We start from the raw sequence: 72,089 nt of genomic DNA, 5'->3' as shown, positions 1-72,089 counted from the left end.
ATGACTTCCCTGCTGCCATGTCATGAGAGGGCCTGTGAGAGGGCCACATGGCAGGGAACTGTGGAGCTTCCAGCTACTGAGAGCTTCCAGCTGCTAACGTAGTTGACAATTAGCAAGAAGTCATGGACCTGAGTGCTACAGCTGAAAGGAGCTAAATTCTACAAACAACCTTGTGAGCTTGGAAGATAACTCTGGGCTGTGGGAGGGAATATAGCTTATGTAATATCTAGACTTGCACTCGAGGAGAAATAAGTCCTGCCTGGACTCCTGAACTATGGACACTGTGAGATAATAAACGTATGCTGCTATATTTGTTCACAGCATAGAAAACTACTGCAGGTAGCACTAGGACTGGGTGTATAGATTGGGGATTCCATGACACAGAGAAATAAATGCTATCACCCAAGGACAGCCTGTAGAGTAGGAGAATCAGTGTGTCAAAGAAAGAGCCTGGAGGAACACCTACATTTTAGGGAAGAGAGGGAGACTTGCTACCAAAAAAAAAAAAAGAATCTGGAAGATGCCATCAGGAAGGGATGAAGAGAGCAAGGGGAGAGTAAACAGTAGAGGAAAGCCAAAGGGATGTAGGGCTTAAAGAAACGCCAAGTGGTCAACCATGTGCAATGCAGCGAAGAGATCCAGGAAGTGAAGACCAAAATGTGGCCAACGTAGGAATCGTGGGGGACCTTCTGAACAGTTTCAGTCAGGGGTGGTGGCGAGAAATGTGGGGGTCATATACAATGGGCTGAGGAGTGAAGGTCAAAACACTAAGTGAAAAAATAGATAGTCCCTAGAGATTCTGAGAATCCAGTGAGGAGTCTTTTGTATTTTGCTCCTCCTCCCTTCTCTCCTTCTCTTCTTCCTTCCCTGTCCCTCCTCCCCTCCTTCTCCCTCCTCCTTCTCTTTCCCTTTCCTTCCTCTCCCTCCTTCTTCTCTTCCCCCTGCTTCTCCTTCTTTCCCTTTTCTTCCTTCCCCCTTTACCTCCTCCTTCTCCCCCTACTCTTCCTTCTCCTCTTGTCCTTCCTGCTTCTCCTCTTCTCCTTTTCCTCTGCCTCCCCATCTCCTCCTCTTCTTCCTTCAGAATGAGATAGTTCTGAAATGTTTGTGGGATGAAGGAGAAGATTCACCGGAGGGCGAGTCTTTGAGCTTAACTTCTCATGAGTTGTTCATGATTTGCCACTCACTGTGTGCCAGGCAATGGCTGCAAGTACAAATCTACTTCTTGCTTTGAAGGCAGCTGTGCTAGGCAGAATAATGGCCCCCCAAAGACATCTGCATCTTAAGCTGAGACTGGCTATGTTTCCTGTTACTTTGCAGATGTGATTCAATTATGGATCTTGAGACAGGGAGGCTATCCTAGAATACATGGGTGGGCCCAATATAGGGGTTCTTATTATAGGAGGGAAGCAAAAACGTCAGAGTCAGATAAAAGAGCTTTGAAGCAGACAGAGGTGGCGTCAGAGGGAGATGCAGAGGCTCTGCGGCTGGCTTTGAAAGGGAAGGAAGGGGCCACAAGTGAAGGAAGGCAGGTGGCCTCTGGAACCTGGAAAAGGCAAGTGACAGATTTGGCCCTCGATCCTCTGCGGGGAGTATGGTTGTGCTGACACCTTAATTTTGGCTCGGTGAAACTTGTATCAGACTTCCCACCTCCAGAACAGGAGATAATAAATTTGTGTTGTTTCAAGCCACTGAGCTTGCAGTTTGTCGCAGTAGCCATAAGAAACTCATACAGAGGCTGATGGCAGAAGCAGCCTCTCTGCCCTCCAGTTCCATGCTCTCCTTGAGAACCACCAGGGCTGCAGCATCTGGGGAGGAACTCCTGGAAAGCTTTCCCAGGGAGGTAGTGTCTGAATAGGGTTCAGAAGGAAGAGCGCAGGTCGAACGGCGACAGAGGTAGGCAGTGAGGTGGCGGGGGACATTTCAGAGAAGGAGCATCAGGGACAAAACCTAGGGTCAGGAGTGTGCAGGAGAAACCCCAGACGCCTCAGCAGGTGCAGCAGGGGCTGGACTCCAGAGCTTGGAGTGGGCAGCCCAGGGTACTGAGGCTGGCACTGCCCAGCTGGCCCCAAGAGATCCTGACGACACAGAGGAACCATCGAAAGGCTTGTGTGGGGGAATACACATGGTAAGGTGTGGATGTTGGGGAAATGATTTTGGAGGAAGAGGGAGGAAGGGATTGGAAAGCTGGAAGCAGGAAGTCCAGTCACGTGGTTGTCACAGTGATAGGAGCTAAGGTGGTGGTGTCAATGGAGAGAAAAGACAGAGCTAAAATTCCTTAAGGCCACAGAGCGGGTGTGAATAAGGTGAAGTTCTAAGGAAGAGAGAAGATGGGGAACTGAGTGGACACTCCTTAGCCGGGCTGCTGCTAGCAGGGAGGCACCTTGGAGATGAAGCAGGTGGGGCAGGAAGTAAACCTCAGGGGACCAGGAGGTGTATGTAGTGGTGCCTGACTGCCTGCTTCCCTAGTGCCCTCCATCATCCTCTGGCAGTGCCGGTGTTGGGGACAGGTGAAGCTTGGAAACACCTGCTTAAGAGATTAATTAAGGATCTGACCAAGCCCAAGGGTTAGGTTCGTGGCTTCTTCCAGCTCATCCTAGACCTACATTTCGGTCCCACTATCCCTCCCCACTCCCAGGTAGCATTTAATATTTGGGAGTAGGTTGCACCTTCTCCTATCCCCGGGGGGCATCTGGACCAGGGAAAAGGAGGCTCTTACCTGCTCTAAGCTTCTTGGTTTAGTGTCACCCCTTGGGGATATTCAAGGTTCAGTTTAGGTTCCCGGTTACTGAAATGTGCCCACTTGCTTCACTCCCAGCTTCCAGCTCTGTTCTCATGTTCTAAGCATTCCTTCCAGGGATCCTCTGATCTTTGACTGCTGCTAGTCTCTGGAAAGGAATGGTTTGGCTTTCTAGCACTCCCAGCAGCTTGCAGGGCTGTAAACACCCTGGGACCTAGCTTTCTGTCTGTGGGAGGAAGAAAAGAGATTTTAGCCACACAGACACCCCTTCTATTGATAGTGCAAACCATTAAAGAGTCTTTGGGGTTAGGAGGTGTCCCTTTTCCAGGATAGCCGATCACTCTGTGTACACGGAGGGAACAATTCTCCCTCTCAACAGGGAGGTAGGAGCTAATTTTAATGGCATAAATAATTTGTATATAGGCACTGATCTTGGTGGCAGATTTACTGGCAGTGTGTAACATTGGCCAAGTAACTTACTGCATTCGTTTGCCAGAGCTACTGCAATCAAATACCACAGACTTGGTGGTTTAGACAATAGAAATGTGTTGTCTCAGTTCTGGAAGCCAGAAGCCCAAGAGCAAGGGGTCGGCAGGCTGGTTTCCCCTGAGCACCCTCTGCTTGGCTTGTTGATGGCCATCTTCAGACTGTGTCCTCACGTAGTTCCCCTTCTGTCTCTGTCTCCTAATTTCTCTTTTTATAAATACCTCAGTCAAACAGGATTAGAGCCCAACCTAAGGACCCCATTTTAACTTTAAAGACTCCATCACCAAATCCAGCCACACTCTGAGGCACGGGGGTTAGGAATTCAGCATATACAATCTCAGCTGTATATCTGCAAGGATGCACTGGAAATTGGTGTTACAGGCACTGTGTTTTCATGTTAAGTCCGTCTTTTGTTGTAAAGGAAATAAAAAAGAAATCTTTGATGTGGGCTTTGCTCTGTTCTTTTTCTCTCATGTAGTATCTTAATTTTCATATTTAATTATATCAACATTTAAAAAAACTTTCTTTTTCTCTTCAGCTTTATTTAGCTATAAGTGACAAAATTTTGTATATATTTAAGGGGAACAATGGGATGTTTTCATATGCATATGTATTGTGAAATGATTACCACAACCAAGCTAATTGACATATTAATCACCTCACATAGTTACCTTCTCTTTTTGTGGTGAGAATACTTAAGATACAGTCTCTTAGGACCGGGTGCGGTGGCTCACACCTGTGATTCCAGCTCTTTGAGAGTCCCATGTGGGCGGATCCCTTGAGGTCAGGAATTCAAGACAAGCCTGGCCAACATGGTGAAACCTCATCTCTGCTGAAAATACAAAAATTAGCCAGACCTGGCGGCATGCCTGTAATCCCAGCTACTCTGGAGGCTGAGGCAGGAGAATCACTTGAACCAGGGAGGTGGAGGTTGCCGTGAGCTGAGATCGTGCCACTGCACTCCAGCCTGGGTGACAGAGTGGGACGCTCTCCACACGCCCTCCCAAAAAAAAGAAAGAAAGAAAAAAGGTACAGCCTCTTAGCAAATTTCAAATATACAATACATTATTATTGACTACAGTCACTGTGCTGTACAATAGATCTCCAGAACTTATTTCCTTTGTTTAAAACTTTGTATCCTTTGACTGACTTCTATCCATTTCCTTCACCCCTCAACCCCTGGTCACCACCATTCTACTGTCTCTCTTTTTTTAAGACTCCACATACACATACTTCCTTTCCCCTAAGGGTGAAGGGTCACGCAAACCTGTGGTCCAATCCTCAGAGACTTTGATTTGATTGCTAAGAGGTATGACCTAGACTACAGTTTAAATGTCTCCTCGGATGATTCTAGTGCTTCGGCGTTTAGTGTAACTATGTTCCATGCATATTAGAGACGTACTTATGCTACAAAAGTTTCATTGTCCTGCGTTGTATCCAGTAATTCTGTGCTTGCTCTGGCAACTTTGAAGCTCTGTGATCTGTAATTTTAACAATTCCCCTGGTGATTGTGAGGCACATGAAATTTGAGAAAGGTTCTATACTACACCACCTCCCTAGTGGGGAGTTAAGTCATTTCTTCATTGTGCTTTGTTGGCTATCTTTCTTAGTGTTAATTTTTCTCATGTGATTTTAAATGATAGTTTGCAGTTGCATTAAAAGTAGCTTATTTTCAAAGTTTTCCCTCTCCTTGTTTTCTCCTCTCTGTCTGGTGTATCTAAAATTGCCTTCATCTGGTCTCCTGTGTGTCCAGAAGCAACTCATTTGTTGGCAGCTTGACTTCCATGGAAACGTTTCTAACAGTGCAGATCTAGTCATCAATCCAGTGGGCACTTTGGCGCAGGACCAGTCTGCCCTGTTCTTCCGCCTCATTTTTCTGCAGCTTTCGTTTCATTTAGAGCTGTGCTTATTTCTGGTCCACGTATTGTATCTTTTGTTTTTAAGTGCAATTAGGCTATTCAAATAAAGTGAGAGAGAGAGAGAGAGAGAGAAGAAAGAGCATGAGATAATCAGTGATGTGCTTAAAACAGAGAGAGAGGCTGGGTCTGGTGGCTCATGCCTGTAATCCTGGCACTTTGGGAGGCTAATGTGGGTGGATCACCTGAGGTCAGAAGTTTGAGACCAGCCTGACCAACATGGTGAAATCGCATCTTTACTAAATACTAAAAAAAAAAAAAAAAAAAAAAAATTAGCCGAGCATGGTGGTGCATGCCTGTAATCCCAGCTACCAAGGAGGCTAAGCAGGAGAATCACTTGAGCCTGGGAGGCAGAGGTTGCAGTGAGCCGAGATGGTGCCATTGCACTCCAGCCTGGGCAACAGAGCACAACTCCATCTTAAAACAAAAACAAAAACAAACAAACAAAAAACAAAGAGGAAAACTTACAGTGGCAACAGCATCTTTACAAGAAGGAGTTATAGCTATTGTGATATAATTGATATAATTAGAAATACATATTTGGTCTTCATCCCTGATTCCCAGCACAGAGCTCTTGATACTCTTGTAATTTTCTGAGTGATAGCGGTGATAGAAGCATCTTTTGTTAAATTATTTGGTCTTAGTCTGTGGCTCCTGACATAAGAACCTCAAAGACACTTGAAATCTCCAGAGTTATGGGTATATTTTGCAGCTAATGAGATGGCTGGTGGCTGGGGGCCCTTAAATAGCTTCAGGATGGAGCCTGGTCACTAGAAAGACCAATGCATGATTAGAAGGTTGAGACTTTCAGCCCCACTCCTGACCTCAAGTTTGAGTTAATCATCAATGGCCAATTAGTCAATCATGCCTACATAATGGAACCTTTGTGAAAAGCCTAATGATAAGGTTTGGAGAGCTTCTAGGATGGTGAATGTATCCATGGGCTTGGAGGGTGGTGCACCTGACTACACAAGGCCAGTGGCTGGTGTGCTTGGGACCTTTCTGGACTGCACACTGTGCACCTCTTCATCTGTGTGCTTATAAAATCTTTTATAACAGACAAGTAAATATAAGTAAAGTGTCTTCCTGAGTTCTGTGAGTTGGTACAGCAAACTCTGAAACCCAAGGAGGTGGTGGTAGAAACCCCCAATTTGTAGCCAAGCTGGACAGAAGTGTGAGTAATCCTGGGACCTACTACTCACAGTTGGCATCTAAAGTGGGTGAGGGAGTCTTATGAGACTGAGCCCTTTAGCTGTGGGGTCTGTATTAACTCTGGGTAGTGTCAGAATTGAATTAAATTGTGGGACAACCAGGTGGTGTCTGCAGAGAATTGGAGAATTGATTGGTGGAGAAAACCCACACATTTAGTGTCAGGAGTGTGGTGAACAGATGAACAATATTCTTTTAGCTATATTCTAATTCCCATTTCTTTACTCAGTGGTCTAGTGGCAAAAAGTATAATGAAGAATCTTTAAATACGATTGCTTTCTGTGAGTCAAACTCATGACATCCACTGTGAATGGGTTGGTCACCTGTGGAAGAAGCCTAAGGGAGGCAGAAATGTGTAAAAGCTAGGAATGCCCCAAATAAAAAACTGCTGTTAGAGAGTGGCAGGACTGAAATAAAACCCTAGCTTAGAAAGTTTAGATCTGGTCTCTTGAACAATATCTCAAGAAACACTGCAACACAGGTAAGACTGTCATCACTGAGCTCAGTATGGCAATCCTATGGAACAAGAGTTGTTTTCAGAGCTGCTGGGAGAGTGTGCCCTGAAGAAACCCCACAAGTGCATATCTTCTTGTCAGGTTCACCTTACCAAGAGGATAGGCTCAGCAAGTGACAAAAACATTGGTGAACCAGTCTTGAAGGTCATTCATTGTTAAGGAATGAATTGTGTTCCTCCAAAACATATGTTGAAGTCCTAACCCCCAGTACCTCCAAAAGTGACTGTATTTGGAAATAGGGTCTTTAAAGAGGTAATTAAGGTAAAACGAGATCATTAGGGTAGGCTGTAATCCAGTAAGACTAGTGTCTTTTTTTTTTTTTTTTTAAGACAGAGTCTCACTCTGTCGCCCAGGCTCACTGCAACCTCTGTCTCCTGGGTTCAAGCGATTCTCCTGACCCTGCTTCCCGAGTAGCTGGGATTACAGGCGTGTGCCATGATGCCTGGCTATTTTTTTTTTTGTATTTTTATTAGAGACGGGGTTTCACCATATTGACCAGGCTGGTCTTGAACTCCTGACCTCAGGTGATCCCCGCCTCGGCCTCCCAAAGTGCTGGGGTTACAGGCATGAGCCACTGCGCCCAGCCTAGTGTCCTTTTAAGAAGAAGAAATTAGGACATAGATATGTACACAGGGAAGATCATGTGAAGACACAGGGAGAAGGCAGCCATCTAAAGTCCATGAAGAGAGGCCTCAGAAGAAACAAACCTGTTGACATCTTGATCTTTGACATCTTACCTTCACAACTGTGAGAAAATAATTTTTCTTGCTTAAGCTGCCCAGTTTGTGGTGATTTGTTATGGCAGCATTAGCAAACTCATGCATCCATCCAACTTTTTGCACCTGATTTCAGATGCCTGGGGTAACTTTATGGTTATAATTTGATCCATGTCGCTGTCCTTATGGGCAAAGAATGCATTGACCATATATCATGAGAATTCTGGCCCACATGGCAGCTTTGTTTCCCATTGTGAGTTTAACTGGCATTCTGGTTAATGCATCTGTCTTATAAGCATGGTAGGGTGGCTCATTTTGAATACCTCTCATACTTGTGTGTGCTGGCAAAATTGAGCTCCTGGACCTGAAGAACCATTTTCACACTGAAAATGTTTTGGCTGTAATTCCTACTGTGTAACATAAAGTAAATATTTAGCTTTTACAAGTGCCTTTTATTTCTTTTTTTAAAGAAATTTTTATAGCAGATAGCCCCATTCCAACCCTAACCACTTATCTTCTGAAGTTTTATGGTCAAAGATGGGATGGAGGGATGGGATAATGTTTTGGCACAGGATGAGGATGTCAGGTATTCAAAGAACTTAGTTAGAAAAGTCAGCCTTAAAGTTTAGTAGTTTATTTTTAAGCTGTATTAAATATCCTAGCAGTCACTTTAAATGGGCTATATAAAAGTATAATTATACTTTTATAATAGGCTATATAAAAGTAGCATTAAATTTACTGCTCTGGCCACATGGCACATGGTCAGTGGGAATGTACATAAAAATAGCTCAAGAGGTGAGTAATTGTACTAAAGTCACTGTGTACCTGAGCTTGACAGCCTATGAATTCAAGCTGCTTATTATATTGGGTCAACCTCATGAGCTAGCTTGTTTTCCAATGATTGAAGGTAAAGTTTAATGGATGTCTTTTTTTTTTACTATGATTATGGAGAAAAATCAAGTTTGCACTTGAATTTTCATTAATCTATAAACAGGATCTTACTAGCTAGAAGTTTGAAGCCTCGTATTTCCTCCTTTGTATTCAATGGTGTTGAGCTCGGAATTATGGCCCTGAAATTGAAAGTGTGTGTGTGTGTGTGTGTGTGTGTGTGTGTGTGTGTGTGTGTGTGTGTGCCATCTTATTCATCCATGTAAAGGTTTCAAAGTCACTGCCAAGGGAGGTGGAATTTAATTGACAATAGGAGAGCTTTGTTGTTTTCCAGACTGAGTGCTGTTGCTACTCAGGAAGCTGATCTTGGGTAAATGGATTCCCATCTCCTACCGCCCCTGAGTCATTCCACCCCTTGTTCACTCCATTTCTTGGATCCTTTTCAAGGTGTGAACACAGCAACTGAGCAGTGGAAACCCAATCCTGGTTTGTGAAAGGAGTTATCTTATAAAGGGCAGATTAATCAACAGGCAGGATGGGAGGAGAAAAGGGAGAAAATATCCCCTTGGCCTTCACTTTCTCCTCTCCTAGACTGCCTTGGGGATTGAGATTTCTTTACGGTCATTGTGAATTTAGAGTTCCCTTAATAAAGAGTGTCACCATATGAATTGTACACTGGCTTCTCTTACAGGATAATAGATGAAATATTGGCACAGGCTCCTTACTCTCGAAATCATTAAGAACTCACTGTCACATGGCAAAAACTGGATGCTGAGGGAATGTGATTGAGAGACTAGAATCCTTAAGAATAGGATGGAAGATCCCCAAAGCCTTGCTAGCCAAAAACATGCTCTGGGAGCCACAGAGTGCTCTTGAGATATGTCTGTTGAGCTCCATCCACCCTCTAGTTTGTCTGAAGGAAGGAGTTTAGCAGACCTTGCTAGTATTTGTCTTTCTGCTTCCTCAGAAAGATGAAGATGCTGTTTCAGTGGCTAAGCTTAGCATCATAGGCACTCCAATGTGTCTGTGCCTTTGAACAGAGAAGAGGGGCTTATCTGAGAGGAGGAAAATGGAGGAACCAGATCGATTTCATTACCTTGGAAGCAGGATTATACGATGACAGTTTAGTAATAGTATTTTATCCAAGTAAGTGAAAAAATATTGTAGATAGAACAAGGATTTGAACCCACAGTTTTCTGTTTCCATTATGATCTGGCCCCTCAACCTGTGCAAAGCAAGGAGACAGCTGAGCAGAGTTCAGCCTCTGCCTCAGAGCTAAACCTTAGTTTGGATCCTGATAGCCTAGCAGATAGTTTCTGACCATGTGAAATTTGGGCAGATTTCTTATTGGTGTTCTTTATTTATGTCAGTATACAGTCTTTGAAAAAATATCATTCAATTCCTGGGCCATTATACATATATTTTCCTTCTGAAGGGTGAAACAAATGCACAGATTTAAGCATTTTTAGTCTTTCTAAGTGCTCCATGACACATGAAAAGTTTGCTCGTCACTCATCTAGGTCTAAATTTTCCACCTTCTCTTTCCTAAAATACAATTTTAATGAGCCAAAATTTATTGAAATCTCAGCTCCTCTAAAATTTTTCATTACCCTTTCTGAGACTTTTTCATGATTTTCCTTCAATTTTCCAAGTGTTGAGATATATAGTATCTCATATCTATAGGTGGATTTGGTTTTGATTTATAAAAGATCTCTTATACTTACAGAATAGAAAGTTGGAGTTGCAGATATTCCTCATTCACTGAGATAGTAAACACCATGAACCACAAGAAGAGAATGGGAGGGGCCAAATGAAAGGGGCTATAGTGCTGATTGTGACTTTTTATTTAACAGACTAGCCAACTTTAAGGGGAGAAGGAGGAGAGAAAGTAGCCTCCAACAAATGTTCAAGCTCTTCTAAATGTCAATGCTATGAATATTTTATTTTGGATCAAAGGTATGTCTCAACTCGCCATTTAGCTCCTCCTTTAGAATATTAAATATATTCATGGTTCAGTTCAACACACTTCAATTAAACATGTATTATGTTCTAAACTGTGGGCTTGATACTAGACTTCATAAAAACTGGCCTAGGAAAAGATTTCATGATTAAGACCTCAAAAGCACAGGCAACAAAAGCAAAAGTAATCAAAGTAGTTGATTATACCAAACTAAAAAACTTCTGCACAGCAAAAGGAAACAATCAACAGAGTGAATAGACAACCCACAGAGTGGGAGAAAATATTTGTAAACTACTTATACAGCAGGGGATTAATATCCAGAATATACAAGGAACTCAAACATCTCAACAGCAAAAAACCCCAATTTAAAAAATGGACAAATGATATGAATGAACGTTTCTCAAAAGAAGACATACAAATGGCTAACGAATATATGAAGAAACACTTGACATAATTAATCATCAGGGAAATGCAAATCAAAACCACAGTGAAGTACCATTTCATCCCAGTTAGGATGACTATTATCAAAAAGACAAAAAATAACAAATGCTGGTGATGATATGGAGAAACGGGGACTCGTACATTGTTGGTGGGAATGTAAACTAGAACAGCCACTATGGAGAACAGTATAGATGTTTCTGAAAAAACTACCGATAAAAATACCAGATGACCCAGCAATACTACTAAAGGGAATTTGTCCAAAAGAAAGGAAATCATAATATCAAAGAGACATCTGCACCTCCATGTTTATTGTAGCAGTATTCAAAAATGGTCACAATATGGAGTCAACCTGGGTGTCCAAAAACAGATGAATGGTTAAAGAACATGTGGTGTATGTACACCATAGAATACTATTGAGCCATAAAAAAGAATGAAATCCTGTTATTCACATTAACATGGAAGGAATGGAGGAGATTATGTTAAGTGAAGTAAGCCAGGAAGAGAAAGTTAAACACCACATGTTCTCACTCATACGTGGAAGCGAAAAGAAATTGATCTCACAGAAGTAAAAAATAGAACAGAATATACTAGAGGCTGGGAAGGATAGGAGGAAAGGAGAGAGGAATAGGGAGAAATTAAAGGATATGAAATTACCCTGATCTGATTACCACACATTATATGTATTGAAACATCACTATGTACTCCATGAATATGTATAATTATTATATGTCAATAATATTAATAAAAAAACAAGGCCAGGCACGGTGGCTCACACCTGTAGTCTCAGCACTTTGGGAGGCTGAGGCGGGTGGATTGCTTGAGGTCAGGAGTTCGAGACCAGCCTGGCTAACATGGTGAAACTCCATCTCTAGTAAAAATACAAAAAACATAGCTGGGAGTAGTCAGGGGAACCTGTAATCCCAGCTTCTAGGGAGACTGAGGCAGGATAACCGCTTGAACCCGGGAGGTGGAGGCTGTAGTGAGCTGAGATTATGCCATTGCACTCCAGCCTGGGCAACAAGACTGAAACTTAGTCTCAAATAAAACAAAACAAGAGGCAACAACTGAGCTCAAGGTACTCACAATTGTTGGGGGGAGATGAAGGTAGACAAAGAACCTCACTAGAATGTGGCTAATGCTCAGACAGAGGTGTTCATAGGATCTCTGAGGTCACTGAAAGACAGAGTAGTGGGAAGCTTAGCTAATGGCTGCAGTCATTTATTTTTTATTTTTTTAGTAGGTCTTATTAATTCTTTTTCTTTTTTCTTTATTTCTTTATTTCTTCTTTTAGAAAAAATGGAATACATGTGCAGAACATGCAGGTTTGTTACAAAGGTATACATGTACTATGACAGTTTGCTGCATCTATTGACCTGTCCTCTAAGTTCCCTTCCCTCACTTCCCCCCACCAACAGGCCTTGGTATGTGTTGTTTGGTATGTGTTGTTCCCGTCTCTGTGTCCATGAGTTCTCATTGTTCAATTCCCACTTACGAGTGAGAACATGTAGTGTTTGGTTTTCTGTTCCTGTGTTAGTTTGCTGAGGATGATGGCTTCCAGCTTCATCCATATCCCTGCAAAGGGCATGATCTCCTTCCCTTTTATGGCTGCATAGTATTCCATGGTGTATATGTACCACATTTTTCTTATCCAGTCTATCATTGATGGGCATTTGATTTGTTTCCATGGCTTTGCTATTTTAAGTAGTGCTGCAATAAACATATGTATGTATGTGTCTTTATAGTAGAGTGATTTATATTCCTTTGGGTATATACCCAGTAATGGGATTGCTGGGTCAAATGGTATTTCTGGTTCTAGATCCTTGAGGAATTGTCATACTGTCTTCCACAATGGTTGAACTAATTCACATTACCACCAACAGTGTAAAGGTGTTCCTATTCCTCCACAGCCTTGCCAGGATCTATTGTTTCCTGACTTTTTAATAATTGTCACTCTGACTCACGTGAGATGGTATCTCATTGTGGTTTTGATTTGCATTTCTCTGATGATCAGTGATGTTGAGCTTTTTTTCATATGTTTTTTGGCCATGTAAATGTCTTCTTTTGAGAAGAATTTGTTCATATCGTTTGCCCACTTTTTGATGGGGTTGTTTTTTTCTTGTAAATATGTTTAAATTCCTTGTAAATTCTGGATATTAGACCTTTGTCAGATGGGTAAATTGCAAAATCTCCCATTGCATTTCTCCCATTCTGTAGATTGCCTGCTTACTCTGATTATAATTTCTTTTGCCGTGCAGAAGCTCTTAGTTTAATTAGATCCCATTGGTCAATCTTGGCTTTTGTTGCAGTTGCTTTTGGTGTTTTTGTCATGAAGTCTTTGCCCATGCCTACGTCCTAAATGGTATTGCCTAAGTTTTCTTCCAGGGTTTTTATGGCTCTGAGTTTTACATTTAAGTCTCTAATCCATCTTGAGTTAATTTTTGTATAAGGTGTAAGGAAAGGGTCCAATTTCAGTTTTCTTCATATAGCTAGCCAATTTTCCCAGCACCATTTACTGAATAGGAGATTCTTTTCCAATTGCTTGTTTTTGTCAGGTTTGTTGAAGATCAGATAGTTGTAGATGAGTGGTGTTATTTCTGAGGTCTCTGTTCTGCTCCATTGGTTTATATGTCTGTTTTGGTACCAGTACCATGCTGTTTTGATTACTGTAGCCTTGTAATACAGTTTGAAGTCAGGTAGCATCATGCCTTCAGCATGGTTCTTTTTGCTTAGGAATGTCTTGGCTATACAGGGTTTTTTTTTTAATTTTATGTGAAATTTAAAATAGTTTTTTCTAATTCTGTGAAGAATGTCAGTGGTAGTTTGACGGAAATAGAATTGGATCTGTAAATTGCTTTGGGCAGTATGGCCATTTTCATGATATTGATTCTTCCTATCCATGATCATGGAATGTTTTTCCATTTGTTTCTGTCCTCTCTTATTTCCTTGAGCATTGACTTGTAGTTCTCCTTGAAGAAGTTATTCATGTCCCTTGTTAGCTGTATTCCTAGGTATTTTATTCTCTTTGTAGTGCTTATTTTATTCTCTAGTGTAGTGCTTGTGAATGGGAATTCATTCATGATTTAGCTCTCTGCTTGCCTATTATTGGTGTAAAGGAATGCTTGTGATTTTTGCACATTGATTTTGTATCCTGAGACTTTGCTGAAGTTGCTTATCAGTGCAAGAAGTTTTTGGGCTGAGATGATGGGGTTTTCTAAATATAAAATCATGTTATCTGGAAACAAAGACAACTTGACTTCCTCTCTTCCGATTTGAGTACCCTTTATTTCTTTCTCTTGCCTGATTGCCCTGGCCAGAACTTCCAATTCTATGTTGAATAGGAGTGGTGAGAGAGGGCATCCTTCTCTTGTGCCGGTTTGCAAAGGGAATGCTTCCAGCTTTTGCCCATTCAGTATGATATTGGCTGTGGGTTTGTCATAAATAGCTCCTATTATTTTGAGATATATTCCACCATAACCTAGTCCATTGAGAGTTTTTAACATGAAGGGATGTTGAATTTTATCAGAGGCCTTTTCTGCATCTATTGAGAAATCATGTAGTTTTTGTCTTTGGTTCTGTTTATGTGATGGTTACATTTATTGATTTGTGTATGTTGCGTCAGCCTTGATCCCAGGGATGAAGCTGACTCGATCACGGTGGGTAAGATTTTTGATGTGCTGCTGGATTCAGTCTGCCAATATTTTATTGAGGATTTTTGCATTGATGTTCATCAAGGATACTGGCCTAAAACGTCCCCTTTTTGTTGTGTCTCTTCCCAGTTTTGGTATAAGGATGATGCTGGCTTCATAAAATGAGTGATGGAGGAGTCCCTCCTTTTCAATTGTTTGGAATAGTTTCAGAACCAGTGGTACCAGCTTGTCTTTGTACCTCTGGTAGAATTCAGCTGTGAATCCATCTAATCCTGGGCTTTTTTGGTTGGTAGGTTATTAATTATTGCCTCAATTTCAGAGCTTGTTATTGGTCTATTCAGAGATTTGACTTCCTCCTGATTTAGTCTTGGTAGTATGTTTGTATCTAGGAATTTATCCATTTCTTCTAGGTTTTCTAGTTTATTTGCATAGAGGTGTTTATAGTATTCTCTGATGGTAGTTTATATTTCTTTGTCAGTGGTGATATCCCCTTTATGATTTTTTATTGTGTCTATTTGATTTTTCTCTCTTTTCTTCTTTATTAGTATAGCTAATGATCTATTTTGTTATTTTTCTTTAAAAACCAGCTTCTGGTTCATTGATTTTTTGGAGCGATTTTTTTCTGTTTCTATGTCCTTCAATTCTTCTCTGATCTTAGTTATTTCTTGTCTTTTGCTACCTTTTGGATTTGTTTGCTCTTGCCTCTCTAGTTTTTTAAATTGTGATGTTAGGGTATCGATTTGAGATTTTTCTGGCTTTCTGATGTGGGCATTTAGTGTTATAAATGTTTCTCTTAATACTGCCTTAGCTGTGTCCCAGAGATTCTGGTATGTTGTCTCTTTTTTCTCATGGATTTCAAAGAATTTCTTGATTTCTGCCTTAATTATTTACCCAGGAATCATTTTATTCAGGAGCAGGTTGTTCAATTTCCATGAGGTTCTATGAGTGAGTTTCTTAATCCTGACTTCTAATTTGATTGCACTGTGGTCTGAGAGACTGCTTGTTATGATCTCAGTTCTTTTACGTGTGCTGAGGTATGTTTTACTTCCAATTATGTGGTCGATTTTAGAGTAAGGGCCATGTGGCATGGAGAAGAATGTATATTCTGTTGATTTGGGGTAGAGAGTTCTGTAGACATCTACTAGGTCCACTTGACCCAGAGCTGAGTTCAAGTCCTGAATATCCTTGTTAGTTTTCTGTCTTGTTCATCTGTCTAATACTGACAGTGGGGTGTTAAAAGTCTCCCACTATTATGGTGGGGGAGTGTAAGTCTCTTTGTAGGTCTCTAAGAACTTGTTTTATGAATGTTGGTGCTCCTGTATTGAGTGCATATATATTTAGGATAGTTAGCTCTTTTTGTTGAGTTGATTCCTTTACCATTATGTAATGCCCTTCTTTGTCTTTTTTTTGATCTTTGTTGGTTTAAAGTCTGTTTTGTCAAAGACCTGCTTTTTTTTCTTTCCATTTCCTTGGCAAGTTTTCCTCAATTCCTTTAATTTGAGCCTGTGTGTGTCTTTGCACATAAGATGGGCCTCCTGAATAGAGCACACTGATAGGTCTTGACTCATTATCCAATTTGCCAGTCTGTGTCTTTTAATTGGAGAATTTAGCCCATTTACATTTAAGGTTGTATTGTTATGTATGAATTTGATCCTGTCATCAAGATGCTATTTGGTTATTTTGCACACTAGTTGGTGCTGTTTCTTCTCAGTGTCATTGGTCTTTATATTTTGGTGTGTTTTTTCAGTGTCTGGTACCAGTTTTTCTTTTCTACATTTAGTGCTTCTTTCAGGAGTTCTTGCAGGGCAGGCCTGGTGGTGATGAAATCTCTCAGTATTTGCTTGTCTGGAAATGATTTTATTTCCCCTTCACTTATGAAGCCTAGTTTGGCTGGATATGAAATTCTGGGTTGAAAATTGTTTTCTTTACGAATGTCAAATATTGGCCCTCACTCTCTTCTGGCTTGTAGGGTTTCTGTTGAGAGATCCACTGTTACTCTGATGGGCTTTCCTTTGTAGGTGACCTGGCCTTTCTTTCTGGCTGCTCTTAACATTTTTTCCTTCATTTCAACCTTGGAGAATCTGATGATTATGTGTCTTGAGGTTGATCTTCTCATGGAGTATCTTAATGGTGTTCTCTGTATTTCCTGAATTTGCATGTTGGCCTGTCTTGCTAAGTTGGGGAAGTTCTCCTGGATAATATCGTGAAGTGTGTTTTCCATCTTGTTTCCATTCTCTCCATCTCTTTCAATCAATTGTTGGTTTGGTTTGTTTACATAGTCCCATATTTCTCGGAGGCTTTGCTCATTCCTTTAGATTCTTTTTTGTCTATTCTTGTCTGCATGTCTTATTTCAGTGAGGTGGTCTTCAAACTCTGATACCCTTTGTTCTGCTTGGTTGATTTGGTTAATACTTATATATGCTTCACGAAGTTCTCGTGCTGTGTTTTTCAGCTCCATTAGGTCATTTATGTTCCTCTTTAAACTGGTTATTCTGGTTAGCAATTCCTCTAACCTTTTATCAAGGTTCTTAGCTTCTTTGCCTTGTGTTAGACCATGTGCCTTTAGCTCAGCATAGATTTTTATTAACCATCTTCTAAAGCCTACTTCTGCTAATTCATCCATCTCCTCCTATGTCCAGTTCTGCCCCCTTAATGGAGAGATGTTGTGATCATTTGGAGGAAAGAGGCACTCTGGCCTTTCGGGTTTTCAGCATTTTTTCATTGATTCTTTCTCATCTTCATGAGTTTTTCTAGTTTCGGTCTTTGAGACTGCTGACTCTTGGATGGGGTTTTTGTGAGGGCCTTTTGTTGTTGTTGATGCTGTTGTTGTCATTTTCCGCTTGTTTGTTTTTCTTTCAATAGTCAGGCCTCTCTTCTGTGGGGCTGCTGCAGTTTGCTGGGGGTTCACTTCAGGCCCTATTCATCTGATTCACTCCTGTGTCTGGAGATGTCACTCAAGAAGGCTAGAGAACAGCAAAGATGGGTGACTCCTCCTTCTTCTGGGACCTCTGACTTCGAGGGGCACCAACCTCATGCCAGTAGGATCGCTCCCGTATAGGGTGTCTGACAACCCCTGTTGGAGGGTCTCACCCTCTTGGGTGGCATAGGGAGCAGGACCCATTTAACAAAGCACTTTGATTGCAATCCTAGTCTCTGACAAAACAGACTTTAAACCAACAAAGATCAAAAAGACAAACAAGGGCACTACATAATGGTAAAGGAATCAATTCAACAAAAAGAGCTAACTATCCTAAATGTAGATGCACCCAATACAGGAGCATCAAGATTCATAAGACAAGTTCTTAGAGACCTACAAAGAGACTCAGACTCTCTCACAATAATAGTGGGAGAATTTCTAACCCTCTAAGTGCACCATGAATTCTCTTTTGTAGCTTTTAGAGAAATAGAAATGAATCATATATTTGTGTTTTACCAAAGTAATTTTATAGTTTGGAAAATGGAAATGTAAAAATATAAATGTGGCCAGGCATGGTGGCTCATGCCTATAATCCCAGTTCTTTGGGAGGCTGAGGTGGGTGGATCGCTTGAGTTCGGGAGTTTGAGACCAGCCCAACCAACATGGTGAAACCCCATCTCTACTAAAAATACAAAAATTAGCCTGGGTGTGATGTCATATGCCTGTAGTCCCAGCTACTTGGGAGGCTGAGGCAGGAGAATCACTTGAACCCTAGAGGTGGAGGTTGCAGTGAGCTGAGATAGTACCATTATACTACAGACTGGGTAACTGAGTGAGACTCTGTCTCAAAAAATAAAATAAAATAATAAGAAAAAAATGTAAAAGTTTCTTTACGCATAGTAGGTGGTTATTATTAATTATGGTCAATCACATTTTACACTTATGAAATCCTGAAAAACAAGCTTTAAAAATCACATATTGTTATTTTTAAGTGTAATTATTTGCAGTCTTATTTCAATGCTCTGAACTTGTTAAGATTTGAAAATGAGATTTTCCCACTGGATTCTCAAATCTGAGCAGTTTCAGCTCCAAAGGGATTTTTCTAAATTCATATCATAGTTACCTTTACTGGTTTTATAGGAAATGAACCATTAGTATGTTACTTAAATAAGAAGAAAAAAATCCTACTTTATTTTTTCCTGTGCAGAATGCACAATTCAAATGGTGGAAAGAAAATGCATTCTATAAGCTAGCATGTGTATTTCAGGCAATTTGCACAATGTACAATGGTCTGAGCCACATACCCGGGCAGTACCACCCAGGGAAAATGATTAGTTGGAATTAGTAGAATTTGGGCTTCAACTCAGTTTATTGGCAACTCCTGTGCTGTCATTAATCCCCAGGGTGCATCTGCCTTTCATGGTAGTGCTTACTCCTGGGTAGTAATTGCTAAATGTAGTGCACTGAACAAAGTATGTCCACTACTTCCAATTATACCAGGAAAGATGGTGTAACCGTTGGGTTTCTAATGTTACCACGGCAAAGTCATCTTTGCTTATTTGTCAAGACATTTTATATAAGCTTTTTAAGGAGAAAAAAAACGAATTCTGAATTTCCAGTTTGAGATGCTTGGACGATACCACCTAACTTTGACTACAGTGAACATAATCATTATGCTTGTTTCAGTATTAGAAGTGTTGCAAATGGAGCAGAGATGCATACTAAAGTAAAATTAATATGCTCCAGAAACAAAAAAGGACAAGCCAGTCATATAATTATTTTTATAAAACCTACTGGCTCTTTTCAAGATCGCTGAATTAATTAGCGAATAATAAATGTCACTTTTTAAAGGAAAGTCAGCCCACAATTTATTGTTCAAAGGTATTATTAAAAATTGTTTCAGAAAATTGACTGTGTTCTTGCCTTGCAAGACACTAATGAAATTAAAAAAAAATTAAAACAAACTTTTCAAACACTGAAAGTTTTCCAACTTCAGCCTTGGCCCTTAAAACTAGAAGGTATTTTTCTCACATGAGCACTTTAATTTTGCACATAGCTGACTTTGTGGAACCTGAGTGGTGAAGAAGTATTAAATCCTCCACTTTGTATCTTGATGTTTTCTTGGAGCAGCATTTGTGACTGAACTATTTGCCCTTGAAATCAATAAAATTTAGAGTGAATGAAAAATAATCCTGGAGTCTTCCTTATAATGATTTTTAAGATCAAAATCATCTTGTGTTCACTGGCAATCATGTAAGCTGTCCTGTAACATCAACTCTTCATTTTAACACTGAGGCTGGGGAGGGTAGAGGGTCAAACTGGGGGAAAGATAACTGGTTGCTATTTGGTGTCAGCAGTGATAACTCACACCCATCCGGCAAGGACATCGGAAGGCAATGGGGTCTAAAGAGGATGGTGCAGCTGCAGTAATGACAGTTTCCCTTTAGAATGTAATTTGAATGAATAAGAGTTCCTTTCTGATGATCCGGGGTTTCAGAATTATATGAAGAACACCTGCTATATTACAAAAACATGCTTTTTTCTTGTTCAGCTTCAGTGTTAAGTTTAGCTTTTCAGAAATAGTTCAACATTATATCAAGGACTGATTTTAACTGACAATATCCAAGTAGTTGGAAGGCACACTACAAGACAAAGCTGTATTGTCAATAGGTGGACAATGTTTGCATGTGTCCTTAGCAGTGTAGATGTGTCCTAATAAATGAGCAAAGTAGATTGATTCTACCATAGACCAGCAGTGCTATTTTGAATTAATTCTCATTAAGAATGAAGTCCTTTTGGATGTGAGGAATTAGCCCTTCCAGGATTAGGTGAGAAATGCTTTTTTTTTTTTAATATGTTGAGGTCTTATAATATTTCTGATCAGGTACACAGCTGTAAAATCTGATTCTGGGAAGCTATATAATCACATTTCCAGCAGTCCTTTGATGTACCCTGAGCTGAAACCACACCATTACATTTTCATGAGAACTTGCTGCTATTTGCCTCGTTATAAGCATTTTGTCACATTCTCTCCTGTTTAAATAATCCAACTTAAAAAGAAATACCTTGAAGGGACATGAGTCACCGTTTTCATACAATTCTTGTTTTAAATCTTCCAGTAAATTAGTAGTTATTTCCCATAAATATGACACAGTTATTCTCATGTTTACCTTTTTGGTGTTATGATCATAGTTAAACGGAGACAGTGAGAGAGAAGGCTCATCTCGCTCTCTGTCAAAGGTCAGTTGCAAAAGAAGGAGTGTCATTTGGAGATACTTTATATTGGAATAATTGATACCCAAAAGTTAAGTTTTTACAGTCAAAGATGTCTGGGTGCCCAGTAGGGTGATGTGAGGGGTTTTCCTGGGCACAGGACTTTCAATGCTAAAACTGTGAAGGCCCAGACCAAAAAATACTGTTAGTCAATCAAGTGATTAGTTGAACAATGGAGCAGTAAGGAGAAAGCGAGGCAAGCCTGGTAGGAAGAGGAAGCGTTTCCTGTTTGAAAATAAAGTACACAGAATACAATACCAGAAGTGATGTGAAGACGAAAAACGAGTGCCCTTAGAAAGTGGAGTCTGTGGGATTCTGTGTTAAGTTCCAAAGAGAAGTGACTTTTCTGAGAAAGCCGGTTTTTAGGTTTCCTGAATTTTTGGTATGTCTTTGTTTTTGTTTCATTTTTCTAGTAATTTTTTATGATCCACTTTAAAATTTGATTTTACTTAAAAATTTTTCAATTGACAAGTAAAAAATATATATTTATAGGAGACAATATGCTTTGAAATATGGATACATCATGGAATAGCTAAATCAAGCTATTTAACATATGCATCACCTAAAGTACTTATCATTTTTGTGTGTGTTGAGAACACTTAAAATCTACCCTCTTAGCAATTTTCAAGTATACCATATACAGATGCTCTTCAACTTATGATGGGGTTAGATTCAGATAAACCCCTCATAAACTGAATATATAAGGTGGAAATGCATTTAATATACCTAACCTACCAAACATCATAGCTTAGCCTAGCTTACCTTAAACATGCTGAGAACACTTATACAGTAGCCTATAGCTGGGCTAAATCATCTATCACAAAGCCTATTTTATCATATAGAGTATTTCATGTAATCTTTGTTTTTATGAGTTCTACTTTTTTACACTCCACATGTAAATGAGATCACACCATATTTGTCTTTCTGTGCCTGGCTTATTTCACTTAATATAATGTCCTCTAGGTTCATCTGTGTTTTTGCAAGTAATAGAACTTCCTTTTTTAAGGCTGAATAGTATTCCACTGTGTACATGTACCACATTTTTAATGCATTTATTCATTGGTAGACACTCAGTTTGAGTCCTTATCTTGGCTATTGTGAATAACGCTGCAACAATAGCATGAGAGTGCAGACATTTCTTCAACATACTGACTTCATTTCTTTCAGATATATATCCAGCAGTGGGATTGCTGAGTCATGTGGTAGTTCTATTTTTAAAGGACCCACCATGCTGTTTTCCATAATAGCTACAGTAATTTACATTTCCACCAACCGTGTGCAAAGGTTCCCTTTTCTGCACATCCTCCCAGCACTTACCTTACATCGTTTTTGATGATTGATGATGCTGAGCACTTTTCATGTACCTCTTGAGAAATGTCTATTTAGGTCAAGTTTCCCTGAATTTCAATGAGTAAGTTAAAGCTCCACAGCTAAGTGGTTTGTCTCATCTACTCACTCATTAATTCTTTCAAAAATCTTTATTGAGTACCTCTTCCACGCCAGGCACTGTCAATGGAAATAGAGAACAAAACAGTGTTCCTCCTCTTGTGAGATTGACATTCAAAACGATGTCCCTTGCCCTTACTGACCATTTGCCTCATGCCAAATGCTTTACCTGTGTTCCCATTCATTCCTCACGACTAATTCCTGAAACCCGTTGCTAGCCCCACTTTCTAGACAGGGAATTGGAGGCTTGGAGAGACAAAGTAGCTTGCTGAAGGCAGAAGGTGGGATTTAAGCCACTGTGAGTCTGAAACAAAAGCTCCCATGCATGACACTGCGCCACACTGACAGAGGGAGAGTTCTCTCATCCTTGAGTAAAAGCCCTGGATTCAAGAAACACCTGAGTCATGGGGCATTCACCTCGTGCAAGGTATATTTCTTTTTTTCTGAGACAGAGTGTCACTCTGTCACCCAGGCTGGGTGCAGTGGCGGAATCTTGGCTCACTGCAACCTCTGCCTTCTGGGTTGAAGTGATTTTCCTGCCTCGGTCTTCCAAGTAGCTGGGATTACAGGTGTCTGCCACCATACCTGGTTAATTTTTGTATTTTGGTAGAGACAAGTTTTCGCCTTGTTGACCAGGCTGGTCTCAAACTCCTAACCTCAAGTGATCTGCCCACCTTGGCCTCCCAAAGAGCTGGGATTACAGGCCTGAGTCACCACACCCAGCTGAGCCAGGCACATTTCTAACAGCCTTCACCTAGAGTCCTCTTATTTGAGGTTCACATCAGCTAGGAGAAAATGCTGAGCTATCTGAAAGGGACTTTTCTCTCTAAGATCTGAGAAGCTCTCTGTTACCAATGATCCTTACACTATGGAGAGGGGCCTCAGGGTCGGGGAAGGAGTGTTAGACTAAAAGGGAAGATAAGTGAGAGGGAGGAATAAACTAAGGTTGAGGGGAGTGGTCACAGATGAAGTTCTTCAAGGCTGTTTTGCTGATCCCCGATGGAGATTACCATGTAGCCTGTTTCTGCTTTTTCTTTGTGAGGGCCAATAAGTTAAATATCTTAAATGTTAATATGAACAGAGGGACAGCATGTAGCACAGTGGTTGATCTCACAGACCCTGGACTGCCGAGTTCTACATCCTAGCTCTCCCACTCTTGGCCGTGAGGTATTGGGCCCATGACTAACCTCTCTGAGCTTCAGTGATCTCATCTATAAAATGATAATGATAAAAGTAGCATATTTTTAAAGCTTATTAAGAGGAATTAATTAGGTAATAGACATAAGCACTAAAAATGGCAATAAGCATTGTGCCTGGAGCACAAGAAGTATCTTATTAGCTATAATTATTCAAGTCTAAAGTGTATTGATCTTATATGTTAGGCCAATATTGCTTTCATTTAAATTAATCTTAATTGTGTACTTTATAATTTGCTGTTTTTTCTTTACTTCCCCCTTTCCTGCTCATCACTCAAGCTTCCTACTTGAGCTGAGCAGGATTAGCCCCTTGGCTTAGCATGTGTCTTATTCCATTTGGGCTGTTATAACAAAAATATCATAAACTAGGTGGCTTACAAACAACAGAAATTTATTTCTCACAGTTTCAAAGGCTGGGAAGTCCAAGATCAAGACACTGGCAGATTTGGTGTCTGGTGAGGGCCTGCTTACTGGTTCATAAATGTCACCTTTTTGATGTGTGCTCACATAGTGGAGAGGGCAAGGGGGCTCTCTGGGGTCTTCTTTAAGAGAGCACTTATCCTATTCATGAGGGTTCTGCCCTTATGACCTAATCACCTCCCAGAGCCCACTTCCTAATACCATCACCTTGGGGATTAGGTTTCAACATGTGTATCTTAGAGGCACACAAATATTTAGTTTATAGTAGTATGCAAAACTGGACAATGTTGTCTATTTGGGGATGCATGACTCAGGGAGGCTGACTTTCCTAAAAGCTGTTTGAATCCATGAGCCAGCCAGGCCAATACCCATGAGGGAGTCTGCTGCCATTATAAAAGCAGCAAAAGTTTAGGTTAACCAGCCTCCAGTCTCTTCCTGCAAAATCCATGCATATAGGCACGTGTGCTTGCACACACACACACACTCCAATATTAGGAAACATCTCTTATTTTACAGAGCAGTGATTTTCAGCTCTGAATACCCATTAGAATCATGTGGGGAGTTGTAATAGAATTTCAGTTGAATGAATGAATCTATGAAACCAGAATTTTCTGAGCGTCAGGGTAGGTCTCTGTACTTTTTTAAAGATCTCTAGGTGATTCTGATGTGCAGTCAAGGTTGAGACCCACTGCTCTAAAGCAAATCCACTCCCCTTGTCCCTTCCTCCTACCCACCTCCCTGGCACAAGGAGAGTTTCACCTCCTGAGTATAACAGAACATTTTTGGAATTCACCTATTGTATTATTTAAGATATTATGGATGGCAAATAACAGAAATCCCGGTAGAAACAGGATCACCTGGAAACTTGCTGGAAATACGAATCTTCAGGCCCTGTCCCAGACAACTGAAGCTGAAACTGGGAATGAGGGAGGACAGGAAATTGCCTGAATAAATTGTCTGGGTAACGCCAGCGTACACTGAAGTTTGGTGTAGACAAATAGGGACCCATCCCCAGCAATGAAGTTGGGATCACTTTCAGTCGAACCTTACCCGAGTTACACAATGAAGGAGTGGGGGGCAAACGTGGATGTTAGGGAGGTGGGCACAATATCCTCTATGCATGTATTTTGCTGAAGTAACATTGGATGCTTAGATCCTAGTGCTCAAAGGAGCAGCCAAAGAAGGAGCCCTGAGGAAAGTTTCAGGGTAGTGTTAAGGTACAGTTTGCACTGGAGACCTCCAGTTAGCTATATGCAAGAGGCCTGTTTCTTATTTGGGAGGCCACATTCGGGACTTTTGTGAATATGGAAAGTTTGTGGATCTTTTTGAATAAGAAACCAGGCTCAAAATAAAATCTTATGTAACTCCCCAAATCTCCAAACTAGTTTCCTTCGTTTGAGAGATTCATCTCCATAAAATATTTTACTAAATAGAAACGGATCAGATCTGCATGCGGTGGTGTGAGAAAGAGGCTGCCATAAAATACTCTATAGTCTTCTTAATATGTGGGTATTCATAAATCTAGAAACTTACTGAATGACTCCCACACCCCCATTTCCATATTTGAATATCCTCTGCCTTGGACTTTTTGACCCAGCATCATGCAGTTCTCGGCAACTGTCTGCCAATGTCATTCTATCTGCCCTAGGATAGGTGGGACTAGTTGGACAAAGGGCAACAGTATTAATTATGCTTTATCTCAACATTTTGCATTAAAATTAACCACATTTGATCATCTCTTTAACTCCTCATTGATGTTTGGAATTTTCTTCACTTTTCATCTGTTTCCTAGAATCTTTGGGAAATAAAACAATACCTAAAACCCATTTAACCATATAAAATTTAGTAGAGGGTAAAATATGTTTTTTTAAGCATATCTGAAGAAGATAGTAATTGTGTTAATACTTTTCAAAAACTCATTATTTATTAATCAAATGACAAACACCTTAACAGGCATATGAACATCTGACAGTTTGAACCTTCAAAAGGAGATCACTTAAGAGGAAATTGTACCCATCCTTCTCCCTCAGTAATAATTGAAAAGTATTAGGAAATAAATGTTTATCTAGCAGACAAGCAAGAGTTTGTAATTTTGTGTTCCAATAGATAAATGAGAATTTTCAGGGCGTCGACACGTTCTGAACACCCTTGCCTTCTGAGGACCTCGGAATTGGAGGATAATTGTTATTTTAGTGTATGATATTCGGTGAGGTACAAACAGGGAATGGATTTATGTTTCTCTTCACCATTGTTGTCAGCCATTCTCTATCAACTCTTTCTCTTGTCTCTTGCCTTAGTGAAGTCTCAGAAAGAACTCATAGCTTTTTGTAACATTTGGTTACTTAAAAGACAGATTCTGTATCAAAAAAAGAAAGAAAGAAAGAAAAAGAAAAAAAAAAGTCCAAGTCAGTCAGGTCTAGTTTAAGATTTCAGACTGCTTCTGGCTTAATTCCCTACTCCTAGAACAAGACTCCTTCTCATTCTGCCTCCAAAGCCACGTCTCTGGGCTGGGTGCCCCCTTTCCTCTCACTGCCAGGTCTCCTCTCCTGGCAGCCTGCCCTCCTGGCTGGGAAAAGGGCCTATGACAGGCACAGTGTCCGTGGAGCCCAAGGAGACAAGCGTATATCCTTGATGCACGGGCTGGGGGTTGCCACACACTCTATTCTCTGCCCGGTGGGTGAATCAGCATGTGGGCTGCATGAGGCTGCCCCAGGCTGACCTCATCCCAGGGAATGGGAACCCAGCCTCTTGTCTCCGCACATTCAGTGTTTGGCTTGGTTTTCTTGGAGACTCGCTCTCTCTCCCTTTCTATTGGTGAGGAATCCCTCAAAGAGAGAGGAAATGATTGGATGGTGAGTCTTTGCCCTGGAGGAAGTGATACTCTTTTCTTCCTTCCCTGCCCTACATGGGAGGGGCTGAGGTGGCAGCGGCAAGGGTAGGAGGGTAGGCAGGCCAGCTTCCTGGTAAATCCTGGAGGCCCACCACAGACCACTGGCATTAGGGGGTACCAGCCCAGGGGCAGAAGTCTGCTCTGGCCAGGGGGTAGAGAATGAGGGTGGACTGGATCCCGTCCTTGGCGTGGCTAGACTGCGTGCATGCGCATTCTGGCGAGAGAAACAGCCTCGTTAGACCAGTGCCTGACGTCACTTGTTCTGCTGTGTCAGCATGGCACAGGAGCCTATATCCCCTTGATACATTTCTCATGAATCACAATAGCTAACATTTCCGGAGCGCTTTTTATATGCCAGATTCTGTGACAGAAGTTCAGGGTACACAGCACAGAAAGACATGTCCCTTTTCTCACGTTGAGGACAACTAGAAGTGTGTATATCCAGTCACAATGAGCCAGGGAGATCCAATCAAGATGAGGCACATGTTGAGACTTTCTGGGCTTTCTACACACTATCCCATTGCATCCTCACTAGGAGATGAGGGAATTGGATTATCCAATTTTTATCTGAGAAACCTGAAGCTTAGGTGTGTGTGTAACTTGCCCAAGATCACACAGGTGGACAACGGCAGAGCCCAGATTCAGTCCCCAGCCACTGGCGTTGACGTTAACCACTATCCTTTATGTGGCACTAAGTCTTTCCCAGCCTAGCAGATATGGATCTCCACAGAAAAGTGGGGATGCTCAGAGCTCACAGCCCTCAGCATAACTGCTGTAATTATGCTGGTTTTCATAGTTAAGTCTTTAAAAAAAATAGAGTGGGCAGAATGGCTGCTATGGTTAGCTTCTACCCTGCATCTCTATGGAGCAGGCTGTCTTCTTTGTACGGGACATACAGTTCTAGGCAACTTTGGAATGATCATTGTCATCCCAAACAAAGTGAGATGAGTGATGCTTTTTCTGACTGGTCTAATTGCAGCTCACAGACGAACCTAGCAGCCACTTAAATAGGCAGTCTAGGGAACTGGGCGTAGCTGAAGGCACTAACAGAATTTGTGGAGAGAGCATCTCAATGACTCCGCTTTCCTTCAAGCAATTGCTGGTTAGATTGTGGAGTAAGGACTTCAAAGATCAAAACACAAGCATGTGAGCAGCATACGAAACTGTCCCAGCTGCCTGAGGAGCTGTGATTGTCCCAAAAGTGACCAGAGAAAGTGCCCATGCCTGAGGGTGATTCCACAGCAATGCTCTGGCAAATTGCAGAGGACTCCAGTGAGCTACATGGAAATGCTTTACGAGGCGGGCGGATCACGAGGTCAGGAGATCGAGACCATCCTGGCTAACACAGTGAAATACCGTTTCTACTAAAAAAATACAAAAAATTAGCCAGGCGAGGTGGTGGGCACTTGTAATCCCAGCTACGCTGGAGGCTGAGGCAGGAGAATGGCATGAACCCCAGGGGGCGGAGCCTGCAGTGAGCCGAGATCGCGCCACTGCACTCCAGCCTGGGTGACAGTGAGACTCCATCTCAAAAAAAAAAAAAAAAAAAGTGGTTTCAGGAGGCAAGAATTTCAAATCACAGATGCACTTACCTAGTACTGTGCTATTATCAATAACTACAAATAACTACAATTAAAGCTCAAGAAAATGGAACCTGAGAGGTCACATCTTGCAGAATAGTTTTTTGTTTTGTTCAAATTTAGCCCAACTTGCCACTTCATTTTCTTAAAGCTTCTGAACATGTCTTTCAACTAAAACAATTAAACATTTTGAAGGCAAGATTGTCTAGAAAGTAGAGACTAGTAGGGGAAAGGAGAGTTTTCTGTCTGTACACAATCCTTTTCCTTGCCTGATGTATCAAGGAGGGAAGCCTGCATTTATAAGGAGGCTGGAACTCACAAACATCAGGTGATTTGAGTGGAAGGTTAATATATGAATGCCTTGTTCCCCAGCACACCCTCTGTTCTGAGGTTAAGACAGAATGTACAAGCCACTTCTTGTTGCTAGAGATAGAGATCATTAGGGCCAAGATCATTTGAGACTTTACTTCTGTGTTATTAGTCCCCGTCTCCAAGCTGGGAGCCCTGTGGACAAGAGCCATGTATCATCTGGCACATGGTCAGATGACCTGACACTACTGGGCTGTCAGGTTTCAGACCCATGAAATTGGAGGCTGGCGTCCAATTTGTTGAGAGTTGTTGTCGCTGTGAGGATCCTTTGTGACTCTCCTGGACTGCTTTCCACCCTTGGTGAGAAGGCAAAGGCTGCCAGTAATGAGTTGGCTGTGCGGTAGATTCCCAGGCGAGCTTCCTTCCATTCATCTTGGCTATGCTGATTTGATGCTAAAATGAGGCAAGGCACTGCCAGGGCCAAGGGTAGAGAAGGAACAGTACATTGGCTAAGGGCATGAGACATGGGCACAACACCTGAAGCCAGAGAAGGGGTGAATGAGAGTCACAAAGGGTATGAGACTGATATATATTTTTTTAATTTTGTTTTATTTTTTACATCAAGTAGCTGGTTTATATTTAGATTATCTCAAGGTGGCGGGGGGAACAACCATGTGTAGGGATTCATAGAAAAATAAACAATCAGCTGAAGAGGTCTAAGAAAATGCTGACTTTTAAAATTTCACTTATTTTCCTTGAAGTTTTCTACCCTTCCCATCGATGATAAACCAAGATCATGTAATGGAAAATTTCAAACCAGGGTTAAATTCTAAAGTAAAGCTTCCGTTCAAGCCCTTCCCCCAAGGGAATTAACTTTCCTGATTTCTCTTTCTCTCACATCTAAGGAGAACATTTTAGGCAGTTAAATTTCAGAACTTCAAGGTTTCATCCGGGTTACCTTTATGTACTCATCTTTAGGGAACCACAATTCTACCTATCAAACATTTCCTAGGGGAAGTACTTATCACCAGAGGGCTAGGCAAGGCCACAGACATGTCCCTTAATTAGGAGTACGGAGCTAAAAATCTGGTGTCTGATTATTAAATGTGCACAATAATTGGGTGTAATCGGCATTTTAAAAATTCAGTAATGCCCATTGTAAATACCTTATCTGGACAGACTCAATAACAAAAATAACTGGTTAAAATAAAAAGAACCACCTGTTTAATAACATATAAATATCTTGATAAGAATGAATCAGTGTGACCCGGGAGAGTTTAGAAATTCTTGAGTTAGTTACAACAACACAGTGATAGGTTTTTCAAGATACTTTCTAAACTCAGCAAGCCACTGGGCTGCAACTGCTCCATCCACCACCCGGTGATCACAGCTGAGTGTAACAGACATCATGCTAGCCACATCAAACCCTTTTTCATTATCTGCAGGGACCAATTTGTCCTCTGAAGCACCAATTGCCAAAATACATGCTTGAGGTGGGTTAATAATAGCAGAGAAATTCTCAATTCCAAACATTCCTAAATTGGAGATCGTAAAGGTGCCGCCCTGGAATTCATGTGGCTGTAGTTTACCCTCTCTTGCTTTGGTTGCTAAAGAAACAACATCATTAGCAATGGTTTCCAGTCCTTTTATATGTGCATTAAACACAATAGGTGTGATGAGTCCTGCGGGAGTACTGACGGCAACACTGACATCAACAACATGATTTTGTCTTATAACTGTGTCCATCCAAGAAGAATTTGCTTTGGGGAATTTTTAAACATGCCAAAGCTGAAGCTTTTATGATGAAGTCATTGACAGAAATTTTGCTTCTCCCTTCTGAAATCTTAAGTTCTTTCTGTACCAACAAAACTTCTCCCGTATTTACATCGATAGAAAGGTAATAATGAGGTATGGTTTGCTTTGATTGCATTAATTGCTGTGCAATAACCCGACAAATGTTGCTGATTGGGATATCTGTGAAGACACCTGTAGGAACTGGTGTCATTCCAGGACCTGTGGGAGGCACAACAGCTGCTGGAGCAGGAGCAGCTTTACTAGGCACAAAAGAGTCGATATCCTTCTTGGTGATTCTACTATCTGGTCCTGTCCCTTTTACTTGTGTAAGATCAGTGCCTTTCTCTACTGCCAACTTCTTTGCAAGACAGGGCTAACAAACACTCTTCCCTTTGGTCCAGCAGGAGTAGCTGGGCAGGGTGCTGAAGGTGTAGGAGCTAAAGGCTGGGGAGTTGGAGGAACAGCGGCCACAGGTGGTGGGGTAGGTGGTGGTGCTTGTGGTTTTAAATCTGTTACTTCGGTTGGCCTATAGTCAGCAAACGCTGATATATCTGCCTCTTTTTCTACAATGATACAGAGTGGGGTTCCTAGAGGGACATCTCTTGTGCCTTCAGGGACCAGGATTTTTGCCAGATAACCTTCTTCCTGTACTTCAAAACCTATAGTGGCTTTGTCAGTCTCTATCTCTGCCAATAAGTCTCCTTCACTTAGCTTCTCACCCACTTTCTTTTCCCATCTCTGAACTGTGCCCATGGTCATGGTGGGAGAGAGGGCAAGAAGAAGTACCTGCATGTGAGGGGGATATGAGCTACCAGGAGCCTGAACAGAAGGTGTAGGTGGAGAAGCAGTGACAGCAGGGGTTGGTGCTGGGGCCGCTTGCGGGGTAGGTGCTGCCGAGGAATCCAATGTATGATTTTTAAAGGCCTCAATATCCTCAGGCTTGCCAACTGTGATACAGATGATCGCTCCGATGGGAACATCCCTGGTACCTTCAGCAACAAGTATCTTTGCCATATAGCACTCTTCCAGCTCTCAAATCCAACAGTGGCTCTATCAGTTTCAACCTCTGCAATTAGGTCACCTTCATTGATTTTGTCCCCCTCTTTTTTTTCCCAACGGGCTATGGTGCCTGCCTGCATTGTGGGGGAAAGAGAAGGCAATGGAATCTTCTGATGCGGGGCAAGACTGTAACAGCGGCGGCCTGGCGACCCCAAAAGCTGCAGCAGTAAGCGGTTCCGCGGCGTGGCCCCAGAACTGGGGGTCCAGCCGCACAGTGCCCGGACCCCGCCATACCCTGTAGTCACGCTGTTGCGACGAGCCGGAGCCGGGCCAGATCGCGAGGTCACTTGTGGAGTTCCGGGTACCTCCTGCAAGGCCATCAACTGAGCCTCGAGTCCCGCCCATGGGGCTACATTCTGGGCCCGTCGCGCACAGACGTGCCACATAGTGCCACCAACCCCCCACACCCCAAAACCAACGCCGTCTCCGGAGTGACCTCTCCAAGAGCCGAGACCGATATTTACACAGTGGCTCAGAGAGGCAGTAGATGTGGTGACAGCGCCAATTAAAGATGAATGTGTTCAGCTCGTACATCATGGGGGTCTGGAGTGAAACTTACCTGCTAGATGTTAATTTGCAGTGGCAGCAAGCCCTGAAAAGGACTCCTTCCAAGATGAAGCCTGCAGTGGGGCCTTCTGACATTCCTGAGACAGTCTGCTGCTCGCTTGCTCAGACGTCCCTCTGGGACCCAGAAGTCTAACGAAAAACAGAGCTCTGGAGTTGAGAGTAAAATTTTACAAAAGCAGCAGCAGCAGCAGCAGCAGCAGCAGCGGCAGCAGCAGCAGCAGCAGCGGCAGCAGCACTGTTCCTGGGTGGGCAGCCTTTTTCTTTTTGTGAAATCCCATCTCTCCCCACCGTGCTCAACACCTGCTAGGCTCTTTAATAGCTCCCCAGGGCCTAGAATCAGCTGGCCTTCATTTACACAAACAAGAAGGATTACAGGTTTCTAAATAGAAAAGACTGTAGAGATCATGGAGTTCACCGACCTCATTTTACGAATGAGGAAATGGTGGTCAAGAGAGCTGAGTCGCTTCCCCAGGTCACAGAGCTGGCGCAGGGAATTAGCTCCAATGGAAGAGCCGCACTTGGGATGCGAGAGGTCAGGGAGCCAACACCTGCACCTCTGACTGCCTACAATGCTGGTGGATGGCAGAATAGAGTGCAATTCATTAATGAACAAAGTTGTGTTATTCATATGGCTTCACGAACAATTTGGCTCAGAAACACTTAAATCCTGTCTTCAGGATAAATTGATTGATTCTTTATGTGAACTCCCAAAGAGAAATATAACCAGGGGAGGATGATCAGTAAGACAAAGGGGGATTTTTTAAATTAACTGGACCTTTGTTGCCAAACCCAAGAGAAGTCCAGTGAACTAAAGTCAAACCACAGGATGACTCCTATTTTCAGCATAGCTGGCCAAGGTAGCAAGCCACTGGCCACTGTGATACAGTCCATTTCAAGAAGGTTGTTGATAGTGCCTGCAAGGGCAAAATAGGAAAAGAAAAAAAAAAGGTATATACCACCATGCCAGGCATGGTGGTACATACCTGTAGTCCCAGCTACCCAGGAGGCTGAGGCAGGAGGATCTCATGAGCCCAGGAGTTTGAGGTGGCAGTGAGCTATGATTGCGCCATTGCACCCCAGCCAAGGTGATAGAGCAAGACTGGACAAAGAGGAAAAATAAGAGGAGGAGGTTCATGAAGAAAAGCTCTTCTCTGCTTTGAGAATCTTGAAGCCACTGAGCTGAAAGGGACCTCAGAGTTTGTTTCTCCAAAATTCCTCAATTACTAACCTAAGAGCTGAGCATATTGTGGTCTAGAGAGGTAAAGTGAATTATCCTCCAAATCCGACAAAAATTCTAGGACCTTGGGATAGGTCATGGCACAGCAGACTCTCCAGAAGGCAGGGGTTTGATGGGATGCTACAGAGGCTGGAGAGGTGTGAGGAGGGCCCACAGCTAAGCAAAGGCCTGTGGTCCTACCTATGAATCTGCAACATGTGGAGATGGTCAGACAAAGAAAGGATGGGCCCTTTTCTTCTCTCCAAAGTCACGGGGGTTCAGAGACACAGGGAGTCCAGAGGCTGTGCGGTGGGCTTTCTGCTGCCCCAGGGTCACATAAGCCACAATTTTGTGTCCATCCAGGTGCTTCCATGAGAGGATCCTGGGAGAGAGCAGAACTCTGCAATACTGAGGCATCCAAGCAGAGGCTGAATTAGCTAAAGAGACAGTTTAATTACTGGTTTGGTCTGAGAGTCTGACTTGGTCTAAGAAGGCCTAATTTGTAGGGTTCCTCCTACCCTGCCCCATACCTCTTCCTGACAGAGCCGGGGGTCCCATAGATCTACTTTCTTATTTAAGAAATAAAGAAGCTATGAGATCATTTGAGACTATGCTGTAAATATTTTAAAAAGAGAAACAAAAATTACCTATAATTCTAACACTCAGAAAGGACCTTCGGCTACAGTTTTTGTCCCTTCCTTCCTTTCCTCCCTCTAGCCTTCCTTCTGTCCATTTTTCCTCTTCCTTCCCTTTTCCTTGCCTCCCCTTCCCTCTCTTTCCTTCCTCCCCTTACTACCCTCCACTGTTCACCTTTCTTTCCTCTGGCTGTCCCTCTCCTCCCCTCCTGCCTTCCTTCCCTCCTTTTCTTTTCCCTCCACAAAGAGATGTGTTATTAGAAGGCTGTGGTGTGACTCCTGAAGCAAAGAGGATGGCTGTTCTGGGCCTGAGCTGATGGTAAACCAGGGAATCTCTGCTCTGCTTCTCTTGGCGAACGGCTTCATTCTGTTCTCCAGATGGATGGGTTTTCTCTGCTTCTCAATTCAAGTGACAGGTAGAGGGCCCACCCACACTTGCAAGCTCTTTCTGCTTCCAACAATTACACTCTGCCAGTTGGCATCATACCATCCTTGGTTTGAACAAAATTTTTTTATACTTTGCTTAATATTTTACTGTGTGCAATTTTTCATGCTATTAAATATTCTTTAAGAAGATTCCATCAAATGAAGATAATTTATTTAATCAATCTGCTATTGGAGCTATTGAGGTAGTTTCTAATTTTTCACTCTAATGGATTTCTTTAAACATCAATCTTGGTCCATACCCAGGACTATTTCTGTAAAGTAAACTCCTACATGCTGAGAAGGAAAATTCTCTTGTTTAAAGATACATATGTGTTAGTGGTCTTGATACATTCTGCCAAGTTTCTTTCAGGAAGAAGCAAACCAATTCACACTCCAGCACTGCCAGCAGAATATAAGAGTGTCCATCTCTGCCACTTCAGCATTTTACCTTTGCCACTTGGACAGTTGAAAAATGGTATCTAATTTTTGTTTCAAAACAAAAAACTATACCTTTTTAAATAATTCTTTAAATAGCATGCTATTAACTGCTTTGTTTAATTTCTTTGTTTAATTTGTTTAATCCCCTCTGTAATTTTATTTGTTACCATTTTACACAAATGTACTGTTGCCCCGCTAGGGTTGTACATTGTAGGACCTATACAACTGGACATATCAACCCTGCAGAGACAGTGCTAAACATTGGTAGAATCACATGTAGAATTTCTGCATATTTCTTTTGCGATTTCTTTTATTGTTATTGTGCTTAGAAAACCATGCCTTATCTGGAGATAATTATGTTCTAATATAAGTATTTTTTTAGTCTTTTAATGTATTATTTTTTTAGCCAGGTGTGGTGGCTCATGCCTGTAATCCTAGCACTATGGGAGGCAGAGCTGGGAGGATTTCTTGAGCCCAAGAATTCAAGACCCCACCTGGGCAACATGGTAAGACCCCTGTATCTACAAAAAAATTTAAAAATTAGCTGGGCGTGGTGGCTTGTGCCTGGAGTCCCAGCTACTTGGGAGGCTGGGGTGAGAGGATTGCCTGAGGCTGAGAGGTTGAGGCTGCAAGTGAGCCAAGATTACACCACTGCACTGCAGCCTGGGCAACAGAGGGAGACCCTGTCTCAAAAAGTAATTATTTTTTCAATACAAAAACTCATTTTTGAAAGTGCTTCCTCTGAGCCAGTTTTTATGATAAGCTTTCATGCAATACGTATTTTTTAACATGTATATCAGTCCTGTGAGATTGAGACCCTTGTTATCTCCTTGTTTGGAAAATAAAGGCTGTGAGACTCAGAGGGGTGGGTACAAACCCAGGAGGCTGCAGAGCCATATTCTTAGTTCACACCCCTTCCGTCAAGCACAGTGCTTTTCCCCAGTAAGCCACATAGGCGAACTCACTCCTTATACAACTGGGATTTGTTTTTAAACTAGCCAATTCTTTCCACCATATATGGAAAATTCATTTTCAGTAGAAGAAAACAAGATCAACAAACAATGAGAAGTAGAGATGAGATTACAATGGAGAGGTTATAGCGCTGCTTTTTTTCTGCTTAAACTCTCCACAACTTCCCACCACCATTAGAATAAAAGCAAACTCCCTGCATGCATCACTAGACCTGGTCTTTTCTTCTCCCACCTCCGTTCTCCCCCGTGCTCTCTGTGTTCAACTCTCATTGACCATTTTCCTGTTTCTTCAACAGGCGGAGTTCATTCCTGACTTAGGGCCTCATCTAGTGCCTGTGCCTGGACTGCCCTTCACACAGAACTTCCCAGGGCTTCTTCCTTCCTGTGACTCCACAATAGCCCCCTGCCCAGCAATTGGTCACTCTCTGTACATCACTTTGAGTCCATTTTGTCAAACAATTTCTATGTGAAACACACTGATTTATTTGTAAATGTTTATTTGTTTAGCCACAAAAATTTATGCTGCAGTAAAGGCAAGATCTTTGTCTATTTTATTCACAATTGTGCTCCCAGTGCCTACATTCACCTTAATTGGCTACTTCGCTAGTTTCACATGTTGATTCCAATGGTAAATATGTTGGTTTGTTTTTGATTTGTATGCACTGTAGTATGTTATCTGCAAGTACTAACACTTTTATTATTTTTTTTTTTCACCTGTATGCTCCCACCCCACTCTTACTGCACTGGCTAAAATCTACAGTGCAACATTAAACAGAAGTGGCAACAGTGGGCTTTTTTGCCTTGGCCTTGATCTCACGGGTAAAACTCTCAGAATTCTAAAGTGAATGATGTTTGCTATAGGTTTTTGTTTTTGTTTTTGTTTTTTAAATAGAGAACTATCTTCATCCATACAAGCTGCTATAACAAACTACCATAGACTGGGTGGCTCATAAACAGAAATTTATTTCTCACAGTTCTGGAGGCTGGGAAGTCTAAGATCAAGACACTGGAAGATTTGGTGTCTTGTGAGGGCTGCTCCCTTGTTCACAGACAGTCATCCTTACATGGCAGTCACCTAGCAAAAGCCCCACTTTCTGTCACCATCACATTGGGCATCAGGATTTACCATATGAATTTTGGAGGTATACAAACATTTAGTCTATAGCAATAACCTTTATTAGATTTAAAGACATCTTCTATTCATAGGTTATTATGCATTATTATGAATGAATTTGAATGGTAGCCAATGCTTTTTCTGCAACAATTAAGATGATTATTTGATGTTTTTAATTTAGGAGATGAATTAGATAGATTTTCAAATTTTCAACCATCCTTGCATTTCTGAGATAAGTCAAGTTTATCATAATATATTATCTTTACTAAATGCTATTGAATTCAGTTTGCTACCATTTTTTTAATGATTGCTTTGGGGAGAATATATATTCCAATATATAATCTTAACTTTTCACAGTCCACTTAGGGTTAAAGATTGTACCACTTCATGTAAAAAGTATAAAAATTTTAAAAATGCAAAATACAAAGATAAAAGCAGGCTTACAGGTTTATTTACCCTCTCTCCACCATTTTTTATGGTACAATTTTCATTTGTACTACATCTACATACATTAGGAACCTTGCAAGACTGTGTTGAAATTTTTGCTTTAAAATGAGCGTATTATCATACAAAAGAGGAAAACCAATATTTATGATTATGCAAATATTTACCATTTCTGAGTCTTTTCATTTCTAAGATCTGAGTTTCCTCTGTGAATTATTTCAGTTCTTCCAGAAGAAATTTCTTTCACATTTCTTGTAGCGCATCTGCTGGTGATGACTCCTTTTAGTCTGATTTAGTTGGCCTTCATTCCTGAAGGATATTTTCACTGGATATAGATTTCTGGCTTCACAGTTGTTGTTTTATTTCTCCAGTACTTTAAACATATTTTTACAGTCTCTGTGGTCTCTATTTTTTCTAATAAGAAACATGCAGTCATTGTTGAATTGTTATTTCCCTGTATATAATACTTTTTTTTTGTTCTAGTTTCTTTAAAGATTTTCTACCTATCTTGAGTTTTTAACAGTTTAGCTATGATATGATCAGGCATGGTTTTCTTCAAATATAATCCTGTCTAAGGCTTGCTGAGCTTCTTGAATCTGTAAATTCTTATCTTTCATTAAATTTTAGATATTTTCAGTTATTATTTCTTCAAATTTCTTCTGGCCCCATTCTTTCTCTCTTCTCATTTTGAGACTTCAGTTATTCATGGTAGATTTAAAAAAATTACCCCACATATTCCTGAGTCTCTGTGTATTTTTCCAATTTTTTTCTCCTTCATTTTCCGCTTGAATTGTTTCTTTACATTTACCTTCATGTTCTCTGATTCTTGTTTCATCTCTTTCCTGCTCTTTGACTATCTCATGAATTTTAAATTTTCAGGTATTCTCCTTTTTACTTTTCGAATTTCCATGTTTAAAATATATTTTCTAGAGCCAGGCATGGTGGCTGATGCTTGTAATTCTAGCATTCTGGAAGGCTGAGGTGGGAGGATCACTTGAGTTCAGAAGTTCAAGACCAGCCAGGGCAACATGGCAAAACCCTGTCTCTACAAAAAATAATAAATTAACCAGACATGGTGACACATGCCTGTAGTCCCAGATACTCATTCTGGCTGAGGCAGGAGGATTGCTTGAACCTGGGGCATTGAGTGAGCTGCAGTGAGCTGTGACTGTGTCTTTGAACTCCAGCCTGGGCAACACAGCAGGAGGCTGCCTAAAAAAAATAAATAGACAAAAATAAAACAAAATAAAATGTATTTTCTATTTCTCTACTAATCTTTCCTCTCTTTCATTGTGAACATATTAAAATTGACCTCATTGAGCATAGTAATAATGGGTGCATTAAAATCCTTAGACTGGTAACACTAGTCTAGTTCATCTCAGAGTTATCATTTGTTGTCTTTTCCTTTAACAATAGGCTTCATTTTCCTTGCTTTTCTTATGTGGAGAAACTGTGAATTGTATCTGGATCTTGTGAATGTTGTTTTTCATTTTGTCTTACTGTTCTAGGTTCTGTCATATTGCTCAGAAGAGTATTCATTTAATTTATTCAGGAAATTAACTTGGATAGAGTCACATGGCAAATTTTCTCATGCCAGCAGTGGGTGGTTCAGATCTAAGATGAGACTGCTCTTCTTTTTTAAAAAAAATGTTGTACATATTTGACATGATGTTATAAGATGCATATATACAGTAAGATGGTTACTATAGTGGAAATATATTTCCAGCCTGAAATATGCAGGTTTTTCTATTGGGGCTTTAGTTGTCTGTCACTGTCACCATGACTGTGACTGCCCTCACAAAAAGCCAGAAACATGAGTAACTTGTTGTTAGTTTTTCTGATTTATCTATTTCATCCAAGGTGATAAATTTGTTGGCATAAATGTATTCATATTATATTCTGGTGATTTTTTAATGTCTGTGGGATCTGTAGTGATGTTCCTTTTTCTGTTCTTGATATTATTTAAGGCTTCTCCCTGTCAAGCAGTCTCACTAATGGGTTATCAATTATTTTAGCCTTTTAAGAAACCAATTATTAGCTATTTATCTCTCCTGTATGGTTTATCTGTTTCATTAATATCTGCTCTTTCACTGTTAGCTTCCTTGTGTTTTCTTTGGGTTTAATTTACTGTTTCTTCTTCAGCTTTTTGAGATGGATAATTTACTCATACATTTTTAAGATCTTCTTTTCTAATGTAGTTGATCCTCATTATTTGTGGTTTCCATATTTTCGAATTCACCAAAATTTATTTGTATCCCCAAATCAATACTTGTTATGCCTTTGTGGTCATTCATAGAATGCACAGAGTGGTGAAAAATTTGTCACCCAGTGCAAACATTCCCAGCTGAGGCTGAACCAAGTGACTGCTTGTTTCAGCTTTCATGCAGAGATGACCAGAGGATGGAGACAGTAGGTGGCAGTGCAGTATAGTGCACTGTATTTTTTTAAAAATCCTTTAGTTCAAAAATATTTTTAAATTTTCTTTTTTATTTTTCTCTGATCCATGAGTTATTTAAATATATTTCTTAATTCTCAACTACATGGGATTAATAAAAAGGTTTTGTTACTGATTTATTTCTTAATTGCACTTTGGACAGAAAGCATACTCTCCATAAAAAAATTATTAGAAAGTTGTCTTGTTTTATGGCCTAATGTGTGATTAATTTTTGTAAATGTTTCCTGTACATTCAAAACTAAGTTGTTTCTGAAGTTGTTGGATGCAATGCTCTACATATGACAGTTAAGTCAAGTTTTAATGTTGTTCAATTCTTCTGTAGCTGTACTAATATTTTGCATGCTTTGTTTTATTAGTTGCTGAGAGAGATTTTTTAAAATGTCCATAATGAAAACTTACAGAATGTACAACATCAAGAAGGAACCCCAACATAAACTATGCACTTTAATTAGTGATAATGCCATATTGGCTCATTAACTATAAAAAATGAGCCACATGAATGCAAGACATTAATAATAGTGGTTACTTTGTATGTGGCATGTGTGTATGGTGGTATAGGGGAACTCTGTACTTTCTGCTCAATTTTTCTGTAAACCTAAAACTGCTCTCAAAAATCTATTAATTTTAATCTTTTTAAATTTTTTATTTATTCATTAAAAGTTTTTTTACTACACTTGTAACAAAACTGCAAAAAGCCTATTGATTTTTTAAAGTTTCCATATGATTGTGTATTTATTCACTTTTTTCTACAATCCTGTCAAGAATTTCTTTATATATATTTTAGGTTATGTAATTAAATGCACAAATAATCAGAATTTTTATATCTTTCTGGTATATCCAGACTTTTCTCATATGAAATGTCACTTTTTACTTTTAACAATATTTATCCTGCTGGCATATATTAATACAGTTATACTGGCTTCCTTTTGATTAGCATTTTTATGGTGTATTGTTTTTCATCCTTCCACTTTCAACTTTGAAGTCTCTTTACATATTAGAGCTGTCTTTTTGTTTTTTGTTTTTTTTTTGACAGAGTCTTGCTCTGTTGGTAGGCAATCGCAGCTGCTCACTGCAACCTCTGCCTCCTGGGTTCAAGCAATTCCCCTGCCTCAGCCTCCTGAGTAGCTGGGAATACAGGCATGCGCCACCATGCCCGGGTAATTTTTTTGTGTGTATTTTAGTAGAGATGGGGTTTCACCATGTTGGCCAGGATGGCCTCGATCTCCTGACCCTGTGATCTGCCCACCTGGGCCTCCCAAAGTGCTGGGATTACAGGTGTGAACCACCGCACCCGGCCAGATCTGTCTTTCATAAGAAGCATATAGTTGTATTATTTTAACATTAAATCTGACATCTTTTTTATTTTATAATTGTCTTTTGTCCACTTATATTATATATAATTACTGACACACTGGGGCAAACATCTTATATTATCAACATCTTATATCTTACTATTTACCCTCTATCCTGTTTCATTATATATATGAATGGATATATATATATATAAAAATTATACCTTTTGGCTTTTTTTAAGTTCATTACTTTAAAAATTTTTATTTCTTTCCTCATTATTAGCTTGGTAGCTATACACCATTTTATTATTATCTTAGGGATGGCTGAAGGGCAGGAGGGCAGGGTTGTGATCATCGGTCATTGACGCCTTGACCTCCTGGGCTCAAGGGATCCTCCCTTCTCAGTCTCCAAGTAGCTGGGACTACAGATATGTACCACCAAACCCAGTTAATTTTTTAAAATTATTTTTTTTTATGGAGACTGAGTTCACTCTGTTGCGCAGACTGGTCTTGAACTCCTGATGTCATATGATCCTCCTGTCTTGGCCTCCCAAAGTGTTGGGATTACAGGTGTGAGCTACTGCACCCAGCACTGTCTTATATGTTTTAAGATAAATGAGTAATTTATCTCTTCCAAGACAAGGCAGGACATTAGCATCTTGAAGCTCACCCTCCTTGGGCTGCACCCATTGTCCAACCAGTCCCAATGAGATGAACCAGGTACCTCAGTTGGAAATGCAGAAATCACCCACCTTCTGTGTCAATCTCGCTGGGAGCTGCAGATCGGAGCTGTTCCTATTCGGCCATCTTGCCAGCAATCCTTGGTTAAAGATTCTTAATAAAAAAGTTTGATTGAGAATGCTTCCAGTTTTTGTGTTTTCATTTTTCTTTCATTTATGATATGTATAGTAAATATATACATATATATAAGTAAATATATACATGTAAGTACATAGCTATATAATTAAATATATAAATACATATTTTTTTCTCTCTAGCTTGGTAGTTATTTTCTTTTGCCACTTTAAAAACATCATTTCATTATTTCCTATCTTCAAGTCAACTGTCAACTCATTGTTCCACATTTGAAAGTAAACTTTATTCGCCTCTGCTGCACCTTGGGGTTGCTTTTAAGATTTTATCTTGGTCTTTGGTGTACAGTAGTTTTATTATTATAAACCTGAGGTGATTTTATTTGCCATTATTCTACTTTAGGTTAACAGGCTTTTTTGTTTGTTCGTTTGTATCTGTGATTTGATGTTGTTTTGTTTGGTAAATTGGTTTCAGAAGTGTTTTTTTTTTTTTTTTTTTTTTTGAGACAGAGTCTTGCTCTGTCACCCAAGTTGGAATGCAGTGGCACGATCTTAGCTCACTGCAAGCTCCACCTCCTGGGTCCATGCCATTTTCCTGCCTCAGCCTCCCATGTAGCTGGGACTACAAATGCCCACCACCATGCCCGGCTAATTTTTTTTGTATTTTTAGTGGAGACGGGGTTTCCTGTGTTAGCCAGGATGGTCTTGATCTTCTGACCTCGTGATCTGCCCGTCTTGGCCTCCCAAAGTGCTGGGATTACAGGCGTGAGCCACCACGCCTGGCTGGTTGGGGTAGATTATTAACTTAAAATATCACTTCTGTCTCTTATTCATTTTTCTTCTGGGAATACAATTATATTAAACTTTTTCAGTATATGTCTTATGTTTCTTATTTTCTCTTCTTTATTTTCTAGTGTTTTGTTTCTCTATACTTTCTTCTAAATATTTACTTTTGCCTTTGTTCCCATTCATCAATTCTTTTTTCAGCTATTTTTATTTGCCTGACTTTCAGTGGCATCTTAATATTGCATATGTCAGCTTAAAATTTTTTAAAAAGTCTTTTTGTATTTTGTTTCAGTTTCTCTATCAAAATTTGTAATTTTTGTTTACATTTACAAATTAATTATGGTCATTTAAAAGTGACTGTCCAAAGTTTTCATGATAGAAATCCTCTCTTTTATGTTGTTTCTTTGATTTTTACAGTCATATTTCTTGTCATAAGATTAGTTATCATATATTACATATAAAATATAGAAATGGTCAAGGCCTAAGTTAAGGGGGTCATTCTAACTGTGGGTTCACTCATATTCCTAGGCTTTGACCTGACTGGGTCCCAAGCTAAAGCTTAATACTGACTGGGTCAACCCCGTGGCAGACCTAATCTCATTGGTATATCTACTTGTCTGATTTTATGAAACTATCACAAGCTCTGCTTGGCTTCTTAGCTACCTCCTCCAGATCCTCTCTCTCAGTTTTCTTCTTTTCTGAATTTGGCCCCATAAATCTGCACTGCCTTCAAGTCAATTAACCATTTTTTTCTGGCCAGAATTTTAATTTGCTCTAAGGAGAATGAGTCCCAAGTTATACAGTAGGCCGTTACTAGAGCTGAAGTTCTAGTGATTTTAATATACTCTTGAGCATGACTTGCTAATGTTATTTTGGATTTTTACCATGTATAAGGCACTTTTACAGGTTCTGAGGATACAACACATTGAATAACGACTAGGCTCCTGCCTTTATGAAGTTTGCATTCTAATGGAGGTGGAACATATAATAAAGAAGACAGAAAAAAGTTATACATATTTCAGATTGGGCTAAGTATTATGAGTATTAGGTTTTAGAGTATAGCCATGGATACTGCAGACAAAGCCTCAACACCACTGAGTTTAATTGTGTGTGTGTGAATGGAAATATATAGTAACAAGTAAACAAGTATATAATACCATTTCAGATACTGGTATGTGTATTTCTTGCTACAGTATGAGCTTTTCTTATAATCCTGTGAAGCTGAGAAAGGGAGAGAGAGAGACAGAGAGAGAGAGAGAGAGAGAAAGAGATTGAGAGAGAGAAAGAGAACTTACATTTATTATTGGTTTTAAAATTGTCTTTATTTTTGACCACCTGATCAGTCATAAACTGCTAATGCTTTGTGTCTCCCATACAATTGTGTTCATTTTTCTTTGAGTTTTAATTTTTTTCACTTTATATAGTTCTAAGCTGTAGTATTGAACACATAATCTTATTATTACTGTAAAGTCATCATTATTGTGTTATACTTTAATCAATGTAAAATGATCATTTACCGTTTTAATACATTTGTTTGGAATTTACTTATCTAATGAATATTTTGCTGCAAGTATTTGTGTTTTTTTTGTATTTTTTTTTAGGTAGGGTTGTAACATTCTGAGAATTCAATGAGATGACACTACCTTCTAAAACTATAATTATAAAGCTGTAGGGAAGACAGGATGAGATCCCAGAATATTTCAGTGGGAAGAAACTTGGAATTCCTTTTAAAACAAGAATATTGATTTCCAGACTGTTGAGGAGAGTGCTTGAGGTGGCCTGACTGAATTAACGGTAATGCTAAAGCAGACACTAAACATCTGATCTTTTGAGAGAATTCTGGTACCTTCACATTACCAGACTTCTCTTTAAACTTCTTCCGTTATTCATTCATTCAGCAAACGTTTACTAATCATCTAAGAAACCTGCTAAGTGCTGAGGTTATAGCAGGAAACACTACAGACAAAACCTCAGTGCTAGCAGAAGTTGAATTCTTGCCTGTGTGTCTGTGTGTAGAGGTGAACGAAAGAAAATAAACCAGTAGCAAAAGTATAACATAATTTCAGCCATCAATATTCTATCCCCTTTGTGAGCTTCTCCTTATCATCATTGCTGTCCTGCAAGTAGATTTCTAAGCACAAAAAGTCTTGTATTTGGTTCCAAGGCACATCTTTTCAAGTAAGACAATAGAGGAGGAAGAGCGGTCAAATAAATCTCTAGGGCAGCACATTTTGTACTATCTGTCAAAATAACCAAAAGATTTGCCATAATTTAAAAAAACCCTGAAACTTGACCTTACTATAAGAAGTAGGCCCCACTGAACAAGGAGAAGATGCATACTTTTGAAATCAAAGTATCATCTTTGGCTTAAGGAATGTGTAATTCAACTTTCTTTCACATGAATTACATATTAGTGCTTTGAATAACAAAAATATTGTTTGAGTTTTACTTTTTATATGATAAAAATATATATAACATAAGATTTATCGTTGTAATCATTTTAAGTGTATAGTTCAGTGGCATTCAGTACATTTATGTTGTTGCACAATCATCACTACCATCTGTCTCCAGAACTTTTCATTATCACAAACTGAAACCCTGTTCCTATAAAACAATAACTCCCAGTTCCTCCCATCCTTCTAGCCCCTGGCAACCACCATTTTACTTTCTTTCTCTACGAATTTGACTACTCAAGTTACCTCAGGTATGTGGAACATACAATGTTTTAAAATATTATTTTAAAAACTAACCTATTCTCTATAGGAATCAAATGGCAAATTACTAGCACAGGTAACTTTGTTCTGATCATTGTTATTAATTGTGGTTTTTATGCATTTTGCTTATTTGAATTGTGAGGTGACAAGTGAAGGAGGAAATTTTAAAAAATTTCAAACCAAATAAATCACCAGAGCCTTGCCATGTCATACAGAGCTTCTATTGGCTTAAAGAAGGCAAGTTTTAGAATCCAGAGCTTTTTAATTACTTATACATTATTGTTATTGATTTCCTTACTGGAGGTATAAGTTTATAAGACCTGTAGTCTTATAAGACTATACTGTATAGTTTTTGTGGTGATATTTCTCATGCAAATGAAACAATTTTCCTAATGCTCAATGTTATTTTTTCCCCTGAAACAACACCAAAAAGATGGCTTTGATTGATCATAACACATACATTTTATAATGGGCTAAAATCAATTATAGCTGCAGCATTTGACTTAAACAAAACCCAGATTGTGGAGATAATGCTAACAAATGCGTTAGTGGCACACTTTCATTTTCTGTCCCAGTGCTAATTGAGTAGACAGACTTTTCTTTTGCAGCAACCAAATACTGATAAAATCCCTTTTGCTGTTCTGTTACCCACTAAATTGATGACGTTCAGGCCTTGACTTCCTACAAATTTGATCTATATTCAGCAAAGCTACACATTTAAAAATCTTGACTTTTAAGATTTTATTAAGTTTTAAATATGTTTTAACTCAAGACCAGAAACACTTAAATTATATATGATTCAAGCATACTTGAAAAGGCTAGGTGAATGATTTTCAATGCCTTCAATTCTCTGTCCTCCAAAATTAACTTTGGAAATGCTCCTGTCTGCTTGTAAAGTTGAAGTGGTAAGATTTTGTATGTACCATTGCAGAGCAAAGGCTGCAAAACCAGTAAGTTCTGTAACCACATTACAGTGGGCTTACTGAGTATCTTTCCAAAGTTAAAGGGATGAGGGTTGGGAGACTTAGCTAGAGAAAGCTGAATAATTAAGAGGAAGAAAATGGGAAAAGGAACCCAGGACCTAATTTAAAAAAATAAGTAGGCTGGGCTTCATTGATATGTTTATAAAGAGATATATTAATCTAAATTTAGAGTTGAGAAAATAAATATGCCTCTGTGCCACTCATTGGCTCATGCTGCCCTGAATTACCATATATATTTCATTTATGTGTCTTGTTTCTCTAGAATGGGAGACTTGCTATGCATTGCTAGTTTATAAAATATGTATTGGTGGCTATTAATGTCAGTGGTGGTGGTGATAATGATGGTGGTGGTGGTAGCGACTACTACCACCGAGAGAGCCAGGAGCAGGGGGAAAGGCAAGACAAAAGGAAGAAAGGAATGCATGAAGGAAAGCCATCAGTGAAACCTCCTAATAGGGCAGACCCAGCCAATCTTCTCTTCTCTGCTCCCATGGGCCATATCTCTGTTGCACAAACGCTCTTGCCTTTTTTTCTTTAGATGGAGGCAAATCTCATTTTAATAGCGAAAGCCTTTACTGACAGTGATTTTGATAATGAACAAGAAGTATATCTGCAGATTTTTGAGCTACTGCATGTGTAAAAGTTCCTTGGCATCCGAGTAGTCAAGATAATAGCATTCAGCAAGAAAGCAGCCCCCCTCAGTTTTCCAAAAGATTGACTATTTTATATTTTAAAAGATTATTTTTTATTCTATGTCCCAGAGAGTGCAAAGCAGTGCCATACGCCTTGTGAGGAGAGGAGAAGAAAATGTTATTTCCTATCATTGAGCAAATGCGTATCAGGAGGACCTTTCTGAATCAGGCTTGAGTCAAGTACTAATAAAGGTAGCCCAGGGGAGGGAGGGCTTCTAACAAAGTGCAAGTTAGTTGCACCAGCAGAATCAGTTCTCACCTCTGTGACCCAGGCATCTTACCCAAGACTCCAGAATAGGTTATTTATTGCTTTCTTTTCCCAGGGCTGCTGAATGGCTTTCACCTAAACCACGGAGAACATCCTTTGTGAGTGAATTCAAAATCGCCACTGAGTTTATGTCATAAAAGGCAATTGTAAGTGAATTTCTGTATACTTAGATTAGAACTTCCATCTCCTTGTCTAGTACAATGATTACATAATTAACATTCTTGTTCCTATAAGTGCGTATTCTGCACAACAGAATGTTTTAGGGAAAAACAGTGCCTGACTTTCGTTTTATTTTATATATACCAAAGGTATAGAGTAAACAGAGAGGAGGAGGGTGATACATGTTCCCTAACTGTATCCTAATAGGTACAAAACATTAAAAAGTTCCAGTGTCTAAAAAATTGTATTATTACAGATTCCTAAGTAAAGCTTAGGAAAGAATTCTGTGGTCAAACTACCACAGTATTGTAGCAGGAACGTGTGTTAAAAATCACCCACAAGGTGATTTAATATATCATCTCTATTTAGAAACTGAGGCATATCATTAGCAAGTAACTCCAGCGAGCACATCTGAAAAACGAAATACAATAGCTAGGGCTTAGATACTTGGAAAGCCAAGTGGTTTTTCCTGGGTGGGTTTTCCATTTGGCTGAGGGCTGACATGAAAGGTGATAGGGGTTTCCTCCTAGCTCCGTTCACAGAGCTCCTATTTTATGACAATTATTGAACCATTGTACATTCACTCGTATATAAGCTGAGATGTCAGATGAGTTCCTGACCTTGACATATCAGTAGAAATTCCCAAAACACAGCAGGTCAGGTAATCCTTTAATGCCCAGAGAATGCTCTCTAGGCAGGAATCACTAACATGATATTTTCCTTGCAGGGAAATTATTGCAAGGCATCCATCATATGCAGTCCTCTGTGGAGTTTGATTAACTATGGCAGTAACTGCAGCCAAGGCTTTTAGGGCAAAATCAAAGATCTGGTAATAAAAGAACGAGATGATGTAGGCAGCATGTTGCTCATATGCATCACAAAGAGAGATTTCAATAGCACGGCACATGCAGCAGCATCTGTGCATTCGAAGCCACTTTCTAGCTCAGACTTTGAAAACTGGTGCTGGTTGGGCTCTCTGAAGCACTGAACATTGTGAAGAATTTCATGATATTTATGGTTAAGAGCAGATGCGGAGCAGGATATTGGCAGTGTGGCAGGCTGCCTCGGCTGCAGCTGTGGGCATATCCTTGCATGCAGAGGGTACTCAGGCCCCAGCTCCCCCTACTGTAGCACCAGGCTTGCAGGAGAGTCTGCAGCACCACCTTATATTTCCTCCTTTACCCAGTCATGTGGCTTAGCGCTGCAGTAACTCCAGAGCCCGCTGATAGCTCCCTTCGCACGTGTTGCCTCTGCCTAGAATGCATAACCCCCATATCTGATTTCTCCCCCTTTGCTTTCAGTTGAAATGTCACCTCCTTCCTTGCCATCCCCCTCCCCCATGTAAAGTAGGATGGCAATTACCTGTCTTTATTACTCTATTCTGGTTCCTTCTCGGTTCTCTTCAGAGCACTTACATGCTATATTTTGCTTATTTGCATGCCATTCAGTCCAGTCTCTTCCTTTTTTAAACAGGAATATTAATGGCCAGAGAGTTAGAGAAAGTGCTTGAGCTTGTTTATTTAAATTAATAGTGGGTGCCCTTAACTATGTCTACAACATCTGAAAGTGCAGGGACTTCTGAAAGACCATTTGTTTGTAAATAAAACTGATGACTAGTGATAAAGCAAACAGCAAACGCATAGTCCAAATGAAGGAACAAAACATTTTTCCTTAGGCTGCTAGCAGACATCTGTTTTCCCTCTTCTTCCTACACAGCCACTGAATAGGAAGAAGTACATTTACCTCTCTCCATCTCCTCTCCACCCCCCCATATCAGGGCTCCATCATTTCTTCTTCTAACACTCTGGACAAAATATTGGTTAATAGGACCTGGAGTGGGCATCAGGGAGGGGCATCTGATCTTCAGGGCCTTCAGGTCTTGCTTATAAATGGAGGAGATAAAGAAAAGTGGTCCTGCCTGGTCTGGCCTGAACATATTGACAGGCTCCTAGGGCCCAAGTCCTGTGCTGAATCTTTCATCCGGTTTCCATTTTCTATTACCCTAACTTGATAAGGGCCAGCTCCCCAGAGGAAGCAGTGAAGCACCCCGATCCAGAAAGTGAGTCAAGGGGGAGTAGATAACCATGCTGAGGAAGTCGTAATGGTGCTCAGAATGCAGACACAGAAACACAAAGCTTTGCAAGCTTGGTGTGCTTGAGAATGACACAAAGAGCTTGTTTCAATTCAAATTCCTGGGTTTCCTTAACCCCTTGAAATTTGGATTCAGTAGGTTTGGGTGGAAGTGTTAGACCTCAGAATCTATATTTTAAAGAGACACCTGATAATATTGTAAAAGTTAGTTTTATATCTTTACCTGTCATCAAAGAATCAAGCATCTGTGGCTTGAGCGCTGTGATCTAGGTCAGAGCTTCCAACTGATGTGTGTTTCAATACTGCTTCCCATAAGTGGTTAGGGAGCCCTGGTCCAGAGGGATGACCCTTGACCAACCCCATCCCTTTACCTTGCTGTGCCTTATAAATGCTATCATTTGTTCTGAGTGTTTTCATGTGAAAGCAGTTGTGAAACATTGTTTAAGCAACACTATTTTATAATCTCAAATGGGTTTACTATCCTTTGACTAACAAAGTTAATTTCAGAACTAACAAGAGTGAAGAAAAGATGTAGTTCAGGGATAGTGTTGAGTTCAAGACTGGCCCCTGTTGGACATTGCCATTTGCCACCCACTCTACAAATTCGGAAAGACACAAAGTCCTGGAGACTGAGTGTGAGTGCCAGAGATGGAACGTTTTTGTCCTCCCACCCCACCCCACATTTATAGATTGAAGTCCTAACTCTCAATGTGATAGTATTAGGAGGTGGAGCTTTTGGGAGGTGATTATATCAGGAGGGTAGAGCCCTCAGGAATGTGATTAGTGATCTTATAAAAGAGACCCTGGTCCCTTCTCATGTTAGAAACCAGTCCCTGGTCCCTTCTCATGTTAGAAACCAGTTAGAAGGAGCCATCTGTGAACCAGGAAGGGGCCTTCATAAGAACCTGAATCTGCTGATGTCTTGATCTTGGACTTTGCAGCCTTGAAAACTGTGAGAAATAAATTTATATTGTTGATAAGCCACTGAGTCTATGGTATTCCGCTACAGAAGCCTGAAAGCATTAAGACAGTGAGGACTCCACGCTGCATGTTCTTCAGGCAAGGGACCCACTCTTCTTGCATTGAGTCACTGCTTCTTTTCTTTCTTCTACCATTTGGCAGCAATTCTCATTGCCGTGTGTGTGTGTGTGTGTGTGTGTGTGTGTGTGTGTGTGTGTATTTTTTGGAGACAGGGTCTTCCTCTGTTGCTCAGGTTGGAATGCAATATTGCAATCATAGCTCACTGTAGCCTTAAATGATCTGAAGTGATCGCTTCTCATTTCAGTCTCTCATGTAGTGGATGGTACAGGCACATGGCCACCATGCCTGGCTAATTAAAACACAATTTTTTTGAGATGGGGTCTCACTGTGTTGCCCAGGCTGCTCTTGAACTTCTGAGCTCCAGTGATCCTCCTGCCTCAACCTCTGGACTAGGGGGGATTACAGATGTGAGTGATTGTGCTCGGCTGTCTTTTTTTTCTTTTTTTTGAAACGGAGTCTCGCTCTGTTGCCCAGGCTGGAGTGCAGTGGCGCGATCTTGGCCCACTGCAAGCTCCGCCTCCCAGGTTCACGCCATTCTCCTGGCTCAGCCTCTCCGAGTAGCTGGGACTACAGGCGCCCGCCACCACGCCTGGCTAATTTTTTTGTATTTTTAGTAGAGATGGGGTTTCACCGTGGTCTCGATCTCCTGACCTCGTGATCCGCCCGCCTCGGCCTCCCAAAGTGCTGGGATTACAAGCGTGAGCCACCGTGCCCGGCCTGTGCTCGGCTGTCTTGTATTTTTAAAACATGTCATGGGATGCTGCTTGTCTCTCCAACAGAACAGAGTCCACTCATCAAACGTAGAGTCCTTCCAGGCACAGTGTCTATAATCTCAGATACTGAGCAGGCAGAAGTAGGAGGATTGCTTGAGCTGAGAAGTTCAAGACTAGCCTGGGCAACATAGTGAGACACTATCTCAAAAAAAAGTAGAGTCTCCAGGCACATCTGATAAGAATTGAGAAGGTTTTTTGTTCCTTATTCTGAAAGGAGGAATTGTACCACTTCAAGGAAAGCACATGTGCCAAACTTGTCTTTGACTTCAGCACCTGGAAAGATAGAGATTAGGCATCCTCCTTCTGCTGACCAACACCCATCTCATATTTGGATGAGTTTTCCCTTGACACTTCACTTCCTGCCTCCCAGGTTGCAGGCAGAGTGCGCGGTGACAGGGTGGCAGGCGTTCAGGATGCTCCCACCCTCCCTGTTCTTTATGGTTGACTTGCCCTTTCTTGCCTGGAGTCTGCCGGGAGATTCAGAGCTACAGCAGCAAAGAGCACTCGTTGGTCTAGGAGCCTGAGGCACCACACATCTGCTCCTGGTGAAGACACTGGAACTGAGGGTTGTTGGGGGAAGCTGCCTGTGATTTAAGATGATCTTACGGGCAATTTAGTTAAACCTGCTGTGCCACGTTGTCTCAGGGCAGGAAGATGAATGTAACTTTTAGTGATTGAATCAGCTGGCATTCGAAAGAGGAGGAGCCAGAAAGAGTCACCTCCCTGGGAAACTCGATAGATGAAAAATGACCCACAGATGTCCTCGGCTAAGTATTCAGCTTGATTGGCACAAGGTACTGAAAACCTCTTCATATTTACAATAATTTACTTAAGATTTCTGCTAAAACTCCCTGCCATTTCCCCAGCAAACAGAGGATGGGGTCTGGGTTTTATATATTGCTATTTTTTACCCCCATGCTTTTCTTTGAATATAAATTATCAATTATTTGTAAGAACACAAATATACAATTGTGGTTTAAAAATGCAGTTTACTTTCAGTTGACTTTTGAATATAGTTTTGTATTTACGTATGAAAATGTGTTTCATGCTTTAAGAATTCATGTTTAGCAAAATAATGAAGCCCCACTGGGTAGCTCTCCTTCAGCAAGTGTTGGAAGGCTGCTCAGTTCCTGTCTAACTCCTTTCATCTGCTCTTATCTATAATCCATGATGGACTGAGATTCAACAGTATCAACCTTTAGACATTTTGGCTAGTAGGAGAAAGTTAAATGTTTGCATTTCTACTTTTTCTTTTTTTGATGAAGTGAATGGAAGTCGCAAACACTATAATGCAGCATACTAGGTGTCCTGAGCAGGCATATGGCATTGCAGAAAGATCATAGGAATTGGTATCACAAGATATGGGTTTGAGTCCTGCTACTTAACAATAGAGCCTTAGGCAAGCTATTTAGTCTCTCTAAGCATTAGACCTTCCCCATTAAGGGTTATCATTGCCAGTACCCTGCTTATCCCATGGGATGGTTATGAAGATCAAATGAGATGGTAGATATGAAAGCATTTAGTAAACTGCAACGTGTTCCTTTCAAGCAGTCTAGGGCTCTGGCACTAAACGAACATCTTGGGTTGAGAAAGTGGTAATTGTCACAGAGACTGAGTGTGAGAGTTTCTGTTTACAAAGAGAGAGACTACCTGAAATAATTGCAAATGAACTTTCAGTGGACTTTCAAAAATTTCTCTTCAAGCTGAAACAGTGTGAAAAGGAGATATCAGAACAGATACCCTCATGCCAAAATGAAGAGAACTTGTAATAGAGGCTCAAGCTGGCAGGGTCACCGCTGAGCCACTGACATTAGCTGGTTGCAGACCTTGTCTTTTTCTTCCCTCTGTATCTCTCCGGGTGATCTCATTCAGTCCCACGATGTTAAATGCTGTTTATATGCTTGAAGATGCTGAAAGTTCTAGCTCCAAATTGGAACTTTCTCTGAGTTTAATGATATGAAATGGTGTCTGCTCATCTGGTGCAGTAATACCAGATACCCACACTGAAGGTTGCAGTGGGAGAAATGGAAGGCATTTATTTTCAGTGTGCCAAGCAAGGAGGATCAAGCAGCTAAAGCTTAATCCTGACCTCCCCAGTAGCTTACAGGTAAGGGTCTTTTAAAAGCAGAAGTTACAGGCAAAATTGTAAATCAATACATCAAGATTACACATTGGTTTTGGCCTAAAAGGGAAAGATATCTTGAAGTGGAGGCTTACAGACCATAGTCAGATTCAAAGATTTTCTGAATTGCAATTGGTTAAGGAAGAGAAGCTTTATTTTAAAATTTGGGGTCAGCAGAAAAGAATGTTAGCTCTGGCTTGTGAGTGTAACTTTCTCCAGGCCCCTCAGGAAGACATTTAGAATACAGAATGGTGGTCAGAGTTCAGTTTCCAGTTCCCCCTTCTCTGATGTCCACATACCAGCAGAGCTGAAGTTGGTAGGAATGGAGATCTGAGGTTGGTGGGAATTGGGGTTTCTGAAAAACAACTCAGAGACATACGTTGTGGGGTTATCTTTAGTTTCTACAGGAAACCAGCTATCCTGTGATTCTAGCTTCATTGGCTATTGTTTTAAGCTACTATTACTTTCTTGCTCATCAAGTTGTTCATTTAATTCTCAGAGCTAGCTAGATGCCTGGAGTTTCCCTTGAAGGAACTCACGATTTTCCTTTATTTCCATGCCTGGAGTCCCACAGGCCCATAAGGGGTAGTCCTGGCTCCTTCTCATGAGCTCCAAACGTACATCCAGTTAAATTTTCAACATTATCACATGGATGTATGATAGGCATTAGAAAATTAACATGGCCTACACTGAGCTACTATCTGCTCCTCAAATCTACTTCCCATCAAGCCTTATTTATCTCAACAGATGGCATTACCATTCACTCACTGCTTCAGGCCCAAATCATTAGAAACATTCATGCTGGACTCTGCATGGAAGTCTGCCAAGTGTTCAAATCCCTGGTCTGCTGCTTATTAGCTCGGTGACTTTGGATCAGTTACTTAATCTTTCTTTACTTCAGTTTCCTTAACTATAAATGGGCATAATCTATGTCTCCATTTTTAATCTGTAAAATGAGGATAATAATAGTACCTATTTCTTTGAAATTTTATGAAGTTTAAATGTAAAGCACTCAATTTAGTGCCTAACACATCATAAATTCTATGATGAGGTTTGTTGCTATTGTTATGATTTTCCCACACCACCTAAATTTCACTAGCAAATGTTGTCAATTCTGCTTCCAAAACATACCCTAAATTTGACCACTTCTCACTATTCCATTATCACAGACCCTGTCCAGACTGTAATTCCTTCTCTGTCGAAGTCCTGGATACTTCCTAACTTGTTGCCTGCCCCACTTTCCCTCTTACTACAGAGCAGCCAGCATCTGGGTCCCTCACCAGGCCTGTTGGGCCACAGCCACTCAGGTCCTGCCTCCTTTCCCATCTCATGGCTTCTCTCTACCTCATTCAGAATGAGCTAGCATGCCACGATTGCTCTTGTGCACCAATTATTTCTCGACTCAGTTGCCATCCCTTCCAAGAGATCTTCCTGTGTCTCCACAGAGAAGCCCCCTCACCAGCCATTGCCTGCCATTGTCATTCCATCTGGGTTTGTTCCTAGCTCTTAGCAAGATATGAGTTCTAGCAATGAACAGGTCTAAGCCTTCCTGTTCATCTCCCCATGAAATGTCAGATGAGAGCCTGTCTGTTTTGTTGCTGTGTCCTGACAATGTTAAACTTTACCTGATTCCTATGATCCTGAAAGACAGCAGAAGTTGAGAAATCCCTTTACCCTTTGTGTCCTGGGAAAGAGCTTACTTTAAAAGAACCATCCTTCACCATCCTTATCTTTGATAAGATTAACAGATGAACTCCCTTGTTTACTTGTGACAATGCCAGACACAAACCCTCCAAATTTTCTTTTTCTTTTATTTTTTTCTTTTCTGCCTCATAAATGCATAGCTGAACTGCTTTTCCCCACTGGCCAATCCCCGCTGATCAATTGGAACAAAATGCTTGTTAACCAGATTTGGTTAATATCCTTTTCTTCCCCTAGGCCAAAGAACTTTGGCTCACATTCTGCTTGAGCCAGCAGACAGCCCCAGAGACTAGGTTGGCCTCAGGGTAAAACATTCTTGGACCTACCATCCAATCATGCCACTCTTTCATCCTATTTCTCCACATCTATTTGGATCCTATTGAAATCCTCTTTCATCCTATTTCTCTACACATGTTTTTCCTAGCCTCTTTGGTCCTTCCTATAAAAGAAAAGCCCTTTTTGCATAACCCTTGAGTTGATTACAGATCAGTGTTGTCCCTATGGCAATAGCTTCCCTCACCCTATGCAATAGTTCTTTTCCCCTCTTGCAATAATCTTTTTAAATAAAGTCTCTCTTAATAAATCCAGATTTGTTTTTTTATTTGACAGTCCCCAGTGTGTAAAAGGTGCCTGGCTCATGATAGATAGCTAATGGATATTTGTTATGGACTAAAAATAGATTGCTATTTGGGATTCTAGCCAAAATATTATAGCTCTTTTGTGTCATCCCATATGCCTGGTGAATCCCAATGCTCACTGATGAAATCCCGACACTGTGGAGCCACACAGAGGCAGTTTCACTTTGAACTGGCTGCAGGATGCAGAGACAGAATCTCAGGAGAGACAAGGCATTCAAGCCCAGAATGGGTGCCTGATGGTAGAAATAAAATTGCCATTAACCTATTGTCTCATTTCATTTTATTCACTTGCAGAAAGAAATGCATGTTCTGATCATCTGGAGATTTCAGTTTCCTTGTTGCCCACCTAGTCCTTCATAGCATACCACCAGCGAGAAAGATAAGAGTAGTGTAGGGGCATGTCTTTGTATTTATGGAGACTAACTATCCATGTAATCAAAGGGTATTATTATTATTATTTTTTAACTTTTTCATTTTTCAATTATGTATTTATAATTTTATAAATCTTGTATCTAAATTTGTGTTGTGTTCCCGGTTGTATTTAAAAATTAAGACCCACAGAAACAAAATATAATAGAATAAAATAAGCCATAAATCCATTCTCCATCTCCAATACATACACACATCTATATCCGTCCACTATTTTTAAAGTTTTCTTTGTTTTAGATCAGTCACATTTAGCCTCTGTTTTTTGAGCATGGAGTATTTAGCTGACTATAATTTTATAGGAAAAATTATCTTCAGCCTTGAAAGATAGACCCACTCATATTTCCCATATCCTGCTTAAACAGCTGTGATTTAAAAAGCAAACAACTTTCCACACCAGTTTAGATTTTCCTCTTCTTGTTACTAATCTAAGCATCCTTCTCAACTGCAAATATATTAAATGATAACCACGACTGAGGTACATAGCTAATTTGGGTTTATTGCCTGTTTATATATATAACAAATGTAAGCTCTCAAAGTTAGCATCATTATGTTTCAAGACTCATCAAATATGCTTTAATTTATTGTAACTGTATTGTCATTTTGAGTTAATTTATTTAAGAAAATTCAGCTCACTGCTATTAAGAAATGTTTTTCAAAGTCGAGCATGAAAAAGGCCATTAATTAACTCTTTATTGATGGATCGATCAGAGGAGGAGCCTTTGCCATTCATGGGCCCTGCTGGTTACTCAACACAATATAAAAGTCTTGATGCCAGCTGTTTGGGGTAAGAGAGTCATTCTGAATATGTAAGTATCAGAAATGGCTAATTATTCTGGCTAAAAATTCTTAAAAATAACATTCAGAATATTTTAAATGTTTCATATGGTATTAGGCAATCAACAGTAATTTATTGAACACCATCACTGTGCCCAGCATTGTGCTGTGAGCCATTGGGTTATTAAAAGATGCTGTAATATTCGTTTTTTCAGTGCTATTTTAGGGAATCTATTTCATTTTGTTGCCATCTGCTTGGACTAGATTAAATATTCTTTGACTTTTTATATTTCCTGCATTGATGCTGAATGTACTCACTTATTCTAGTGGAAATTAGCTCTATTTCCCTGAGCTTAAATCTTCTTGATAGTTATTGATAAGGCCATTTCTCTACTCCGGTGAATCACTTAACCAATGACATACTTAATTCCTTTGAACTTTTATCTTGTTGCTTTCTTCTCCCCCTGCATCTTAACCAAATTCTGATTAGTGAGTTAATTACCATTTTTACCTTAAGTCTTTAAACATGTAGCAAATAAGAGATGTTTTCATCAAATCAGGAAAATTGCTACTTCTCTCTTTCATCACACAGAGATTGATTTTCAGGTCCCCAAAATTCATCTTCATTTTGAGGATACATCATGGCAAAGGAGCACACAATCACTGGCTATTTTTAAATTTGAGTAGCTTAAAACTGATTTAAAACATATCCTTTTTGTTTAGATGGAGTTACTTGAAATTTGGTGCTACTTTCTTAAATTGATTAACACTTGTAGTTTCTTATGTCTTCATAATTCATATTACAACTCTGTCCATGTCTCCAAGTACAAATAGGGTTGTCAGACAGCTTTAAAGACTGCAATCATTGAGTAATACATAAAGAGTCCAACTGAATAAATAATTTATGGAATGGCTCTCTGGTGATGCAAAGAATTAATGAAGTTTTTAAAGGTGCCCAATTTGCAATCACGAACATAAATTACGCAGATGCTGGGAAATTTTGACTTCAAGCCAAAAGTTAAAATAAGAAAGAAAGACAAAAGGCTATAAATTATTATAATTGGAGTGGAAGGAAAATATTATCCAATGCAGAGATTGCAAACAGGAGACCTCTAGGCTTGGCCTGGCCTACAGATTGCTTTTTTTGTTGTTGTTTAGTTTTTATTTTGAATGCCTTTAAGAAATGCAAACGGATCTTCAGTCTACCACGTTCCCCACCATTACTGCTGCCTTATTCCTGACCGCATTTATGAATTTATGCTACCTGCCTGGCACCTAGATGCATTTAAATCTGTGGCCCAGTTTTTATCGATAAGGAAGTGAGAAAACTGCGAGTTAGGTAATTTATTCAAGGTTACTGGTTAGCAATATGGTTCACACACAGTTTACCTCCCAAATATCCTGATTACCCATCTTGCATCCTTTCCACTGCATATATGGTTGTATTTATTGGAGAGATTAAAGTCAGAACCGACTAAAAATTTAGGTTGTTAACATAACATTTCATATATTTGTGAAACAACAAAAGTATGTTGGAAGGAGTAGTAAAAAGGAAGCTTAGTTCAAGAGGTTGAAGAATTTGACCAAGCTAAGGGAAAAAGCTGAGTTTTGATCTTGAGTTCAATCCCCCACACAGGCTAAACTTATTGTTCATTTTTCACAATGAAGAAAACAACCAATAAAAACCAATTTGATTATAGCATTTCTTTCTATAAGCTTAAAGTTAGTCTCTCAAAGGTCTTACCTTTACAATGCCATTGATTCCTCAAAAGAACAAACCACTGAATTCAAATAAATAAAACCCTATGACAGGTTTAGAAATTATTCTCTCTTAGCCATCATGTTGCTCGTGCAATATTTCTTTATGTCAACAGGACTTCATTTTAAGAAGATCATATGGTTTTGCATAAGAGGCAGTGGTATTTCTTAATTTAAGTTGCCATTAATATGGTTAATCAAGAGTCACTGCTACACCATCTAAGCATTAAAGGTGAAAAAAAGGTTTAGTTTGTGAAATTCTGGATTTCTTGCACTTTCTGACTCAGAGCTGAACACCCATTAAGAAAACTATGCTTGGGATTTTCTAAGATACTTGGATTAAGCCATTAGCAATCAGCAGGGAAGGTGTTCACAAAATGAAGGACAAAATCCAGATTGGTAATTAGAAAACACTCTCCCGTCATTCTTGGTCCAACCAGTTGCCATCAATATCCACCCACATTAGTTTACACTCTATTTTCAATTTCTTCCCTTCCCTTCTTATTTCTTATTCCCTGTGTGGTCAATGAACTTGGACTATATTTTTCTTTTCCCCTTTGCTTGTTCTGGTTTCTCTCTTCTAGGGATAATCCCAAGCAGTCCCAGTGGGAGGCATATATGAGTTAGAAAGATTGCTCAAGAAACCCTTGCATTCTTGCACCAGTAAAGTTGTACTTCTGGCAATATTCTCTTGTTTGTTTTTAGATCTTAATTAAACTAGACTCAGTTTTTAAACCTCTTCAGTGCTCCACAGCAGTTTTCCATAGCTAGCACTTATCAGATTGCACTATAATTATTTGCTCACATATTCAGCTCCTTCCTTTGGCTCTATGCATCTCAATGACAAATGATTATGTCTTAACCAGGTTTGCATTCCTAGCACTTAACATGGAAAGCATTCTATTACTGAAAGAAAAAAATGAATAAAATGGTACAAGATAATAGGTGTTTATGAAAAGTCTTATTTTTTTTTGTTTTTAAAGATTCAAATGTTAGTTATTATGTAAAAACAGAAAAGTGACCTAATGGTTGAACTGGGAGGGTCAGGGAGGACAAGTTATGTATGGGATGGTGCCCTCAAAGGAACGGAAGCTGGCTTCAGTCCAATGTCCCAAATAGATCCGAGCACAGTGGCTACTATTGTTCTCTCTGTCAAATTCTTCCTTTGATGTCTTGTTCCTTACCCTTTTAACACCTCTTGATGTTTCGGAGAGCTGTTGCTCCTACTGGTAAATTCTTTATCAATACCTTTTTATTTTATAGCTGTTGACCTACTCACTCTGATTGGAGTCAAGTCTTGCTGACTCAGGAGCCACATTCTCTCTTTCTCTCCACTGATATAGCACTTAATATACCAGGCATGTTCTAAGCACCAAACACTCCCTTTAGACTGAAGAATGAAGCTTTTGCCCTCACCCTGTGCATACCATTTCCCTAGGATGAGGAGCTCATGGTGCACAGCTCATGGATATCTGGAGTCTATACCACACACCCATGTTCCAAGGACCAGGGTGCAAGGATCTTCTGCACAAGTGGGCCCCAAACCTGCATTCAGGGCTAATGTGGACCTCTGCATAAGGTCCTGCTTCCTGAGGGTGCCTGAGCTACTGGTTCGGGGTCAGGTCAGATGAGCTTTGTTGTGTATGCTGTCTGCACACAGATCTGAAGCCCCCAACGATGTAGGACAAGGACACAGGTGAAGACATAAGGGATGGTCTATGGGTGAGTATGGGGGAGGCTCTCTTTTTACTCTGTTACTACTTTCAGCTCCCATAAATGTTAAAGCTAGGCCTGCTAGGTGCTTTATATATATGGCCTCATTTGTTCTTCCCAACAAACACATGGTGGGGGGTAGGGAAGAAATAAAGTTCTTATGGGGAAAACAAGATTACAGGGAATTACTGAAGTCTCAAGTAAACTCATCCTTTCAACAAATATTTGTTGATAATAATGTCCATAGATTCTCAATTGGAATTAACCCCTGACACAAAAGACAGATTAATGAGAGAGAAACAGAAGTTTATTAGCATGTATTTGAATTCCAGCTTATATATCGTCTTCAACAAAGAACAGTACTTTAGAGAAGTGACAAGACAAAAAAAAAGGACTTTGAGTCTCTATGTGCAGCAACTAGTGGGAAGGCAAATAACTAGCAGGTAAAACTTAGTTAGTAAAGCTTGTTAATGTAGATTCCTCTGGTATCATGTCCAGTCCTAGAAGGGTCTAAAGCTGCCTCAGTGGTTAACCTTTGTTCTTTCTAGTGATGGTTTGGCAGGTGAGTGGGGTGTAGATACCTATTGTCTCTGTAAATCTCTGCCCTAATTTTAGGCAAATGGTGGGGGCCAAGAGCATTCCTGCATCTGCTTCTTTTTAATTGTCTTCAGCTCAACAATCCTTCATATTTCAGGAAGGTATATTCTGATCTCCCACAATAAACATAGTGGTGAGCAAAAACAGAAGGCCTCTTCTCTCTTGAAACTTTTTTTTTTCCTTTTTCTTTTTTTTTTTAATTATTATACTTTAGGTTTTAGGGTACATGTGCACAATGTGCAGGTTTGTTACATATGTATCCATGTGCCATGTTGTTTTGCTGCACCCATTAACTCATCATTTAGCATTAGGTATATCTCCTAATGCTGTCCCTCCCCCCTCCCCCCACCCCACAACAGTCCCCAGAGTGTGATGTTCCCCTTCCTGTGTCCATGAGTTCTCATTGTTCAATTCCCACCTATGAGTGAGAACATGTGGTGTTTGGTTTTTTTGTCCTTGCGATAGTTTACTGAGAATGATGTTTTCCAGTTTCATCCATGTCCCTACAAAGGACATGAACTCATCATTTTTTATGGCTGTGTAGTATTCCATGGTGTATATGTGCCACATTTTCTTAATCCAGTCTATCGTTGTTGGACATTTGGGTTGGTTCCAACTCTTTGCTATTGTAAATAGTGCCGCAATAAACATACATGTGCATGTGTCTTTATAGCAGCATGATTTATAGTCCTTTGGGTATATACCCAGTGATGGGATGGCTGGGTCAAATGGTATTTCTAGTTCTAGATCCCTGAGGAATCGCCACACTGACTTCCACAATGGTTGAACTAGTTTACAGTCCCACCAGCAGTGTAAAAGTGTTCCTATTTCTCCACATCCTCTCCAGCACCTGTTGTTTCCTGACTTCTTAATGATGGCCATTCTAACTGGTGTGACATGGTATCTCACTGTGGTTTTGATTTGCATTTCTCTGATGGCCAGTGATGATAAGCATTTTTTCATGTGTTTTTTGGCTGCATAAATGTCTTCTTTTGAGAAGTGTCTGTTCATGTCCTTCGCCCACTTTTTGATGGGGTTGTTTGTTTTTTTCTTGTAAATTTGTTTGAGTTCATTGTAGATTCTGGATACTAGCCCTTTGTCAGATGAGTAGGTTGCAAAAATTTTCTCCCATTCTGTAGGTTGTCTGTTCACTCTGATGGTAGTTTCTTTTGCTGTGCAGAAGCTCTTTAGTTTAATTAGATCCCATTTGTCAATTTTGGCTTTTGTTGCCATTGCTTTTGGTGTTTTAGACATGAAGTCCTTGCCCACGCCTATGTCCTGAATGGTATTGCCTAGGTTTTCTTGTAGAATTTTAATGGTTTTAGGTCTAACATTTAAGTCTTAAGTCCATCTTGAATTAATTTTTGTATAAGGTGTAAGGAAGGGATCCAGTTTCAGCTTTCTACATATGGCTAGCCGGTTTTCCCAGCACCATTTATTAAATAGGGAATCCTTTCCCCATTTCTTGTTTTTGTCAGGTTTGTCAAAGATCAGATAGTTGTAGCTATGCGGCATCATTTCTGAGGGCTCTGTTCTGTTCCATTGATCTATGTCTCTGTTGTGGTACCAGTACCATGCTGTTTTGGAAAATTTTTACATCCACTGAATAAAGATATAAAAATACTCCAGTAAGCTAAGGAAACACTATGCCATTGAACATCTCTTTAAATAGCATAAGTTTACTGTAACACTAATTTCTGTTTACCAGTCTTGGATTGCCAGAAAATGTTTAGGCCCATCTTCCTCTACAATTTTAAAAGGATCCTTCTATAGATGTGTTTCCTTTTTTTGAGCATTTTCCTCCTATGTCCTGTTTTCAAAGCAGATATTCAAAATTTTTCTGATGTCGTAACTTGGAGGTGTTGGACATAACTTTCCAAGATCTCTGCTAGTGTTAATAACACAAACTAATTTGGTTATATGTGTTAGTGAATGTCATCAGGGATTAATGCGTGTGTGTATAGATGTAGATGTAGATATAGATAAAATATATTTTTCTTCATTAGTGAAACAGGAGCCTTGAAATAATTGAAGGTAACTTCTTTCCTCCAAAGCGCACCCTCCAGTTTAGGGCTGTGCCCTTTAGAATGACTCAGTGGGTCTCCCTCAGAAAAGGTGGTTATCTTGGAATCACTGAGGGTGGCTTTGCCTCAGGACATGAGGATAGTTGTTGCCTTCCTACTCCCATGCTCCTGGAGCCTCTGGGTCGAGCTGGTGGTGAGCACTGGTGCACTGACAGCACAAGCTTGGGACAGAGGCCGCAGCAACGGATCAGGCATCCTCACTGACAAGCTGGCACCATCTGCATAGAACCAGGTTACCAGAGATGGCATGTGGATGAGAGAGTCATTGGCCATAGTAGGCCAATCAAACTGCAGCTCTAGCTTCTAGGGTGTGGGAGCCAGGGCCTTAGCTTTTGAGGTATGAATGGAAAAGTCTGGGGTGCAAAAAGACCGGAAGTGTATATCCCTGCCCCAGCTTTCCTCCTCCTTACAACACAGCTGTGCTTGGTGATGTCATGACAAGCACCTACTCAGAGCTGGCTCTTATTTTGCATCCCAGCTTCAGCTTCCCATGAGGCAGCGAGGCAAAGGCCATTCTTGGCCAGAGGTGCCTTAGTTTTCTCATCTTTCCCAAGTCTTCATGAAAGAACTCTGCCCCTCTCTGCCTGTTGCTTTATATATTTTTTCCTATTCCCAAAGACCAATTCTCTCTTTTTCTAATGATCTCTCAGAGTACTGACTTGCAAGTTACAAATATTAAAACCAAACTCTTGTAGTAGCTAAAAAGACATGCAGTAATAATTCCACAAAATTTGAATAACTGCATTCAAATTTTGCAGAAAGAGGAACTCATAGCAGCTGGAATGCATTTAGAGATGATTTGTAGCATTCTTTTGCCAAACCATAACTCCCCTCTGATGCCCTATTAAGATAGCCACTGAAAGCTTTGGGAGGCCAGAAGGAGGTAAACTTGAACTACATCACAAGAATGTAATTTGAGATATCAGTGTTATAGGATATACGTGTAAGTTGGATGTTTGATTGGTTTAATATTTATTTATGAATACATCTATGTAATAAATATGTTAAACATGATTTTAAAGCCTAGTAAATATTTTATCCAGTTTCAGAGTCTGTATAAAATTTTTGGTAAGGTTAATGTGAATTCAGAAATAATACTAACTTTGAAATTGATTAATTGTCATTAGGAGAAATGAGGCCTCATCTAATATGATAGTATTTGTCATGGAGGTATAAAATTACATGAATAAAAGAGTGTGAATTTTAAATATCTTATTTTAAATAAGATAAAAAACCAGCATAACAAGTATTTTCTGTACACATTGTTATTCATATTATTCAAAGCATAGGGGTAAAAGGGTACATTTTAAAATTAAATGGATAGTAAGTAACAAGCCTAATTAAATACTCACTTGCTACTGTTTATCTTCTACGTTAGATAAACTTGTCCTTTTGGAATTCAAAATGATGTCAAATTTCTGCTGAATCCATTAAAAAATCAGGCTACTGACATTTGGCATTGATGAGTTATTTTATCATAAGTTTTATAAATGTTATTAGAAGTTTATGGTAAGTTTTATGAGAAGAAGAGAAAAAGAAGCAACTGGTATTAGCAGGGGAAATGGTGGGAGATGCCATGATAGAAGCTGATTACAACTTCACAGGAGGTGACATTGAAATATGACAACTTTTACTGCTCCAAAAGGCCTGATAGCCCAGTCCTTCTGGGATTCACATTGTATAATAGAATAGTGGTTTAGAGAATTGACCTTGGGAACAGGCAGATGCGGGTTACAATCCCAGCTGCTCAAATAATTCAGGCATGTTACTTAAACTCTTTATGAATTTATATTGAAATTGAAAAGGAAAATAATTAAAATAGTTAGACCATTAAATATCTACATTAACATATGTCAATAAAGTATTTTTGTAAAGAAACTAGATATACATTTCCCTGGGCCTTTGACTCATTTGTGGCAACAAAGTCCCTTATTTGCGAACGTAATAGCTCAAAAAAAGAGAAAGTCTTGGGATATTCTCGCATTCTTCAAAACACTTTAGCCCTCACAAGTGATCATTAATTTTTTGTGTGTATTTTTTGTAGAGATGAGGTCTCACTATGTTGCGTCACATGGTCTTGAACTCCTGGGCTCAAGCAATCCATCCACCTAGGCCTCCCAAAGTGCTCAGACTGCAGACCTGAGCCACTGAGCTTGATGATCATTAACTTATTAATGTGCACATACACATCTTCATAGTCTTTTTCTCCAAATGGCATTACATCTCATCTGAGAAATGCATGTACTTTTCAGTGTTGGAGACAATCCTCCTCAAATCTATACTCAGAAAATTGAATTTGCTACATTTATTCTACATAGTTCTCCTTTGAGCAGAATCAACAGCATTATTACAAAAATCTCCAGAAAACTTCAAAGAAATGTAATTTTTCCTTCATTCCTGAAGTGAGATATATTGAAAGGCTACATCAATTGTTAAGCTGTGTGAGAAGGATGAGTACAGGGCTGTTCGTCACCTAAAGGGTAGGGAAATGCATTTGGGGGTATTATGGACTTAATTATGTCCCCCAAATTCATATGCTGAAGCTCTAACCCTCAATGTGATGGTACTTGGAAATGGGGCCTCTAAGGAAGTAATTAAGGTTAAATGAGGTCATAAGGGTGGGGCCCTAATGTAATAGGACTGATATCCTCATAAGAAGAGAAAGAGACATTAGGAATGTGCATACACAGAGAAAAGACCATGTGAGGACACAGTAAGAAGGTAGCCATCTGCAAAACAAGGAGAGAGCCCTCATCAGAAACCAATCCTGCTAGCACCCTGATCTGAGGCTTCTAACCTCCAGAATTGTTAGAAAATAAATTTATGTTGTTTAAGTCACCAAATGTGGGGTATTTTGTTATGGCAGCCCTAACACACTAGCACAGAGAGTGCCTTTCCATTTACTGGTTCATCTCTTTCTGTGTTTCTGCCGCATTTCCTACCCCATCCCACTAGATATCCAAGGCCCTCTTGCTGTACTCTGCATCTTCAAGGCATCCCCTTAGCTCCTGTATCCCAACCTGCCCTTCTGACTCAAGATCGTTTTGGACACTCTAGCCACGTAAATATACCACTCCTACATATCAAATCCTAGGAGCATTTCCAAGTGACTGGCTTGCCAATTTTACTCTTAAAAACTGCAAAGATCTTCATATAGCAACAAATAACTAACACGCCATGAAGCTCTGAACACCTTTTGCAATGCCTTTTGAGAAAAGTGCCCATGGGTGTTTCATTACAATCATGTCACCTCCACCGTCACCCAAGCCACAACTAATTAGAACAAAGGTTGGTGCTTAGCAAAAGGCTACTAGCAATGGGAGGCCTATTATGCAGCCTATGAAAGCATCTTAACTGAGCGGACTACTCCTCGCCTGATAATGACTAAACAAACCAAACAGATTGTGGTTCTAAGAAAGTTTGAATGCAACATACAAAAAGAATCCCAGTAAGTAGAGGATAGAATGAGGAAAGTTGCACAGAGAAGTGGCAGTAGGCGGAAGACTTGAGTAGCAAAGGCCATAATTAAGGAGAGATCATGAGGTAGAGGGAAGAAGAGAAAAAGAAGCAGCTGGTGGAAGCAGGGGAAATGGTGGGAGATGCCACAAAAGAACCTGTTTACAAGATCACAGGAGCCGGCACTGAGATATGACAACTTTTAGTTCTCCAAGAAGCCTGATAGCCTAATCCTTCTGGTATGCAGATAATATAGCAGAACAGTGGTTCGGAGCATTGACCTTGAGAACAAGCAGACATAGATTACAATCTCAGCTGCCCAAATAATTCAGGAATGTTACTTAACTTCTTTATGTGTCAATTTTCCTGGAAAAATGGGGACAATATAAGTACTCCCCCATGTTATTGCTGTAAGGGTTCAATGCCATATTGCTTGAAAAGTTCTTGCTATAATGCTTATATATGGGGAAAGATTAATAAATTTTAGCTATTATTATTACTATAAATTATGTATCCTTATAATAAGTCCCCATCTGATAAAGTAAATGAAGTATAGATCTATTTCCTGCAACCTGAAAGGGACTAACACATAGTGTGGCTCAGATAATTGAATGAAAAGTTGCAGGAACAAAAAACTTGGGATAGGAAATAGAAACTATAGTACTCTGTTTTCATAGGTCTCCAAACACTCCCTGGCTCCATTCCCTCCTACCCAGTGACGCTGTGCAGCAATGAGTGATCAAAATGTCAAGTGCCTTCTATGATATGGTCTAGACAGGAATATTGGATAACTGGGGAAGGAGAATTCCTCCAGAGGAGTACTGGTCAGACAGAAAATATGTCTTTACCGTAGCAATTCATCTGAGATCCCACAGCTAAATAAGATTTGAATGAAAGTATTCTCTCTCCAACTTCCATGCTCCTTCCTCAGCCATTCTGATGTCGGTTACTGAGCTCTTTTGTTTTAAGTTATAGAACTGATCATTTTGATAACAGTGGTTATGCCACCCTATTTGATTCACTGTAGACATTCATTACAGGTTGAATTACTTTACTCTTCCTTTCTGTCAAGAATTTCCAACCTTGAGCACTTTCTGCTGTTTGATGCTGTGCAATGGTCCTCTGGGATGAGTATCAGTATACAGTGATGCAGCATTAGATCTTTGCTTTTAGTTTCTCAAGTCTTGCAGAAATATGCTTGAGTTTGTACTTCCTCTTGAAAGTCTACTACACATCAAATACTGCCACCTTTTCCAGCTCCACGTGGTCAAGTAGGACCAAATTTCCTATACTGGTTAATGGGCTATGAGTAGAATGACATACACCACTTCTAGGAGTGAGTGAGGGTTCTCATGTATACATTTCCCCCACTATGATAGCTTTCAAAATGGTAGAACTTTCCCGAGTCTGAGTTTGTGGAGTAGAGATCTTCTGTTGCCCTACACCTCATCTCCCTGCCAACATAGCATCGAACCTCCAGCCTGAGAAATTAAACTTTGTTGTATCAAGCCTCTGAGATCTTTGGGTTTATTTACTATTGAAGCATAGCCTATCATGTCCTGGAAGTGAAGTGCTGAATTAAAAAATAAATTGTGTAGTGTTGACCTGGTGGTTGGCAACACATTGTTAGGAAACTGATATCAAAGGTGGGAAACAGCAATTTGTGTTGTGCAGTTGTAAAACATTTGGTAAAATGCTCATCTGCAATAACTTAGAAGTAAGTTATTCCAATATATTCCAATATATGGAATCAGCCTAAGTGTCCATCAACAAATGAATGGATTTTTTAAAAGTAGTATATATACAAAATGGAATACTATTTAGCTGTAACAAAGAATGAAATTCTGACATTTGTGGCAACATAGATAAACCTGAAGGACATTATGTTAAGTGAAATAAGTCAGATACAGAAAGAAAAATATCTCATGGTCTCAGTCATCTGTGGAATCTAAAGAATTGTCATAGAAGTAGAAAGTAGAATAGTGGTTACCACAGGATGGAGAGGGCAGGACAGAGGGAGGGTAATGAGATACTGGCCACACACACAAAATTACAGTTAGAGAGGAGGAATAAGTTCTGGTGTTCCACTGCTATAGCAGAATGACTAGGGTTAACAATAATGTACTGTATATTTCAAAATAGCTAGTTATTGAATGTTCTCATCACAAAAGAAAAAGTAAATGTTTAAGGTGATAAATATACTAACTACCCTAATTTTGTCATTACACAATGAATATATATATCAAAACATCATATTGTACCCCATAAATGTATACACTTATTATGTGTCAATCATACAAAAAGACTGTGTACTTAAAGAATTCACATTTTTAGTGAAAAGTGGGTAAAGACCAAAGTGTCAGTAGTGTGTCTTGGTTATTACTTGCTGCTTCTGCAAGATAATAAACAAAGAAAAGCCTGGTTATTAAAGTGGAAATAAAGAAGAATAAATATGTCCATACTTCCAAGGTCTTGCCATGTTGGAAAAGCCAATCCATTTTTGCTTCCAAAAGAAAGAGGTAAAATTAAATAAGCATTTGAGGCAAAGTCTGTTAAAACTAAATATTTTTGCCAAGAATCAGATTAAGGGTGTGACATTCATGTCTACTTAAAATCTCTCAGTGGTTTAGAATCTTTCAAGGAAGAGATCAGGTAAATGATCTGGCCTTACTACTTACTACTCCAGAGAGACTCACATACATTATGAAAGATATAGAGGTGAAAAAGCAAATAAATATAGCAGATCTAAGCTCTGTGCCTCCAAAGACCTATGGTGTGGCTACTGAAATAGGGAATTGATTAAGTCAGATGGAAGTTGCTCCTCTAAGGTCTTCAGACAGTTATGCTTCCAAGGAAACTATGAGACTGGACTAAAAAAAAGTTTGTGGAGCCTTAGAGAATTAAAATAAGCCTTGGACTTCCAATCATCTATGGGAAGAAAGTAGGCCCCAAACTAGCACATCCCCCAGGGATGTGTTTTGAAATATTGTAAAGAATGCCTCATCCTATTTGTAAACACTTATTTGCAGTTGCCTTACTTGGGAAATTGGCTAGATGTGAACTTAATTTGATTTTACACTTTTTAATGTAATTCCAAAGGAAACTGGGCTACTTTGATAAGCATATAGGTCCCTTGCACAGAACAGATTAGAATATAATCATTCAGTAAGTTCCTTTCCTTCACTTACCCTGATTGACATTGTGCTGATGTTTTGCACACTCTGCTCAACCTCCATTTCAGCATGGAAGCTGCCTACATATTTACCAGGATTCCCCCATGGACCCCTTTGTGCATAAACAGTCAATGACAAGGGTGAAGGCCCGGCCTGCTTATAAGCATCTTTTATGCTGCCTGACCTTGCTCCTGGCACACCCAACTCAGTACTCATTTCTGTACTCCTTTAATGGGCACTGTTAATGTTGGGTTTGCTGTGATCTAGGTTTGAGTACAGGGAGAGTGCCTTCTGTGTGTTGACCAGTGACAGGTAAAGGCTGTATCCACATGACGGTTCACTGAAGTTGAGAGTCCAGGAATAATGGGCTTACTACCCAGAGAAATACCAATAATTATGAAGGAGATGTCAGGATGATTTTACAATGGTGAAACAGCACGTTGTTGAACATGTGACTAGTATGGATGTTTAAGAGCCAAGAAAATGTGTGAGGAGTAAGGTCAAATTGTAGAAGTAAGAATATCCTAGTTAACTGGATCATATTTTGTTTTCCCTGTAGTATTTTTTTTAGAATGTAAGACATTGTCATTAATATTTCTATTATCTAATGTGCAGGCCATTTTTTAAGTTTGAGTTTGAATTAGTCAACATAGGCTAGGTAATGCTGGAAGAACAAATTAACTCTGCAGCCCCAGTGACTTCCCATAACAATGGCTTCTTCTTTCTTCACAGTGGGAATGGAAATTTGAAATGAAGAGGGGGCTAGGTGAGACCGTGTTCTACTTAGTCACCTGGGGACTAAGTAAGGAATTGTCATAGCCCATGGCCAGAGTAAGCTGATGGCCCTGCCCATATGTAATAGGGCTTGGAAGTGTGGGCAAGCATCAGGATATTAGATGATCAGCCAGTATTTCTGCAATAATCTGCTCTAGTGGTTACCAAAAATAGCCCCCATGGAGCCATAGAACACAGAGCTTACCACCCGTAGATCACACCCAACCCATCTCCAAAAATTCCTTCACTTGCTGCAACCATTTCTCAATTTTGAGTCTCTAAGTTGTAGATGGTTTTCTTATCACTACATCATATCCAGATGTGGATTCTCTCATTCTGGGAATGTATAAACTAAGAACTATGTTGTTCCAGGCATACTTGTAAGTGCTTGGGAAGCAGTAGTGAACAAACACACAAATTATCTGCCACATGGTACTTAAATTCCATCAGAGAGAATGACTAAACAAATAAGTAAATATATAATAGTATGTCAGAGTTGGAAGAATTCTGATGACTTTAAAGTCTTTGAAATATATGATAGAAAGATCACTTTAAAATATTTCATAAGTTTTTTAACTTTTTAGTAAATGTGAAAACTTTAAGCAAATACAAGTAAGAAAATCAAGTTATCTTGGCAAAAAGAAAATTTACCCATAGTGATCTAACTAATTTGAAAACTGGGGAAAAATGGGAATGTTGTATTTGATATCTTGCTTTCCTTCACTTAACACTTCACAAGTACTTCTTTTTCGGCCTTAAACAGTTTTCAAAAATACTTTTTAATAGCTATAAACATTATAGGCTATATAAAAATTAATGCTTTTTTATTTTTTGACAACTTTTATGATCATAAATGAAATTTTATACACATAAATCTTTGCATGTCTGAATATATCCCTAGCATAAGGTACTAGAAGTGAAATTACTGGATCTAAATGCCATGTATATTTATGACACTGGATATACATTGTGAAATAGATTTTTTAAAATGTTATGATTTCTCACTATTATTCCAACAATATAAGATATGCATATTTAAAACTCCAGCCCAAACTGCCATATTAAACAGCATATTTCCATTTACTGGCGAAGTTGATATTAAAAAAAAGTGTTTATTATGCATCCCCATTTCTTCTGTAAATTATTTGTCATTTAACATTCCTCCTCTTTTTTTCTAAAAGGCTGTTAGTGTTTCTCTTTTATGTGATACTTTGTGTATGAAACATCTACTTGCTGCAGTTTTTTAAAGTGGTAATTTGTATTTACTTTTTTTTATATTTTGACATTCAGGAGTGTTTTTATGCACTCAAACTTACCGATCTTTTTCTTTTTTATGTCTTCTATTCCTCTTGTGCTTAGAAAACCTTCCCTATCCTGAGATCGGTAAAATATTTCTGTCCTTCTAGTTATATTTTTAAATTTTATGTTTTTGATAAAAACATCTATGTGTAATTTATTTTGGTGAAATAAGACTTTGATCTGAGTCTCTTCAAATAGTTCATTTTCTTAATACCGTTTGTTAGTAAAATAACTCCTCCTTTTTTCCCATAGGTTTGTGATACTTTCTTATCTGTCAAATTTACACACACACACA

At 39.8% G+C, this 72,089-nt stretch overlaps 1 protein-coding gene across 1 annotated transcript; it reads right to left on the bottom strand.

Moving 5' to 3' along the window:
- Nucleotides 1-29,842: 29,842 nt before the first annotated feature.
- LOC116813255 (dihydrolipoyllysine-residue acetyltransferase component of pyruvate dehydrogenase complex, mitochondrial-like) lies at nucleotides 29,843-31,785 on the bottom strand. The gene is given in 4 exon segments (XM_032759695.1): nucleotides 29,843-30,307; nucleotides 30,309-30,707; nucleotides 30,710-31,371; nucleotides 31,374-31,785. Coding segments are annotated over 4 exon segments (1,938 nt in total).
- Between the last annotated feature and the right edge of the window lie 40,304 nt (nucleotides 31,786-72,089).

Source organism: Hylobates moloch, unplaced genomic scaffold (genome assembly GCF_009828535.3).
Source record: "Hylobates moloch isolate HMO894 unplaced genomic scaffold, HMol_V3 SCAFFOLD_9, whole genome shotgun sequence".
NCBI classification, from domain to species: Eukaryota; Metazoa; Chordata; class Mammalia; order Primates; family Hylobatidae; genus Hylobates; species Hylobates moloch.
The sequence above is the reverse complement of the archived record's forward strand: the minus strand, read 5'-3'. Positions and strand labels throughout refer to the sequence as shown.